The 57,784-nt window shown below is 38.1% G+C and overlaps 3 protein-coding genes, 1 long non-coding RNA gene and 1 pseudogene across 4 annotated transcripts; 2 read left to right on the forward strand and 3 right to left on the reverse strand.

The window, feature by feature from the left end:
* Positions 1 to 1,305: 1,305 nt before the first annotated feature.
* LOC139118140 (ras-related C3 botulinum toxin substrate 2-like) lies at positions 1,306 to 9,610 on the reverse strand (annotated as a pseudogene).
* Positions 9,611 to 11,272: 1,662 nt separating this feature from the next.
* Positions 11,273 to 16,793, forward strand: LOC139119178 (sialidase-1-like). The gene is made up of 3 exons (XM_070682843.1): positions 11,273 to 12,464; positions 13,039 to 13,133; positions 14,391 to 16,793. The coding sequence occupies exons 1-3, from the start codon at positions 11,822 to 11,824 to the stop codon at positions 14,790 to 14,792; spliced, it is 1,140 nt and encodes a 379-aa protein (XP_070538944.1). The 5' UTR covers positions 11,273 to 11,821; the 3' UTR covers positions 14,793 to 16,793.
* A 1,320-nt stretch (positions 16,794 to 18,113) lies between these two features.
* On the reverse strand, positions 18,114 to 27,236 carry LOC139119179 (uncharacterized). The gene is made up of 2 exons (XR_011548859.1): positions 27,037 to 27,236; positions 18,114 to 20,060 (listed from the first exon to the last, which is right to left on the reverse strand). It is a non-coding gene; the product is annotated as an uncharacterized lncRNA (long non-coding RNA).
* A 6,881-nt stretch (positions 27,237 to 34,117) lies between these two features.
* Positions 34,118 to 37,380, reverse strand: LOC139118280 (uncharacterized). Its single transcript, XM_070681545.1, has 2 exons — positions 36,871 to 37,380; positions 34,118 to 35,566 (listed from the first exon to the last, which is right to left on the reverse strand). The coding sequence occupies exons 1-2, from the start codon at positions 36,899 to 36,901 to the stop codon at positions 34,731 to 34,733; spliced, it is 867 nt and encodes a 288-aa protein (XP_070537646.1). The 5' UTR covers positions 36,902 to 37,380; the 3' UTR covers positions 34,118 to 34,730.
* A 7,725-nt stretch (positions 37,381 to 45,105) lies between these two features.
* On the forward strand, positions 45,106 to 45,915 carry LOC139118141 (uncharacterized). Its single transcript, XM_070681435.1, has one exon. The coding sequence runs from the start codon at positions 45,106 to 45,108 to the stop codon at positions 45,913 to 45,915; it is 810 nt and encodes a 269-aa protein (XP_070537536.1).
* The last annotated feature ends 11,869 nt before the right edge of the window (positions 45,916 to 57,784 follow it).

Below are 57,784 nucleotides of genomic sequence, written 5' to 3' on the forward strand. Positions count from 1 at the left end.
ACTGATAACATCAACGACAAGGCGGGCCTCGATAACGATAGTTTTAAACTTTATCCCGTACTTTGCTCAAGAAAACTTCTAACACGTTAATATTATTTTCGTTCATGGTCAAGAATAATAAAACAGGGTTTGCGTGCAAATTTCTGGATTAAGTATGCAGACTTTCCTAAACTTACAGAGTTTGAAATTAAAAATGGCTGAGCATGCGATGCACTGCTTCAATTCCATGGGGAAGCCTGAAACGATTTCGATTTTCACAAGAAACAAGACGCTGAAATCTTCATTTTCTTCGCATGCTGCACATGAACACAAATCGTACAGCTTCAAAGAATTGTGAGACTCAATCTGACCGCAAGAAGTAGTCCGTTAAGGTAGTATGCGCCTCGAAAGTGAAAGACTTAAATTTTGTTCTTATTTTCCTCAATGAAACTTTCAACCGTTCTCTTAGCAAATCATGAATAAAAATCAGGAGTCATTGTGTAAAGTTTGGTACTAGAGAAACAAATTAACTATTATAACATTTGAGCTTACCGAGATATGAAATTCAAAATGGCCGCCATCCCCGTGTTAACTCTATAGTGAAAAATAAAATTTTCAAGTTTTGAAAAACTAAGACGGTGAAACTCTTTCTTACTTCAAGAGCTATGAAATGAGCCGTCACAAGTGGTAGACCAGAAAAGAATTGTAAAAATTTGAAAGTCCGAATATCTGTCCCCGAGGCGTACTCTAGCTACTAAGTAATACAAGTAGGCCTACACCTACATACAATCGATGCACACATCCAAACACTTATATATACATGCACGTATGCATTCCAACGGACAAGATGAAAAGTGAAATAAATGTGTAAACTCCTGGAAGTAATACTAGTACGTGTCACAGTTGAATCCATATAATTCCCAGACTTAATCGATGCTTTACGGTTTAAAGGAATGATGACGAGTTTCGACCGCTGTTAAAAATTCCATCGGAGAGTGAAAAGTTTGTCGGCAATGTGATCCGTGCATTGGTGTTCATAATATTCGAGAAATTTAAACGCATGTGTCATCAAAATTAAACGGACGGTATCACGTGACGTTCTCCAAACCTTGGCACACGATCAAGAAGCTATTACGCTTGCAATATTTTGACACATATGTCATGTTTTGTCATTAGAAGACCTGGTATTTCACGTCCATCTCGTGACTTGCCAAGGGTACACGAACACCGTTCTTGCGACTGATTCCTTCAATTTGATCCGTTGTGTCCCGGTATTCATCTCCTAGAGCAGCGAGCACCGGCGTTTCTTACTGGATTTCCTCGTGGCTACACCCAAACCAACACGACAGGCCTCTTCGAACACCTGCAGAGAGTAAATTACACTCTTCAGAGACCACAAAAGGTTGAAAACAGCATCGCGCCCCCGGGATCGCGCCATGTCTCTACGTTTCTCGGCTCCGAAAATATATGTTTTCAATGAGATTGACAAGTACCCTGAAAGAACTTACAGGAACGTTTTCGCGAGAGCAAGAAAAATAATATTATAATAATGCAACATACTTTGAAAAGAATATAACTTATCTTTACACAGTCATTCATTTATCCATCCATCCATCCATCCATTCATCCGTCTATCTATCTATCCATCCATCCATCCATCAATCCATCCACCCATTCATTCATTCATTCATTCGTTCGTTCGTTCGTTCCTTCATTCATTCATCCTACCTGTTGCAATCATTTTGCGTAAGTGCCGAACATTCCATGTACCGCACGGCTTTAATGCTCGCTGCCAATTTTCACCAGCTTCGCGAGTGATGGGGCTCGTCCCTTTTTCGATAACTCCGAAATGATCTCACCATCTTCTCTGAGATCAGCTTTAGTTCCTGTGATAAACCATTTAACAAACACATTGTAAATCGGATGGTTTTTCCTTCGTTTGAAAACTTCAAAACACGTGGTGCTGCTATCATTTCTTTTGAGTGCATCTCTATCAGTTGCAACTGTTAGTGCTTTTTCCGGTATTTTGTCCTGTTTTGGAAAATGCAGTCTCTTTTTCTTCTCCTAAGGTCGTGTCAAAATGACATGAATCCACTTGTCAACATAGCCTAAATGTATTTGTTGACAATTGATCCTTAGTCCAGACTATAGAATTCGTCATGCGACAGTAATCGACAATAATTATCGACAATAATCATAGGGGGACAACAATATTTTCAATATTTTTAGGAGGAGAAGAAAATCATTTCTTGAACAAAAACACTGAAAATTCCATCTCTTGGTCACCAGCGTGACCAAAGGTTCGATCTCCAAATGGTATAAGATTCTACGTATGCCCTTGTCACGTGAGGGCGAGTTTTAACCATGACGTCACACGTATCAACCACTTACCGACGAGGAGGTAGCCCGTTTCCGGTGCATGGTGTGTTTACTTCCGGGTGCCACTTTGAAGACACATTGTCATATGACGCTTGGCTTACGATACTGAAGCAGATTAAGAAGACATCAGTCTATGAAGAAAAGAATTGAGCAAAATATAAAGAATAAATCTGAAAAAATAATAAATTATCAGACATTATATCTATGTCTGTATCAATGTAGTAAATTAGGACATAAGTGTACATATATATATATATATATATATATATATATATATATATATATATATATATATATATATATATATATATATATACATATATATATATATATATATATATATATATATATATATATATATATATACATTTATTTATTTATTTATTTATTTATTTATTTATTTATTTATTTATTTATTTCAAGCAAGGCCCCATTCATGTGTAATAAATTGTAGATACAATAAGGTCAGCTGTGAGAACATAGGTCAGGAAGGAAATGTGTATTTCCGGTGATCAGGACCCACTTTCGTGTGACCTCAACCATAACAACATTCCCTACCGCCTACTCTATATTCAGAGCAATTTTCATAAGAATCTCGTGCATTTTGTTTTTCACATATTTGCCATACACGTGATTATGAAATCATGGCTCTGAAGAGTCTGCTATATGTTTTTGACTTTGCTTTGTAACTGATGAAAACTTATGTTTCGTAAAATAAAAAAAGCATGCGTCTGCATCTTTTTTCTCAGGCTGTACCTTGCGTTATTTTTAGGCGGCTTTGTATGTCGCGTTTGTCTGCAAAACTGTACTTTTTTCAGAAGTTGCCGCGATGTAAATAAAGAATAACGTTTTCAGTGTACGCTGTACGGTCATAGCCAACGGATATCTGAATCTACGGCAATTCATTGAATCATGGAGCTGTAACTGCTACTTCGCCCTGCAAACAAGGTATCATAATATTGGAAAAGGCATCCATAATAGCAACCTTTCCACAACGTGGAATGGCTTTTCCCACACTATGGTCATATCTTACAAACATTTCGTGAAAAAGCAGAACTGAAAGTCACTAAAATGGTTCTCTATTCTACTGCATTGTTTTTACGTTGCTACGCACCTGTGGATAGGACAGTGGGCGGAGTCTGTCATAGTCTTCTTGGCCAGCTGTATCCCATAACCCTAAGTTGACCACTTGAGAATCCACCATCAGGTTAGCGCAGTAATTATCGAAGCTTTATTTACAGCGAATGAGAAGTAAGAATTGAACGTAAAAGTACTGGTTTCAACTGTAACTGACCTTTTCATTCATGCTGAATGTCACTCCATATGTAATGAGTTCAGTTTCGCATCGTATGCCGGTATGAGGTGAATTCAAACAATGAGTGGTCTGGGCTACGATACATTACGGGAACGATAGCATTAAAGGGTATTCTATACTGCAGAACAAATAATATTTGTCATATGTCGACTCGAAATACCAGGTATTAGCCTTGCCAACACAACATGCAATTTTATTATTGGCAAATGAATTCAGACCAGGACTAAGGGACTGGACACATATTACAGGGGGGGTGGGCCGGTGTTTTTTGGGGATGGGTCGCCATTTTTCGCGCAAGCATTTTTGAAGGGTCATAAAATTTTGTGTATGCCTATGCGGGAGAGTCACCTTTTTTTTATGCATCAAAGCTGAAATTGCATGTGCATGTATTGAAGAATATGGAATACTGAAATAAGAAAAAATACCTCCTGGCAGTTTCATTTTCTGCCATTTCAATTTCGGCGCGCCCTTCGGGCGCAAGTTTAAGGGTATGATAAACAATGTATTGATGATCAAAACAGCCACATTGATTTAAGTTGTCATGATTTCTACTTATCCAACTCCTCTATTGTGCATAACTGTCCCCTATTATGACTCTTTCAATAACAATTTGGGAGATCACTTATTTGATATCATTCTCCCATTGGCAATACATTGGGTATAGGTCGGTGTCAAATGTTCATGTCGCTGTATGTACATTTTTTATTTTTTGAGGACATTGACAGAATTCGAATACAAACTATTCAGAATAGTGCAAAATTTCATCAATAACAACTGGAAGCTTCAGGTCGAACAACTTTTGAATAACAATTTAGGATCAGATAACCTATGAGTTATTTGTAGTTTCCTCATAGCCTACAATGTATAGTGAATCAACATTTCGATTAAATTCCAAAATCAAATTTCTTGCACAACCATGGACTTGAAATCACCCTAGTCTAATCATTAACATTAATACTAATAATTAAGTGTACATAAATGCACAGATTTACTTAGTTTTGTATTGGAAAAATATTCATAGTTTCATCATAGACTGCTATGCATAGTGAATTGACATTTCAGTCAAATTCCAAAATCAAATTTCTTGCACAACCATGGACTTGAAATCACTCTGGTCTAATCATGAACATTAACAGTAATACTTAGGTGTACATAAATGCACAGATTTACTTAGTTTTGTATTGGAAAATAATTATTCATAGTTTTGTCATAGACTGCCATGTATAGTGAATCAACATTTCAGTGATATGCTAAAATGAAATTTCTTGCACAACCATAGACTTGAAACCACTCTAGTCTAATCATGAACATTTATACCAATAATCGAGTGTACATAAATAGACAGACTTGCAAAGTTTTGTATTTTAAAACAATTATTCTTAGTTTTGTCATAGACTACAATGTATAATGGATGAACTTTTTATGCGAAATTCAAAAAACAAAGTTCTGTACACAGATGCACGTGTTTTTTACCACCCTCTTCTAATCAAGTACAATTATGTCAATTATTCAGGGTCCATATATGCGCAAAAAGTGCATATTATTAATTGTGAAAGATTTTTTTTACAGTTTTGTCATACACTCCCATGTATAGTGGATCAACATTTTGAGTGAAATTCAAAATCAAATATCTTGTTCACATGTGCACTTATAAACAATCCATGCTAATCAAGTATATTTATATCAGTTATTAAACATCTATAGATGAACAGATATTGCTAGTTTTATATTGGAAAATACACGTTCATAGTTTTTTTATAGTCAACTACCATGTATAGTGAATCAACATTATCGATGAAATCTAAAAATTACATTGTTTGTACATGCATGCACTTTTTACCTGCCACTTCAAGCAAAGTACATTTACATGAATTATCACACACATATGATTTGAAATTTTTTGGACAAAGCGTTATATCAGCCACATTTTGCCTTCCTTTTGGGAGGGGGATTTCAAAAGTATAGCAAGTCAGAAGGGGGGTCTTGAACACATTGCGGGTTTGTTGGGGGTATTGAGTAACAGGGGAGGGTCATTTATTTTCATGCACTGATAAGGGGGAGAGTCACTAATTTTTGTGCATGAACTTTTGAAGGGTCACTATTTTTGATGCAGCGGTGTTTCGAAAAAACACCGGCCCACACCCCCCCCCTGTAATTTGTGTCCAGTCCCTAAGATTGGGTTGTCAAACATGACATCACACAAAACACATATATCGGCTGTATTTAGTATTTACAAATCTAATACTACGCAATTCGATATGATTTTGGCAGGAGAACAGAAATACTTTAGTTCTATCAAATTAAAAAAATTGAAAAGATAAGAAATGTTACTAGATAATGGAACTGTGATAACGTTTAGGTCTACGCATGCTACGTGTCAAGCACTTTAAGGTTAGGGTGTACTTCAAACTGGCCCGCGGCGATTCTCTCTTTCTCACATCCGCACAGATTACCACTGATAAGCCATGTGTATATATTACCCCCGTGTTGCCTCGTCCGATAACCCGTCACCTGATCCATGCCCACTTCCTCATCATTGATATTTTTATGACCTATTAATCTCCGAGACAGACGACCCGGAAAAAAAACTTTATCAAAATGAAAATACAGATGATCAAGTAAAACACTGCTGGATTTTTGAAATTCGTAACCTTCTTTCATTAGCCAAAATAAAAATTAATGAAGCTTTGAAACATTACATGTGGAAAAATTGTCAAAAAGAGTGTTCTTTTCAGTATATCCTATTCCATTCTCAATAGTCTCGTTTGCTTGATTTTATAAAAGGACGTGGAGTGACAGATCGAAAATTTCTCGACCAGTGACACAGCAAAACTCGACAAAATATGTGCGCCCATGGTACAAAGTCTCTTGCCAACGCCCCGACTGATAAGCTTAGAGTTGCACCGTTAGACCTGGGAATGGAGATACCTGAACGCGGATATACACCACAATTTTCGCCTTCCGGGATCTGAACCGTTTTTCGGAATAAGCAGAGCGTGCATAGTTCTTCTCGGGAATCAACATTTTTACTCTGTCTATAATAAGTTGTTTTTTCCCTACAACTTGGTATTTACAACACTTTTCAGTATTTTTCCAACTGGACACCCATACAAGATTCCATCGTCTATCCGACCGTGTGACATCAGACAGGGGAAGTTCAGAAGAATCATAACATGAAAGTACGTTTGTATCCTGGGATGCTGTGATCTGAATTCAAGAATCATGAATTAAACTGATCAGAAGTAGTGTTACCGTAATATCGCAAATTGGTGCATTACGGTGTACAATGAAAGGAGCAGTCAACTTTCGATAAAATTCTATCATCCTTGTAACATTTCAGTTGCTGTTGTTCTTTTCGTTGTTCTTTTCGCTTTGTTTGTTTTACGAACACTGCTCATGTTATTTGATGAAGGCAAAGCTATTACTGTCCGGTTCCGTGCCGTTGTTATCGCGTACAAAGACATTACTTGAAGTATGTATGTATGTATGTATGCACTATGCACATAGAACGGACTTGGTGGACATTTTGGATAATTAGTGACTTAAATTTCTATCAGCAGAAAGAAACAATAACTTTAACGCCATGACAACCGAATGTAAACGTAAAAAAGATGGCTACTGTCTTTCATCAGGGAGCATGAATATTAATAACACGTGCATGGCATTGGACTCACGAAATCTCATCGCACTTGACCTTGGCACACCCCTGACCGAAAGTTTAGAAGTGTCAAAATCCAACGATGAAATTATAATTTAAACCACAGACGCTAAGTTTAAATTTTCCTCAACTACTAGCTAGTAAGATCAATTGCCAAAATAGTTGTCGGAAGTTTAGATTATTGTAGGCTGAGGACTTCGAATGATAAACATTTACAGTCAAAATTTGAAAGGTGAAAGAAAATTACTGAAATATATGGTTTCCATGGCGTAACCGCGGCATATAAGTTAGTGCGAATCGCACACACAAGAATCGAATAAGCCATAGACCCCTTCCCTCTAAACGTAACGAGTTGTGCATGCGATGCCTGTGTTTTAGATATTCACGGCCCCATAGCACATTCTTATATTCTTCACGCTGTAAAAATACGCATAACATAGCATGGAAAAACGTTAGAGTTCTCTCGAAAAGTACTTACACTGTTGGGATGTATTCGCTGGGAAATGCATTCTGTACATAGGATATCAGCATACAGGTTTTACCAACTGCACCATCGCCGACCACGACACATTTTATAGGTTTGGCGGTGGCCATATTGCACTGTCAAGAATAAAAGTTAAGTTCAGTCTAAGTTCATTCTTATCGGTACATTTATTGATTTATCTATTTTAAGGAAACCCATAAGTGCATAAAACATTCTTTTATATATATATATATATATATATATATATATATATATATATATATATATATATATATATATATATAATTTCCCACGAGGACACTGTATACTTCGATGAACATCATATCTATTCTTATATATATATATATATATACACATATATATATATATTTATGTATGTATGTATGTATGTATGTATGTATCTCTGTGTATAATAATATTCGTTGTCTATTCTGATCAAGATTTTTTTTTGTTCATCTTACTGGCTTACTCAGGTTCACGCGTTTACAATCTGCTAGCCGCCATTTTGGTAATCGAACCGAAGAGAGTGGCTAAGGGCGCAACTACGATCAAGTCAACGGAAAATTTTCACAATATCAACAGTAATTACAAGAATTGTGGAAGTTTGCGGTTTGAATTGGTTAGTTAATGATTACTGTACGAAACGGTCAATAAGTCAACAGCTGGTCACGTGCAGTGTGAAATACCTTCTGAGGTTGTTAAGCTCTTAATGTATTGTTTGCACTTTCATATATACTTCATTAATTTGCCTTTGGTGCCTGGAAATCAATAACTTTATCTTGAATAATAAGAATGCCACGGTGTCTGGCCAACTTGTTATGCACTATGGTGCGGACACTACACTGAGATCACACATAAACAACAATGCGGGCCGTAACCTATCCCGATAGCCAGATGATGGCGCGATGTGCGACCGGCCAAATCTAAAGCAATACAAAGTTTCCGACTTCACGACTTCTTGAACCGCAGCTTGCAAGCCATGGCCATAAATACATGAAACAAAGGAGACGACTCATGCGTGAGGAAGAAAGATACGCTAACATTCGTGTCAGGTTATCTGACAGGTAGGGTCACATTCATGGATGATTTGGTTGAAAATACACCAATTTTGTGATTCTGTGTAAACTGAATGATAAAAATTTCAATTTTAGAAAACTATTCACTTTCAGTCTGCTCTGTTTATCATTTTGTTGTATAACTGACTTTTGGTAGTATACCAGGACCAAGATTTACAGTACTAGTGACTCTGTCATATGGTCTGTACGACATACCGGTAGTTACAAACAATACTCATGCGTGTGTACATTGGACTCTTACCATCGCAATTTGCAGCTGATCAGACCCGGCCTGTGGATGTTACTCCTGACCAACGTTTCTGGGTTTTTTTTAAATCTATCTTTGATGAGATATACCCATGAGATAAACCGAAATGTTCCCAATGAAATCAGCCCCAATGCACGAACCAGGCTGGATTGACAAGTCAACTTTTGCGCATCAGACGGTCCCAGCGAGTAGTTCGCTGTTTTTGGCGCGTTCTGAACCCCACACCCTCTGAGCTCTCATATCAGCTGTAATTTTGCTCCCATCGGTGGTAAACAGTTCAAATTATCTAACAAAGTCCGAAGTTATAAGACCGACAAATCAACACCAATAACTACTGCAAAACTCACCTGTTTTTGCCTTCTTGTGTGAAGTTACCGGACACAGCAAAGAGCAGCAGAGAAATCCAATATATCACACTCTACGACTAGTTGGAAGCGCGACAACCAAACACTGTGGAGGTCAGTTCGCAGACTCCAACACGGAAATAGGTGGATTTGAAACACACACTGACGTTAAATAGTAACGAATACGTTCTATAAATATCTATTAGAAAATAGGAAAACTCTCAAAACTTTGATTTTCTTTATACAGTTTTTATGGTAGCCCAACACTATTGACCAGTTATTTCACGTCTGGTTTGATGAATTGGTGCGTACGTCTGCTCTTCGAAAGCGTCTGTCCGATTTAGTCTCTATTTGGCATTTTTAGTAATCGACTTTTTGCAGATTTGCAGAAAATGATTCTACGTATACAGACCCTGTAATTTGCCGAAAGTTTCGTGAAAAAAGCCCTGTTGTGAATTCTGTATTTCGGTCTCATCCCACGACGAAATAAACCTTTCCACGGATATTTATTGGACTTGGCAAGACCTTCAATTCATTAACTCACCGATTCTATCGGTAAGATTTGACCAATCATATAGAATGAGTGACGTCACTGTGATGTTCCCTAACACTGACTGACCGATGGTGGACACAAGAATTATTGGAGATTTCCCATGATTTTTCACATGCGACAGACAGGAAAGTGATTCGATTTGACTAATCACCTTATAGTCTTATTCAACGTAGTTTTAACGAGTTTTTGTTAACTGACTAGGCTATATCCAATAGAAAATGTTCTTTATATATCACGGTACACAAGGAACATGATGACATTCAAACACTCTACCCACGTCACACCTTCCTCCTTTGTATTCAAGGTCAATGCTATTTCAGGTGTAAGACTATAGTACAATTTTCAACACCGCCGGTAACTTTTCGATTTGAACTTCCTTGACATTAAATTTCACCAACCTACATTGGCATTGTAAGTTCCAAAGGTCACATTTCAATTTATCCAGACACGAACACGAAATCTAGAGGAAATCTGCACTGTCTGGAAGTGCCTCTTTTTAACAGGTGACAACAAAATCACGCACGTGAAAACACACTGTCTTCACATGCAAGTAAGATTAATAACATCCGGAACGTAATTTTGTAAATCTTGGTCTAGAGTAACACTTACAGTAGATGAGTTTTAAACTAAAAATTGTAAGCATATGGTATGTGCTCACTTGCACTGGCGGGTTGGGTAGTCTGCTTTACCGGCCCTTAGGGACCGGCGCGGCGCACAGTCGCTTCTGTAAATTGTACCAAGCCGACGATTGCTGTGTATCGAACCACACAAGCGACTGTGGACCGGCGCTACTCAGCCACAGGCGCTCCTTAGCTGGGTCGTCTGCTAAGTAGATCGATTTTCGGATCGATTTATCGATCCCGTAGTCGATATGCCCGCCACTGCAACCTAAATACTCACAAGGTGTGCAACACAATCACTCAAAAAACACACCACCCGATTTGTCTACTGGCCGTGCGCTCACACAAAACATTCAGAACTACACTCCCATATACCTAGTTGTATCACAAATTAACCATCTCCTCGAAAATCACGCCAAAGAGCGTGTTACTCACGTCATCTTGAAGAAATCGGCCGTGTTTTGAGACTAAGCGGGGTGAAATGCAGCCTGCAGAACGATTCTACCATATGACGTATTTTTTTCCACTGCTGATTGGTTCAACTGTACTTCACAAGTGACGTCTTGCAGTGACCTTTGTTTGGCCGTTGATTAGCCAATCAGCAGTGGAAAAATTACATCATATGGTAGAATCGTTCTGCAGGCTGCATTTCACCCCGCTTGATCTCAAAACACGGCCGATTTCTTCAAGATGACGTGAGTAACACGCTCTTTGGCGTGATTTTCGAGGAGATGGTTAAATTTGTGATACAACTAGGTATATGGGAGTGTAGTTCTGAATGTTTTGTGTGAGCGCACGGCCAGTAGACAAATCGGGTGGTGTGTTTTTTTGAGTGATTGTGTTTTGCACACCTTGTGAGTATTTAGGTTGCAGTGGCGGGCATATCGACTACGGGATCGATAAATCGATCCGAAAATCGATCTACTTAGCAGACGACCCAGCTAAGGAGCGCCTGTGTACTCAGCCGACAAGTAAGCTACAAGAAATCAAAACTAGTGTCAAACACATCGTGATGATAACAAAAAGCTGTGTAATTTATCCTTCCACCGGAGTTGACTGACAGTCATCATTGACATTCGTGACCTTGATTCAAGGTACGGGTTACTGCGTCCGATCATGTGACCTGGAGGTCAGCAAGTCACTGACTGTATACGGGGCGTGAAAACATGGCGTTTGACCTAAAACATCACTGTGCTCTCACTTGTATTATCTTTGCATCGCTCCTGACTTTATCTGTTTCTATTTCCCCCAAAATTATCGACGAGGTTGTTCTCTGGCAGTCCAACGAAGCAGGTTTCACATATTTTCGCATACCCGTCGTGATTCGCATCCCGAATGGCGATCTCCTTGCGTTCTCGGGCGCTCACAAGTCGAGCCTGAGTGACATCGACGCGAAGGGGTTGGCGATGCGGCGATCAACAGATACGGGTTATTCATGGAAACCCATGGAAATTATCTACGAAGATTTGTCGGTCAAAGAAGGTTACCTGAACATAGGGGCGGCGTTAGTCGACCACGACAAAAATATCACCATGTTTCTGTACTGTCACTGCCCACACCGGCAGTGTGGACCTGGCGTCATACCCGCAAACTACATCATCAAAAGTCATGACTTTGGATACACCTGGTCTGAACCCGAGGATTTGTCCGTCAAAAATCCAGCCTTTAAAAACTGGACTTGGTGTCCTGGCCCTGGCTACGGAATCCAGAAGCGATTTGACCCCGCTAAGGGCAGATTGATTGTATGTGGCCATACTGTCGACAGAAACAAGCAGGCGTCAGAGATAGTGTACTGTGTTCACAGTGATGGTGAGTTGCTACTTTCCTCCATGTATGATGACGTCCCCATGGTGATGTTAAATATGCATTTTGAACAAAAATGACACAAACTCCGTGATTTCAGAGAGAAAAGTGCGCTTTTGTTTTGTGCGTGGGACATCATGTGACTGAGCCAGTTTATATGAACTCAGTGTGCTAATTGTCACACGCTTCTTACCATCATCATCATCATTGTGTCATCAGTAGTATCAACACTGCTCTATCATGCCATCATATCACTATCCAATCCCTGTCTTAATGACAGCATTCATCATCATCATCATCATTATCATCATCATTGTCATCATCATTCTTGTGGTAACCATGATCACCATTAGAATCACCATATATATCATCCTCCTCCTCCTCACCATTGTCATCATCGTCATCATCATCATGGACGACATAATTGTCATTATCATTTTGAACATCTTTCAAAGCACATCTCTTGCAGCACTTCGATGTTCATCAAATTATGCATATTATTCAGAGGCATATGCTGCAATACAGAGGTTTCTTCCCTTTCATATGTAACCCTGAATTTTAATACATCTTTGAACACTAGATCATGGAAGTTCCTGGCAGATAGGTGGATCCCTGGTTGGTGTGCCGTACAAGGTTCCAAAGAAGACTGGAGACTTTATGCCAGATGAATCACAGGTCAGAATCTTCCTCTAAATAATATCTTTCTGAAAAGAAACAGTCATAAATGGAAGCTGATGACATTATTATTTACAAAAAAGCAACAAGAGAAAGTCAAAAGTATTACCTCAGTATTCTTGCATGAAGTTCTTTCTTCTGAATCTGTGGTTGTATAATAAAATCTGCATGGCACCCAGAGTCAATTTTTATGGAGAGGGACTCAGGCTGAGCGAGTGTTTATGTTTTAAAGTCAAGAATTTGAAGAGTTTTAAGCATGCTACGTAAAGTTTTCACCATAGAATTAATACAGGGATGGCAGCCATTTTGAATATCTAGTTTCAGTCTTTAATAACAAATTTTCATGGAAAACTCCCATTTTATTCTCCAGTGCTTTCCACAGCTTGGAAAACAATCAGAGGGTTGGCTAATTTACATAACAATTTATAATTTGCCTATTCTTTTGTTGTTGAATTGTATTCTAATGTATGGTTATTAACATATGAATATAATGCTGGCAAAACAGAAGGGTGGCCCATCCCTCAAAATCATCTTGTGGGAACCCTGTTCTTGATTTGGGAAGAGAATGGTGTAAAGATTTCTCGAGAAAAGTTTGAGAAAATGTTTAAGTCTTTTCAGTTTAATGTGGACATTTCTGCTTGGATCAGTACACTACTTTTTATCTGAAATATGATATAATTTGAAGATTCTTCTGTTTTGAATCTGTTAAAGTTTCAGATCTGTTTTGGAAAATCTCTTTACGCCTTCCTTCTGTTTATCAGATATTTTAATACAATTTAACTATTTGGGGATAATTGCATGACAAGGAAAGTATTTATAGTCTGTTTACATTCTTTTTAGCACAGCCAACTTATAATTACAAACTTCATCCAAATACAAAAGACTCTACAAAATGAAGAAAATGCGTAGATCGCTATGCAAGGATCCAAAATTGTTCCTACCATGTTGTTTTGAAGTAACATTTTAAGTATTAAGGAAATGACGGCACACACACACACATTTGCATAATAAAAATATATCCTGGTGTGACATTATTATTGCATTTTTAATCAGATAAAATATGAGTCAGTGTCTTTTTTGAGACAGGTACATCAACAAATTCTACTGAGGTGCCTTGGCAACATCATCTTTGTTCCTCTTGGTATGTCAATGCAATCCTATGTTGCTGGGGTTCCATATCGTTTACCTATGGACTCAAACTGTACCAGAAAACACTGTGAGTAAATTATCCATGGTCAACATTCAATTTTATTTCAGATTGTGGAACTATCAGACGGAAGTCTATTAATGAACTCCAGGAACCAGTTTCATTTTCACTGCTTGTGCCGAATCATCTCAAGAAGCTTTGACGGTGGCCTGTCCTTCCCAATGCCACACGTGAAAGTGGATCCAAAACTTATCGATCCCGCCTGTGATGGCAGCATCATCATCCACAAGGGAATCATGTTCTTTTCAAATCCAGCAAGCACCAAAGGACGCGAAAATATGACAGTCAGATGGAGCCTGAACAACGGCACATCATGGGAGGGCGCTTTATTTGTTTTCCCAGGGAATAGTGAATATTCCACATTGACAGAGATAGACAGTAACAGTATAGGTTTGCTTTATGAAAAGAACAATTACAAGGAAGTGTCTTTCGTGAAAATCCAAATTCACTGACCCAGAATTACAGTGGCTAGGCTTTTATTTATGCAGATGTGTGTAGTTTTTTATTCTTCAAGCACAGTCTCGCTGTGATGGTCAGACTGTACTTAAAGTAAAGTTATGTCTCAAATGGTTCGGACTCAACCCACGAGAAAATCTTGTGGTCTGAGGCTTAGATGATCCATGTGGAGATGGATTCCAAAGAGAAGTACAAACAACTTCATTTGTAATCCAAGGGGACAATCGACACATAATTCTTGAATTTGCTTGAAGCTAATTTACTGACTGATAAATTGTGTGCCACTGAGAATAAATAAACCTGGCCACGTGACACTATGGATTTATCTCTGAATGGACAGGTCAAATTCATGGAGACATAGCTTTAAGGTAGTATGCGCCTCAAAATTAAAAGATCTAAACTTTTCGCTCAAACCAGCCTCAAGGAAACTTTCGACCATTCTCTTTCAAAATCAAGAATAAAAATGATTCATTATGCAAATAGTGATACTATTGACACAAAATACCTGTAATTTACCAATATTTGAAATTCAAATTGCTGCCATCCCTGTATTTAGCTCTATGGGGAATCCAATATTTTTGATATTCAAAACCACAAGCCAGTGAAAACTGAAGTTAGTCCATTAGTTTTCAAAATAAACTCTCGCAAATCAAGTGGTGGAGCAAAATGGTATTATGAAATTTTTAGAGTCTGAATATCTGTCCGTGGGGCGCATTCTCATAAACAGTGAGTACAAGTAAGCTGTACCAGTATTCCAGAATACATTCAAGGCCCAGCATAGTTTTGTCCTGGATTTTCATTCACAGAATTATTCTGCCAAATTCTTCATCACACAGACTAAGACACGTTCACTCTATTTTACCAAACAAAGGTCCCAACTTTGACACAGAAATCGAGTTTGTACACTTTATGTCTTTCCAGACCAGATACAGTGTACATGTAGCAGAAACAGAAACGCCTTATTGCAGAAGACCAACTGTAGTCTTATGTCATCTTTGGTAACCAAGCGGTCTTGGCTAGAGTTTATTAGAAACTGCATCACTCAAGCCATGTAGACTAGATGATGGCTCCCAAGACTGCGTGATACAAATGTTTATGCTTTTTATGCACTGAACCAGCACATCTTATACATAACTTGTATCATACAGTCAGTCTCCTCCTTTCTTTCTGTCAATGTGCTGATGCAGGCAATACCCAAGTACATTACTGTTTTCATCAGGTTTTTCTTCTAATGTTTTTCACAGCAGGCACCATCCTCTTGAATATTCAGATTGTACAGCGAGTTGCAGTGTCTGTCAGTTGAGTCCGCATATCCAGCATGAATTCTACTCATGCACTGGGCTATTAAAAAAGCTACTGTCACTAGTCAAAGTAACAATGAATAGTCTAGATCAATTGCCATGTCTCAGCCCTTTTACCCCCATTGTACTCTCAAGAGGTCCACTTCACCATAGAAAACAATGGAATTGGGTCAAACCATGGTGGTGAAAGGGTTGTAAAGGGTGAAGAGGTAGTACATAAAATTTACCCGGTTCTTGCTCTAGTTGCAGAGGCGCAGCTGATCTTGGCATTGAGGACAGTGTGTAAGAGGCAGTCAAAGGGTCGCACGAGGCAAGTGACATTTTAGACACCACCTTCACTGCCACAAACAGCTGCGCTTCAATGGCTATTCTTGCTTTAGTTTGTCAGAGTGCAATAATTTTACACACTTTTACTGCTTTTGAGTTTGGAGTACAGTGCAGCATTTACCGAGACACAAAAAATACACAGAGATCTATATTTTGCACCATTGAGACAGAAGTAACTACAATGAAGAGGCTTGTCATATATCATGTTTTCTCAAGATAAAAGCTCTTTCACTAATTTTTTGTATCGTAATTCTCAAGTTTCAGAACTTTCTGTAGGCTGCATAGATGTTAAATTTTAAGATGCAGTTTTATCTAAGGTGGAAATTCACATCACAAGAAATGAAGAAAATAAATCTATTTGGACAAGAATGTGCTTTGGGGAAAGTCTTTTGAACACACATTGTTACAGTACTTGTATTGTTTGCTGTTTGCATGGAGTCATTTTGAAATCTGTGGAGTAAACGAAAAATCTCACCATGTTGTTATAATGAAAATTTAAAAATTTAGTTTTCACTGCATTTTTAACACATGGTGTTGAGGCCATATGGTTTTAAAAGTTTGTTCACCTGATCCAAATCTTTGCAAAGTGACCTTGAATTTTATTCTTAATTATGTGAAAGAGAATGGTTTTAAGTTTCCTTGGGGAAAGTTTTAGCAACTTTTAAAACCTTGTGTTTCAAAGCACACATTGTACATGCCTCAAATTGAAAGATTTAAACATTTGTTAAGTAAACTTGAAACCGTTCCCTATTGAAATCGAGAATAAAAATCAGGGGTCACTGTTCAAAATTTAGGACTAGAATTATTAATTAATTAATTATTAATTTTCGACATTCAAGATGACCGTCATCACCATGTAAACTCTAAGGGCAAAAATTCAATTTTCGATCTTCAAATCTTGATGAGAAAGACGATAAAAACTTTACTCACTCAACAAGCGTAAGTGTGAACCCCCCTCCCGAACAAGCAGTAGACAGAAAGTATGATGGAAGGACTGTGCTAAGAACCCATGATTCCGCCGCTATCAAGATCAGTGAAAAACGGCACCACTCTGTCGATCAGCAAATGCTTGATTGAATAATGAAATCCTAAGAAAATCTCCTTGAAAGATTACACAGTTGAAAAGGTTGCATTCACGATTGTGGGTGCAGTATATGATGATTTTACAACCGTATCACTTTATTTTTTCAGTGGGCTTATCTGCTACAATGCTTGATATCCGGCGGCCAGTTAAAATCTAATGACTCTTTCGGTTACAGTCTCAAACTAAAATGGAAACGACGAAAAATTTTTTTTGTAAAACGATTTTTGCCCATAACGTTGAACTGCTCGTAGAGGGCGCCCAACAAACACCATGACTAACGTACGCGCGATCATGTAAAGTTGATATAGTTTGTCATAATACAACATTCCTCGAGCCACCTCGACACTTATCATAGTGAACTTTTGTAAAAAGACCTATTCAGATATTGTAAATATCACTATCTGTCATGGAGATTTTGAATAAACTCGACGTTCACATCAGAACAAAGTGCTGAAAATTACAGTGTTTTGGTCTTACAAGTACAATGTTCCTGTGTAAATGTATACCGTTTTCTTCATGCATGTATCGAGTTTGTTCTGACAAATAACAAACTCTTAAAATTTAGTTTATTCATATTCTCTTGGCGACAAACATAAAAAATGAAATTAAATTAATATTGTAATATTAATTAATCATATTAATTTATTAATTTACTTAAATATTAATGTACGTAACATGACATAACATATCAATTCTTTGCTTAAATGAAAAGCCTTATTCATAAATGTGTATAATTGGCATAATAATTCTTCATCGGATGTACGTACATAGGTAATAGAATTTACATACTTAAGATTAGGATGTATAATAAAGTCACTGGGAATATATCTAATTGGAAGTCAGTACAAGCAGGGCAGTCAAATAAAAAATTATATCCATCTTCAACCTTATTTGATTGACAAATTCTACAAAATCTGAAATCACATTAAATGCCACCAACTTTATTTGTTAGTACATTGCATGATATCGTTACAGCCAAGATAAATAATGATTCATGCTGTTTCAAAAATTGCAAAATATTGAATGCTCCAGACAAAGGTAAAACACGAATTACCCAATAAACTCCGTCAACGTGGATCTGATCATCCATAGCTGAACAAAATACACCGAGAATGTGAAGTGACCTTATGGCAGTTCGCGCCTCGAAGATGAAAGACTTAAACTCTTGCTCAAACGTTCCTCAACAAATTTCCACCATTCTCTTTTCAAATCAAACACAAAAATCGGGGGGGGGGGTGTCTCACCCTGCAAGACACAAATTACCCAACATTTCCCATTATTTAAATTCAAAATGACCGTTAGCCTTGTGTTATCTCTATATGGGGAAATAATTTTCCCAATTTTCACAAAACCAAGCCGTGACACCTTTATCCAGTACTCCATAAGCTTCAAAGTGCGCCTTCAGTATGACACAAGTGGTAGACCAAAGGAATAAGTTTGAGAATCGGAATACGTCCCCGAGGCGCATTCTACCTTAAAACATGCAAATCAAATCGTCATTATGCAAATTTTAATTTCTACACTCAGTCATTAAACACACTGTAAATTAAAAGACCAGTTTAATATAAGGAATCGCTTTGAAAAATTCTTCAGGTAGCCCTATGACTGCAAAAATATCAGTCTTTTAGTTAGTAAGTGATGATGTGACTTAGTTATCTCGTCTTACACGAGCAAATAATGAATCCTATTGTGAAGCTACCAAATTTGTGATTAAGTCTTAATCAGGTTGATCTGAAGTTGTAGAGTTTCTCATAATAAGGTTGAGCATCTTGTATGGCTTCGTGGACATAGGTTGGATACGATGAGATATCTTCTATCAGAGAAGAGCTTTGTGTTTCAGGATTTCTTACGAAGCCAGCGCTTCTGGCAACTGTACCATACCACGCATCGTCCCATTTCCATTCCTCGGGACGGCCCGGTTTCCAATGAAGCATGCTTTCTTTGAACCCAAAGCCTACAAAATCACAAAACTTCTTCATCGTAGTTGCAGGGTCACGAAGCAGATCATCATCAGCGTCTATAACCATTGGTGTTTGACCTTTGACATCTCTGATGTGTTGATATAGTTCAAACATTTCTCTAAAACCGGCCTCAGAGGTTATGATTTCACGCAATTCATTCACGTTTTGTTTGGAGAAACATCTGTAAAGAGAGGTGATGGATTTGATTGGGTTACGTATAAGGAATGCATGGCGGTACCCATCGGGAACATAATCCATTTTCCCCATCGCGACCAAGTAGATGGCCATGTCTTTCAAGAAGACACCTCGATACCCGGGAAAAATGTTCTCAAGAGTGATCTTCACCTCACTAAACCTTAACCCTGGCAAAGGATCTTTGGTTCGGAACCCTGTGTCCGTGTTGAAGCTCACTGCTTGGCGGAGGGAATCTGACCGATCTTCGCCCAACAAAGCCGCGTCAGTAAAAAATTCATGAATCACTTTAACGCCCTCTAGAGTCCGTATTGATCGTTCGAACGCTGTCGAACAAGATCTGAATGTAGTCCACAAACAGGCCCTGGTAATCGTATCTTCGGAAGGATTCATCGCATTCTGAAAGAAAACAGTCATTGAAAGCCTAAAACTCATGATCTATTCATGTTTTTATCTTGTCTTAAAGTGGCAATCATAGATTTTGTCAACGTGTCAACAGTTCTACGTTGAAAACACATTACGGGAAGGCTCCATTAACTTAGGAAGACCCTACTTCCCTATGAGGATCACTTTCACAGACCTGCCTTTCCTACAATGGCACTAAAATGGCACCAGCTGGATTAGATAAACATAACAATGGAACATTCACACCTTGAGGGATTAAAAGTCTTCTGTTTGTCACCCGAGTTGGTTAGGCAAGGACTTGGGTTTCAGGTACCATGCAAGTTACATGTAATGCAGTCTTCCCGTAATGAAGCGCTGTTCTTCCATCTGCTTTTGAATAAATTCAAATGTTCACTGGAAAAAGCATGCATGATGATAATTATCTTGCGTGCTTTTCCAAGTCGATTAAATCTAAAATAACGTCTTAAAATAATATCAAATATAAATTTGCCCTTCCAAAGTATTCAAATGTCGTCATTTTGACCACCCTCCCCAAGATCCCATTGTCCGTCCCTTCAAGTCGGGTTTGTTTTCACAACTAGTGTCAGTCCGACCACAGTACTTGATACCTTTGCCTTTTTGTACTATCCGGCCGGTCAACATCGCTTCTTTAAGCCTGAGCAATCACTCGTCATCTGTTCTATTCCTGATGAAGATTCCCTGTGTGGAATCGAAACGTCGAAGTTTTAGAATATACTCTATTTTGGAACAGTCTTGTTTTTCATCTCCTTACGTCATTAAACGTCACCAGTTGGGACAAGTGCGAGATCTAGATTAGAAATGACTCTCACACGACCAATCATTGGTCAGTTCACGATGTAGAAAGTAAACGACTTTCAATATTTCATGCCAAAATGTTTACTGTAGATGAAGTACTAGTAGGTTGTAGATTAAATATCTCGACAAGTGCTTTTCTGTTGTTGTTGTTGTTGTTGTTGTTGTTGTTGTTGTTGTTGTATACTACTCTGCTTATATAGGGTAAGGTTATAGTAGTCTAGCTTCCTGGCCCATTTCTACCGCTGGCTGCGCTGCTAACGAAAATAGGGGCCCTATTTTCGTTAGCAGTGCAGCAGCGGTATAGAAATGTGTCAGGGAACTGGACTAAAGATTACAGGTGTGTAAAGCTGATGACTTGAGGGCGCTCTTTGTGCAGAGGCCTGTCATTCTTTAGCACGTTACATGATAAAGTAAGGTGTTTATATCATTTTTCAATAAACTAATCACACAACGCCCAAAGTCCTAGTTCGCCTGTACGACGTAAATTTCGCTGAGGGAAATCTGGTTGTTGTTTGTATTGTTATTTATGTTTATGTCAGTCGTGTTGTTGTTTATGTGGTTGCCCAATTAAATTCACCGAACATAACTGATGTGTTGTTGTTTCAAACGTAATGTAGATGTCCTAAGAAAGTACAGTGAGAATTGAAATGCACGGGCGAGAATCATCAAGACTCGCCGTTCATTGGCGAGAATCAGCAAGACTCCCAATTCATTGGCAAGAATCAGAATTTCAATTCTCAATGTACTTGGTGAGAATTTCCATTCTCACCGGTGAGAATTTGTTCTCACACTTGATTCTCGCCAAGGAGTGCATTTCTCACCAATCTCCACGGGAGATTAAAATTTTCGCACCGACAGCGGTGAGAATAAGAACAGATTCTCAATGATTGCGAGAAAGCGTCATTTTCTCGCTCTAGTCTCGCAACATACTATTATATAGTGTAACAAGTCATCGTTGATGACACAGTCCCCACTTGTTAATGGGTACTTTGATTACAGGTCCTCAGAGAGGATAAAGTCCTCTTCATTAGGTCTGTGATAAAAATACTTTTGAATAAATTTGCTTGATACATGTCTGAGTTGTAGTTCAGGACATGAAAAAAATCGTAATAAAATGGCCACACGGTGGCCGTATTGGATCGTATCACAAAAAAAATAAATGTGCATATGTATGACATAGGTCAATATCCTTGTAGCAAATTTGATTAAAATTGGTTGAGATATGCCTGAGTTATGGCTTGTACATGAAAAAATCATAACAAAATGGCCGCACAGCAGCCATATTGGATCGTATCACAAAACAAATTAATGTACATATGTATGACATTGGTCAATCTCCTTGTACCAACTTTAAATAAATTCGCTTGATACATGTCTGAGTTATGGTTCTGGACATGAAAAAATGTAATAAAATGGCCGCACGGCGGCCATATTGGATCGTATCACAAAACAAATCAATGTGCATGTGCATGACACAGGTCAATGTCCTTTTACCAAGTTTGAATAAAATCAGTTGAGTTATGCCTGAGTTATGGCTCTGTACATGAAAAAATAGTAACAAAATGGCCGCACGGCAGCCATATTGGATTGTATCACAAAACAAATTGATGTGTATAGCTATGACATTGGTCAATGTCCTTGTACCAACTTTGAATAAAATCTGTTGAAACATGCCTGAGTAATGGCTCTGTACATGAAAAAATCGTAACAAAATGGCCGCACGGCGGCCATATTGGATTGCATCACAAAAAAAATTGACGTGTATAGCTATGACATTGGTCAATGTCCTTGTACCAACTTTGAATAAAATCTGTTGAAGCATGCCTGAGTAATGGCTCTGTACAACTGTACATGAAAAAATCGTAACAAAATGGCCGCACGGCAGCCATATTGGATCGTATCACAAAAAAAATTGACGTGCATATCTATGACATTGGTCAATGTCCTTGTACCAACTTGGAATAAAATCTGTTGAAGCATGCCTGAGTTATGGCTCTGTACATGAAAAAATCGTAACAAAATAGCCGCATGGCGGCCATATTGGATCGTATCACAAAAAAAATTGACGTGCATATCTATGACATTGGTCAATGTCCTTGTACCAGCTTTGAATAAAATCTGTTGAAGCATGCCTAAGTTATGGCTCTGTGCATGAAAAAATCGTAATAAAATGGCCGCCTGGCAGCCATATTGGATCGTATCACAAAACCAATCGACGTGCATCTGTATGACATATGAAGTAATCCTTGTACCAAGTTTGAATGAAATCGCTCCAGGCATCTCTGAGATATCTGCGTGAACGGACGGACGCACGCACGCACGCACGCACGCACGCACGCACACACGCACGGACATGACCAAACCTATAAGTCCCCCCGGACGGTGTCCGTGGGGACTAATAAGCGACAGAAAAGCACAAGGGACTGTCAACAGTCTAATGCCAGCCATACTTTAGCACGTCACATGATAAAGATAATGATTTATATCATTTTCAGTTAACTTCTAGTCCGCCTGTACTGTGTTAATTTCACTGAGGTCAAAATCCGACTTTCTGGGTACTAGGATAAACCACTGGTGGATTGCGAGTAAATCATGGAGATTACTCAATGGTGAAATAATCCGCCAAAGATTTGAACCAACGATATTTAGTCCCGATTTAGCTAAACCAGCTCGTTGATGATCGATGGCCGGAGGTGACGAACCGCGAGTGCTTTGAGCGTCCCTTCGCGAAGCTCCTATGCTACAACAATAGGATCTTATAGGGATTGGACATAAATTACACGGGGGTGGGCCGGTGTTTTTAGAAACACCGTGGGCCGGTGTTTTTAGAAACACCGTTGCATCAAAAATAGTGACCCTTCAAAAGTTCATGCACAAAAATTGGTGACCCTCCCCCTTATCCGTGCATAAGAATAAGTGACCCTCCCTTGTTACTCGATACCCCCAACAAACCCGCAATGTTCAAGACCCTCTTCTGACTTGCTATACTTTTGAAGTCCCCTCCCAAAGGAAGGCAAAATGGCCGATATAACGCTTTGTCCAAAAAAGATCAAATCCTATGTGTGTGATAATTCATGTAAATTTACTTTACTTGAAGTGGCAGGTAAAAAGTGCATGCGTGTTCAAAAAATGTAATTTTTAGATTTCATCGATAATGTTGATTCACTATACATGGTAGTCGACTATAAGAAAAGTATGAACATGTATTTCCCAATATAAAACTAGCAATATCTGTTCATCTATAGATGTAAAATAACTGATACAAATATACTTGGTCAGCATGGGTTGTTTACAAGTGCACATGTGAACAAGATATTTGATTTTGGAATTTCGCTCAAAATGTTGATCCATTATACATGAGAGTCTATGACAAAACTGTAAAATAAAATTCACAATTAAAAATAAGCAGTATTTTGCATATCTAGACCCTGAATAATTGACAAAATTGTACTTGATTAGTAGAGAGTGGTAACACATGCATCTGTGTACAAGAACTTTGTTTTTGGAATTTCGCATAAAATGTTGATCCATTAGGCCCTATACATTGTAGTCTATGACGAAACTATGAATAATTTTTTCCAATACAAAACTTGGCAAATCTGTGAATTTATGTTCGCTTGATTATTGATATTTATGTTCTTGATTAGACTAGAGTGGTTACAAGTCCATGTATGTGCAAGAAATTTGATTTCGGAATTTCTCTGAAATGTCAATTCACTATGCATGGCAGTCTATGATGAAACTATGAATATTTTTTTCCAATACAAAACTAGGTAAATCTGTGCATTTATGTACATCTAATTATTAGTATTAATGTTCATGATTAGACTAGGGTGGTTTCAAGTCTATCGTTGTGCAAGAAATTTGATTTTGGAATTTCACTGAAATGTTGATTCACTATATGCATGGCAGTCTATGATGAAACTATGAGTAATTTTTTTACAATACAAAACTAGGTAAATCTGTGCATTTATGTACACCTAATTATTAGTATTAATGTTCATGATTAGACTAGAGTGGTTTCAAGTCCATGGTTGTGCAAGAAATTTGATTTTGGAATTTCACTGAAATATCGATTTACTATGCATGGCAGCCTATGATGAAAGTATGAATATTTTTTTCAATACAAAACTAGGTAAATCTGTGCATTTATGTACACAGCACGATTGGAACTAATTTGGGATAATTGGATTTTCATATTTTTCAAATTTCTCAAAAGCGTGAGGTGCTGTTTAGCTGAATGTCGCAATATTGCAAATTACTCATAAAAACAAGCGCGTAACTTAAAAAGAAAAGCAGATGAGATAACATTTGTAGATTAAATCGATATTACTTCACCATCCAATTATCCAAAATTAGTTCCAATCGTGTTACATCTACTTATTAGTATTAATGTTCATGTTTAGACTAGAGTGCTTTCAAGTCTATGGTTGTACAGGAAATTTGATTTTGAATTTCACTGAAATGTCGATTCACTGTGCATGGCAGTCTGTGATCAAAGTATGAATATTTTTTTCCAATACAAAACTAGGTAAATCTGTGCATTTATGTACACCTAATTATTAGTATTAATGTTCATGATTAGACAAGAGTGGTTTCAAGTCCATGGTTGTGCAAGAAATTTGATTTTGGAATTTCACCGAAATATTGATTCACTATACATTGTAGTCTATGAGGAAACTACAAATAACTCATAGATTATCTGATCCTAAATTATTATTCAAAAGTTGTTAGACCTGAAGTGTCCAGTTGTTATTGATGACATTTTGCACTATTCTGAATAGTTTGTATTCTGTCAATGTCCTAAAAAAATGTAGGACTTGGATAAGTAGAAATCGTGACAACTTAAATCAATGTGGCTGCTTGGATCATCAATCCATTGTTTATTATACCCTTAAACTTGCGCCCGAAGAGCGTGCCGAAAATAGAAATGGCAGAAAATGAAAGTGCCAGGAGGTATTTTTTCTTTTATCAGTATTCCATATTCTTCAATACGTGCACATGCAATTTCAGCTTTGATGCATGGAAAAAGGTGACCCTCCCCATAGGCTTGCACAAAATTTTATGACCCTACAATAATGCTTGCGCGAAAAATGGCGACCTACCCCCAAAAACACCGGCCCACCCCCCCCTGTAATTTGTGTCCAGTCCCTTAGCGAAGAGACGATCGAAGCGCCTGTGGTTTCGAACTCTTCCTTTCCATTGCGGAACGTTTACGTACTCCACGCGTCGCATTGTCTGTGAACCTCAGATACACACACACACACACACACACACACACACACACACACACACACACACACACACACACACACACACACATCTTATCGCGTATTACCCACAATTCCTGATGTGTTCGATTCGGCGATAAGAACTCTGGTTCCGAGAGTGACACACACACTCAGGTGCCGTCAACTAGACTTCGTGAAAAGGTGTTCGTGCCCATTTTTTCAGCGGGCAGGCAAGTTTGAAAACTAATCAGCTGGCGGGAAGAATCGAAAATTTACTGTGCGGGGAAGAAATTTTATTTTTAGGGGGTTTGGGAAAGAAGTTTTGACATCGGGTATCGGAAAATACGTAGGGGAGGGGAAAGCCGTGGTTTATAGAACTTGAGGGGAGATTAAGCGCCTAACGTAGAGGGGAGCAATGTTCAAAGATACACTGCTAGCTGCTTTCACGGTTTTGCGTTGATCTGGGTTGCCTAGTCAGCTTTGTGGGCATCTACCGGTACAGGGCAATGGAATTCAGTAGGGGGAAGGGCAATTGAATTGAATTGTTGTTGTTGTTGTTGGGAGTGGGAGTGGGAGCGAGGAGACCATTATAGACACTGGAGGTCAGTGGGCATCGAAATTCAGTTGAAGGGCATATTTTCGGCATATGCCAGTGGGAGGGCAGTTTCGAACAGCTCTACGTTCCCCCAAATTTTAGGTCAAGGTCTAAAATACGTAACATTAGTATGTCAGCCTTCAAAACATGTTTTGTTATGATTTTGTGAAATTGATGAAATTTACCAGTTGGCGGCACCAGTCTTTGCTTGAGTGCAATTTGTTGTTGAATCTCTGCCGACTGCGGTGGAGCTTGTATCACGATGTCAGATTAGTAATTCATTTCCGGGTTCGTTACCAGATAGTTCGGGTAAAAACAATTTACTTACCTTTGCCTTTTGATTAGTGCACTGATGCTTGTTTGGCTTGTGCTTTGATTCGAAACATTTAGCACAAATCAGTGTATGCTTGAATCAAAATGCAGACTGTTGTGAAAGACGCTGAGTCACGTAATCCTGCGTAGACCTGTAGCTATAAAGGAGCCGAGAACTGCCAAGGTTCCTGTTCTTATGAAGCAATGCTTTTCTATGCTGACCTTCCCCCGTACCTTTTCAAGGTCGACTATGAAAAGGCAATATCTTTACCAGGAGGTCATGTCAGCTTAGTGCAGCATGAATTAGGCTGCATTCAGAAATAATGGTGCGGGGTGCTGGAGGAATCAAGGAGGAATTGAAAATTCTGGGCTAACAGAGGGGGACTCGCAAATTTTGCTCTGTGAATAAAGGGGGATCTGAAAATACTTTGGTTCCCTATTATTTCTGACATTTTCAGATTCCATAGTTTGTTAGGTAATTCAATGAAAAAATGGACAGCATTTTTACGCCATCCAATGATTCTAATGTAAGGAATAATATAACAAAAACTAGAACCATTTGTTGCATGACTTTTATTTCGAAAATCTAAAATGGTATGAATGCCATTGAATTTTCATTCGAAAAACAACAAGTTGTGTTATAATGGGACAGAAGCTGCAACTGTTTGATAATATTTTCAATATTTCAATGCAATGTAACTTATACAGTTTCTTGCTGTTTCCCTACATCATGCTGAAACACATAATATGGAGTTTCTTAACAAAGATTGTATATGTGAATACTATTGGGGTGATAATTGAATCAGAATTGAATTTGACAGCGTAATATACAATTTTGAATGGAATGTTAGTGTCTGTTATTTTGTTTACAGTTCTGTAAACGCTTTACACAGCACTGTGTTATGCACTATCGTCGCGTATTTTTGCGGGTTTTTTCATTTTATTTCCTTCATCAGCAGAACAAAAGGTTGACGCGGCGGGCCTGAATTGACGCGCGCGAGGATGAGAAACAAACGTTTTATTTTTCTTGGCCTTATAGAATTGTCAATTTGTAAAACTTTTATAAGTCGCATCCTACGTCACATAGGCCCAGTATGTCTTGTACTTTTTAGAAAAAATTCTTCTGTAGGTCACCGTGCTCAATTTTTCGTTATTGCCCAAGTGTAGCTCGGAATCGGAATTCACAAGTTGCATACACTCTCATGACCGTCATTTTGTGTGCTCTTCAGTGGGTTCAATATAGCTTTGGATTGACTGAAGATATATATAAGAGCGATATATCCAAAAAGTCTACTGATGTATTTAAAATGAATCTATTTTATCTGTGCGCACCTCCCTTATAAATATGCGGCTATATGATAGTTGGTAGGGACATGAAAAGTTTTGATCATACACATGGGGGTATTTGAAATTTTGTTGAAGGTATAGAGGGAGCATCTGAAAAGGACAAGATTTCACTCGTGATTCCTCCAGCCCCCCCCCCCTCATTATTTGTGAACGCAGCCTTAGGTCACCTGGCGTATATGATAACCTGCGATGATAACCTTGTAGGGGAAACGTGTTGAGTTCGAGACTTCATTCATCCGCAGACAACTACCACGGCCTGAAATTTGACACTAAATCGCACAAGGCCAGGATCTGAGGTTAATTGTCGAGATTTCTTCAAGTTGGTGGTGTGGCGTGTGGGCTCTACAAACCTGGTAGGAAGTTTTGTCATATATTGGGTCTGTATAGCGTCACTAGCGAGACTTCGTTGGGCCATGGCACACACACACACACGGCCTAGATAGAAAACTTTCAGAGTGTCTTTTTTTCTTTCAGAAAGGGAAATGAATTCTTCCGGAGATATAATTACCAGGGCCATTTTGTGGACAACATACCGATCTTGTTCGACGGCATTCGAACGATCAATGCGGACTCTAGAGGACGTCAAGGTGATTCATGAAATATTTGGCAACGCGGCTCTGGTAGGCGAAGAGCGGTCAGTCTCCATCCGACACGCGGTATGCTACCACGCCAAAGATCCTTTGCCAGGGTTTAGGTTCGGTGAAGTGAAGAGTGCGCTTGAGAACGAATTCAACGGGTATCGAGGTGTCTTCGTGAAGGATATGGCCATGTTTTATGTAACGCCGGGGAGAATGGAGTATGGGTACCTCCATGCATTCCTGATACGAAACCCAATCAAATCCATCACCTCCCTTTACAGATGTTTCTCCAAACAAAATGCGAATGGATTGCCTGAAATCATAACCTCTGAGGCCGGTTTTCGTGAAATGCTGGAGTTGTATCGATGCATCAGAGATGTCAAAGGTCAAACACCGATGGTTATCGATGCCGATGAGGATCTTCTCCATGACCCGGCAACAACTATGAAGAAGTTCTGTGATTTTGCAGGGTTTGAGTTCAAAGAAAGTATGCTCCACTGGAAACCTGGTCGTCCCGAGGAATGGAGTTGGGACCATGCCTGGTATGACACAGTGATCACTACTGCTGGCTTCATAAGAAATCCTGAAACGCAAACCTCTTCTTATAATGACGATATCTCATTGTATCCAACCTATGTACAAGAAGCAATACAAGATGCTCAACCTTATTATGAGAAACTCTACAACTTCAGATTCACGCGATAAAAGTTGATAGAAGTCTCCATTTTACTCTCTCTCTCTCTCTCTCTCTCTCTCTCTCTCTCTCTCTCTCTCTCTCTCTCTCTCTCTCTCTCTCTCTGAACTCGGGCAAGTGAGTAAAGTTTGGTTGTAAATTTTCTAATGTTCTGAATTAGCCAACAGAACTCTCTGTTCAGAATACAGGAGGCTATGTACGAAAAACACAGACAATTTATGAATATTTCCTTTCACTCTACATTTTTCAAGTTTATAACGTCAACAATTTATCTCTGTACAGTCAAGCCTTTCTCATGTCAACAATATAAGCACATGTACGTACGGTCTTACTTTGTTTGTTTTCACCTACTGAATAATAAAGTTACAAAATGTCTAAAGAGCTAGGCCTTCAGAATTTCATTCTGTTCATGGACCAATGAGCCATGTTAATTTCTCTATAGGCAATTGTGCCGGTGGTATACACATTTTAGATACACATATTTGAACCAGTTTTATGCTTGTACTGTACTTGAGCGTTTCTTAGTATATTTTATCCAAACTGGATACCCCGCCAGTTTGTGCATTCCCTAATAGCTTAACCAGGAATCTGCCAATATGATTGGCTTGTTTAACTCGATAAGATATGGTGTGGGTAACTCGGAAGGCGTCAAATGATCAAGTTCGCCATCGAAACCTTTACATTTTCAGGAATCTTCTAGCTTGTCAGCTCTGAGGCAAGTCGAACTTAAAAGACGTGCAAAGCCTTTTCTCCATCAATTTCGACAGCATTGGGATCAGTACACGATTTATTACTGTGTCGTAATTCAAGGAGGAAGAATATATATGGAAGACGCTGGAAGTGACGAGTGATGATATAAAAATGGAACTTGTTCATTGAATACAGAACCATGGCTATAGGCCTCACGGCCCGTCCGCTGTACGTCAGAGCACAGGCGTGATGTTTTCTGGGTAGTTTCTATTAGTGTAGTTTATGCTACGTTCCGACGTTCTCGTCCGTAGCAGTTTTTAGGCTAAGGACGAGAACGTCGGAACGTAGCATAAACTACACTTATAGAAACTACCCAGAAAACATCACGCCTGTGGTCAGAGTAACCCTCAATGAGAGAGTGGGTCTCCACTGACTTAGTCTTTCCGCTTGCCAGTGTGGTCTCAGCCTGTGTGCGAGCACGGATGTAAAAAGAGAACTACAAGAACAGCTCTATATGACAAGTGGTTGAAATACAACAGAACACGGAGGTAGCAAGCAGAATACCTCTATGGGAAATTGGATAAGTTACCGGGTGAATTGTTAAATATATAAACGAAATCGGCCATGTTATTGATGCCGTGCTGGTATTTCGCGGCGCAAGTAATGTTATGGCCCAAAGCGGTTGGAATTCGGTGAATTTACAGCGTGCAAGGCTACTAATATATCGAGAGCGTGAAATATTATTTTATAAGGATTATGACAATAGAATATTGTAATATGTCATGCAAGGGGCATGTGATAATTTGTACTTTTGTATCTTTTCTAAAGTCGGTAGAAAATAGAGCATTGTAAGTCATGTTACAGTGCTAAGTGGTCTTTATGGGGTCGGTATCAGACATTGCCACGGTACTGTATAAATGGACACTCACACACTAACTAAAACACACTCAGAAACGCAAACACTCAGAAAGACAGAAACTCGGGGAGGCCAAGGCACTCCGAGACAGGCTCACTTTCCCATGGAGGAATACTCTATATCTGGGTCTTGGTCGCAAGGACTAGCCATGGTTCCAGTTCTACATCATCACTCGTCAGTTCCAGCGTCTTCCTTCCTTACATTTCCCACTGAATTACAACAATTGAATTATGATAAATTTGGCTGGAATATTGTCTAAATGAATTATAAAATCGCTTATTTAAGAAATTAAAAAAACACGGGGAGGACAGCCTATTTAGGCAGTTTCGCCTTCAGAGAAATAAGGTTTCCAGACTTATCAAACGAGCAAAATCCGATTTCTTCAAGACAAAATTAGTCAATTGTGGAAATAACAGCAAAGAGATTTGGAAAATCTTGAAAAACTTGGGAGCTCCCCTTAAAAAAGTTGGTTCTACTTTCACAAATATTGGCTTGGTTATAGGCAATGAGGTTTGTTTTGATAAAACAAAAGTTGCACAAAGATTTAATCACTTCTTCAGCACAATAGCATCTTCATGCACTTGTTGACAAACTACCTCCTATGTCAGGTAAGTTTGGCATAGACCACGTCAAACATTTTTACTCTAGCAAAAGAGTTGCAGAAAACGGTTTCAAACTGTCCGTTGTTAGTGATTATATTGTCTAAGCATCTTTCCTCTCTTGACAGCACTAAATCGACAGGTTTAGACAATATTCCAGCCAAATTTATTAAAGACGGTCCTGAGCAAATTGCTGCTCCTCTAACTCATGTTATTAATTTATCAATTCATCAACAAGTTGTTCCGAATGATTTAAAAAATGCCAAAGTTGTCCCAGTTTACAAAAAGAATGACAAAACTTTTGAAGGTAATTATGGGCCAGTATCGATTACAAGCATTGTTTCTAAAGTTCTGGAGAGAATAATTTATGACCAGCTAGAAGAGCACCTTTTGAAATCAACTTACTGTATGAATTTCAATCAGGATTTCGACTAGGGTACCCTACTGATACATGCTTGATTTACATTACTGATCACATTAAACACCAAATTAACCAGGGTAAACGAACAGGGATGGTGCTTATCGACCTTCAGAAGGCATTTGATACCGTGGATCATACGATCTTATTAGATAAGCTTAAAGCGTTAGGCCTGAGTCACAAAGCTGTTCGTTGGTTCAGTTCTTATCTGACTGGCAGACAGCAAGTGGTCAACGTAAATAATCATATGTCATCATTTAATCAGATTAATTGTGGGGTGCCTCAAGGATCGATACTGGGTCCGATTCTGTTTTCAATATATGTTAATGACATGTGTTCTGCTGTAAATTGTAAACTTCTTTTGTATGCTGATGACTCAGCACTGATGGTCTCTGACAAGGATATTGGTAAAATACAAAACGAACTAAGCTTAGAATTGCAAAGTTTGAATGAATGGTTGGTGGATAACAAATTGACTTTACATCTTTGTAAAACGGAGTCAATTCTTTTTGGCTCGAATCATTTCTTAAAAGAACAGTCTAAGCTGGAAATAGTCTGTAACGATACCAATGTCATCGCCAAGGATATCGTTAATTATTTGGTGCCGATCTGGATCAAACACTATCAGGAGAGAGTATGGCCACACAAATAATTCAGAAGGCAAACTTTCGTCTTAAGTTTTTGTTTCGCAAACGTCACTTCTTGGACAGGAAAACACGTAAACTTCTTGCCAACAGTCTCATTAATTGTCTTTTTGATTATGCCTGTTCCTACTGGTATCAAGGTTTGAAGGTTGTCAGTAAACATAGACTACAAACAACACAAAATAAAATAATAAGGTATGTTATAGATATGCACCCCAGGGAACATATTCGGCCAGCTCACTTTGAAAAACTTGGGTGGCTTTTTGTAGAGCAAAGAGTGTCGTATCTGAAACTGAATCTCATGCATAAAATAATAAGGGGTCAAGGAAACTGAATCACTCAAACTTCGAAAACATAATTTTCAACAAAAACCCTACTTTCAAAAATTAACGATAGCCTGAATCGACAATGACATTATGAAACATTATATCTTACCTACTGAGAAAAACACTATTGGCAATGAAAAAAAAACATGTTTTAATGAACTAAGCCTTTCTTCAGTCCTCTTTTACCTGAAATGTTATGTTGTCTCCACGGGTGAATATCTTTTACTTCATTAATAAGATGAATCTGTGGGTAAAAAAGCCTATTCAGAGACTTAATGGTAAAAAAAGCACCTTCATCTCATTATCTCATTCCTATGTTTCAATTACTTTGTCTTCTTTCACACTGCCTGTCGTCAAACCTCTCATGCGTACATTTTCTTATATTTTCATTTACGCGTTCATTTAAAATTATGTAGACATGATGTCCCATGCTAATGGTGACTATATCTGCTATCAAAGTTTCTAAGTTGACGTAGAAAATTTAAAATGTTACACAAACCACGAAATCAGGACATCAAAGCTTTTCTAGGCCATTGCTGAAGCAAGTGTACCGAGAATGTGAAACAACGTCAAATAACACCAAACATCGCCTTTATGCAAATTCAAATTCCTACTCTTAAAATCCTCATTCACGTTCTAAATTTCGAGACTAGTCTTAAAGGTATACAGTCACCTGTAATCTAAATATGCCCATATATGGTCAAAGGGGCGTTCCTTGGTATTCAAAATGCCCATGTGAGGGCTCTGTTTTTAAAAAGTGGCCACCCACTTAAAATCTGTGATTGGTTAGATTTTCTCTTTCCATGGTAACTGTGGCAAAATTGGAACAGGTAACAGCAATAAAGACCAGGTTATAGGTGTTTTATAACACGCCACACGCTCATGTTCTTTTAAGTTATAGTTTTTTAATGTGTTTGATATCATGTACTGCAACAATTCATTGTGAAAAGTTTACTTGGCTATTTTTCCACGGTAACAGTAGTACCAATTTCTTCACAAAAATATCCTAAGCATACCTAACAACATTCTTGGTTGTACCATAGACCCTAGAGAAACTTGTCGTCTATGAGCTTTTCAAGTTCCTACGCTGTTCGAATGGAAAATCTTGCTGTTTTAGAGAGAGGCTCGTCGCTCATCCCGGTCGTCTCTCATGTTCTGAGCAATACGCGTGCGGTCACGTGACCCATCACTTGTCCAAATTTGGCCAAAAACTATTTCCCCAGGGAAATAGTCGTTCAAAAATACCCTTTGACGTCACTTTTGCCGATTTATTGGGGATTTAATGTATGTATTTTCTCGTCACCTGACGTAATCTGGCGAATTGCAACACGGAATGAGCAATTGGCGAGGTATAATTTAGACTTTCCCAATCCAACGACCTGCCAAGATACCAGCGCCTGTATTTCTACTGGTAAATAATGGTGTGATTTGATAGTCTGGTCCTAAAAATCAAAATCATGAACACAACTATGGAGTGGTGAGCTTCCCATATCAAATTTTATTGCGTGGATCTCAAGTTGTAGAGTTTCTCATAATAAGGTTGAGCATCTTGTATGGCTTCTTGGATATAGCTTGGATACAATGAAATATCTTCTAACTGAAAAGAGTTTTGCGTTTCAGGATTTCGTATGAATCCTGCGCTACTGGCAATTGTACCATACCAGGCATCGTGCCAACTCCATTCCTCGGGACGGCCAGGTTTCCAGTGAACCATACTTTCTTTGAACTGAAACCCTACGAAATCACAGAACGTCTTCATTGTGGTTGCTGGGTCACGAAGCAGATCATCATCGGCGTCGATGACCATTGGTGTTTGACCTTTGACATCTCTGATGTATTGATATAGCTCAAACATTTCTCTGAAACCGGCCTCGGAGGTTATGATTTCACGCAATTCATCCACATTTTGTTTGGAGAAACATCTGTAAAGAGAGGTAATGGACTTGATTGGGTTTCGTATCAGGAATGCATGGCGGTACCCATCAGGAATATAATCCATTTTCCCCATCGCGACCAAGTAGATGGCCATATCTTTCACGAAGACACCTCGATACCCTTGAAAGGTATCCTCTAGAGCGATCTTGACCTCACTTAACCTTAACCCTGGCAAAGGATCTTTGGTGCGGAACCCCGTGTCCGTGTGGAAGCGTACTGCATGGCGTAGGGTGGCGGACCGATCTTCGCCCAACAAAGCCGCGTCAGCAAAAATTTCATGAATCACTTTGACGCCCTCTAGAGTCCGTATTGACTGTTCAAATGCTGTTGAACAAGATCTGAATGCAGTCCACAAATAGGCCCTGACAAGCGCATCTTCGGAAGGATTCATGTCACATTCTGAAACGAAAAAGTCATCGAAAGTCAATCATTCATGATCTTTTGATGTTTAATTTTGTCTTAAGGAGCCAACAAAATCAGTGGTGTCGTTAAAGTGTCAAAATTTCTCGAAAAAAGCGGTATTCTTCCAACTGCTTTTGAATAAATTCAAACATACTCATGAAAATCGACTAGGAAGAGCACACATGATATCATGCGTGCATTTCCCAGCCGATTTCACCTGAAACAAAACGCCGAATTATATCTGAAAAAATATCAAATTTAAATTCCATTGGTCCAAACTATTGGAATGTCGCCATTTTGACTACCCTCCTCCCATAGATATAATTGTCCGTCCCTGCAAGGCATGACCCGTCGTCAGTTGAACATGTGCGAGATGGAAGATATATATACATATATATACATACATATATATATATATATATATATATATATATATATATATATATATATATATATATATATATATATATATATATATATAAGTCCTTCTCGACCAACTGTTCACGATGTAGAAAGCTATTGAGTGTCAGCATTTCATCCAAGAAAAATTGATAATTGGTGAAGTGTCAGTAGATGGTAGATGTAACGTTTCGCCGGATACTTTCCATACTGTTGTTGTTGTTGTTTACTACTCTATTATATAGTATAAGATAACAGGCATGTGAGCTGATGACTAGATTGCGCTCGCTGTGCAGATGCCGGCCAATCTTTAGCACGTAACATGATAAATACCATCTTCAAATAACGTCTAGTCCGCCTGTACTTCGTTAATTTCACTGAGATGAAAACCCGACTCTCTGGGTACTAGGATAAACCACTGATGGATTGCTAGCGAAATCATGGAGTATACCTCCATGGTGAGATAATCCCGCCAAATGTATGAATCCGCGATATTTAGCCCCGATTTAGCTAAACCAGCTCGTTGATGATGGCCAGAGGTGACGAACTACGGGTGTTTTGAGCGTCGTTTCGCGAAGCTATTAAAGCTCCCATGATCACGGTCCTTTTGTGGAGGGACCGTGTTATAATACAACAATAGCTGATAAGGCTGGTAAGGGCTTCGCGAAGTGACGATCGCAGCGCCTGTGGTTCGAACTCTTCCTTTCCATTGCGGAACGTTTAGGTACTCCGTGCATTGACCATGAACCTCTCAGATCTTTTCAGTGTCTTTGCTTGTGTGCAATGTGTTGTTGAATCTCAGCAGACTGCGGTGGAACCATTATCACAAGGTGCACCATGTCAGACCAGTTATTCACTTCCGGGTCCATTACCAGCTAGTTCGTGTAAAAAATCTCACATACCTTGTTTGGTTTGTGCTTGGATTTGAAACATTTTTGAACAGATCAGTGTCTGCTTAGCTTAAATGCAGACTGTTGTGAAAGATGTTAAGTCACGTAATCCTACCGTAGACCTGCTAAAGGAGTCCAGAACTGCCGAGGTTCCTGTGAAGCAATGCTACTATGCTGACATGGCCCCTGCCTTTTCAAGATCGACTATCTAAAAGGACGAGCGTACAGTTGGCGTCACGCGAAAATGAGGATGAGGATGACGCTACAGCGTCAGCTTCACTGGTGTCGGATCCGATTATTCCTAACTGCGTCTGATGGAATGATAAGTGTAAAAACGACTTTAAAAATGGACCATGGATGCCTTTTCTTGCACCAATTTTCGGAAAATCTTAACGCAAGAGTGACAGGCCATAAACAACAATCATATCCATAAATATAAATATTACCTGCGAACCAGTTTTACGATTCAAAAGAAAGTTGTGAAAGAACGGAGTTGTTATTTTTTAAAGTTTGGGCGAGTCTTATCGCTTATCCGTCATCAGGTAGCGTAACTTCGGCATTCTTCTTATACGACGCTGAAGCTGACGCTGAGTAGCGTCATTTTCAGCGTCAGCTAGAAAGGTCACCTCAGGTTGAGGATGAGGATGATGCCAACTTTACGCTCGTATGAAAAGGCACTATCTTTATAACAAGGTCATATCAGCTTTGCGCAGCATGAATTAGGCTGCATTCAGAAATACTCCAGGGCGAGGGGCTGGACGAATCTAGGTGTAATTGAAAATTCTTGGGGTAACAGAGGGGTGACTTAAAAACTTAGCTCTGCGTATAAGGGGGGTGAGCTGGAAATATTTTGGTTCCCTATTATTTCTGACATTTTCAGATTCCATAGTTTGGTAGGTAATTCAATAAAAAGAAATTAATAATATATTTACATCATTCAATAGTTCCAATGTTAGTATTAATTAAACAAAATGTAGAACCAATTTGTCGCATTTCATGACTTTTATCTCGGAAAATCTAAAAATGTATGAAGCCGTTTAATTTTAATTAGAAAAACAACAAGAAGGGCTTACATTCGGAAAGAAGCTGCAAGTGTTGATAATTTTTGTCAATTTTTCTATGCAATGTATCAAATACATTTTCTTGCTATTTCCTTTCAGCAAGCTGAAACACACAATATTCAGTTTGTCAACACTGGATTAGAGTTCAGATTGAAAGTCATTTGTCAATTATACAAATGCACAACACACATACACAGGCTGCGTTGCAAAGCTGAATATAATACTGGACAGTTCAAATATTGCATGCAGAAGAACATGAACGCAGTTGTTGAAACTGAACAAAATACTGTCCAAATTATCAAAGAGAATACAGCTACTGCCTTGCTACTGCCTACGGGCAGTGTCACTAGCCGGTCCCTCTATCACATAGAGGGACCGTGCCCTGTTACTGCATACCAGCAGTGGCAGAGATAGCTCTGACTCTGATGTATACGAAGTTGAAGAAGAGTTTTGGTCATTTGACGCTCATGATAGTGAAATATACTTGTACACAACGTCAGGCCGGAGAGCAAAACATAGAAGACTAGGAGACTTGACAGTTAGAAAATGGCCAAAAGGGACAGTAGGTGTATGACTGTTCACAAAAAATTTTGACTGTGGTACACAAAAAGAGTGCATCTCCTTGAACGAAGTGATTGAGTGTATCTTCTTCAAAGTAATGGTGCAGTTTACTTCTCTTCCGATATGACTACCTGTATTTGTCATTTCTTAAAGAATAGAGTGCATAGAGTGCAACAAATGTGAATGATCAGTATGTATGTAAATTCGATTGTTTTTTCAACACGAGTGTATATCGACATCATACTTTTGTAGTTTTTTTTAAATCATGTTGAATTGCCTTAAACGTATTCACACAGCCTGAGTATTAATATGCAGCAGTCTTATGGTATATTGACATTTCAATGATTACGAAATGCAACTGGCAGCAATCACAGTGTACATGACACATAAGTAGATTGTGTTGATAGTCTGAAGACTGAACACTTAAACATAATACGATATAAAGCAAGGGATTGGAGTTAATACAATAAACAAAAATACTAAAAGCACCAAAATTTTATGTTTGTAATATTGTTTGCTTAAAGGTATACTGTCACCTGTTCCAATTTTGCCACAGTTACCATGGAAAGAGAAAATCTAACCAATCACAGATTTTAAGGGGGTGGCCGCTTTTTAAAAACAGCGCCCTCACATGATCATTGTGAATACCAAGGAACGCCCTTTGACCATATATGGGCATATTTCGATTACAGGTGACTGTATACCTTTAAGTGTGCATGATCAAAACATTGTAGCTATAATTGTTATACTTTTGCACTGAGAGATTTTTGAATTCTGATACATGAGAAAAATCATATTTTCAAGAAAAAAGATGGGATCATCCAAACTGTCGACAGATCCTTTTTGCTGTCTATTAGTGATGTAGTCTCTATACGGAATGGGGTTTGCAAGTGCCGACGGCCCGGACGGCACTTGCAGTAATGCCTGCAGCATTCCCGGCACAAGATTGATCAGCACAAAATTGGTCACTGTCTACCATTTTCATCGGTATCTGCTCGTTTCCGGCGTTTGTTAGAAGAAAATATACATCGTCATTCAAGAAGTCCTGCCCCCCTTCGTCAAAATCCAATAACCCTTTTGCTGCTTTTTGTACAAACGGCCTTACTTCAGATTAAATTAAACGCCTGGATTCAACAAAAAGAACATTTTAGTCTTGATTTTAATCGCCGATTATGATCCTCTTTTCCAGGCTCTGATGGCCATAACGTAAACAAAGAACCTCAACACTCCCAAATCAGCACATAGGGAGATCAATACGTCGATTGATAAAGCCTTGGTTCTTGTAATGAAATTATATCAATGAAAATTCTTCAAAGAGTATTTCGTCGAAAAAGGTTATGAATTTTGGAACAAAGTCTACTACGGCACCGTATTTTTTCATTAGGCCAATGTGCTTCGATGCCTATGTGTGGTAGCCCTCTAAAAAGAGATGAACTTTTCTCGAAATAAACAACACTAGAAAACATAGGCAGAAACACTTGCACAATATTATCGCTTCGGCTCAATCTCAAGTACAGGAAACACTTAATTCAGCTTGCCCACATGGCCGTCCCCCGATATCTGTGACGAAGTATAGACGGATATCTGCATAGTTTGCTGGTCTTCCCTTCCCGATACATAAACCTTTGAAAATATGATACGCCATTGGGTGATACTTACAACACTTTCCGCCGTATCTTTGTCAATTTTTGAGAAACCCCTTCCGCTCATCATTTTCGATTGACACCCCCGACAGTACATAATGACAGCTCCCCTAGATCAAATGAATGCTCAGTAAACCGTGGAGGTTACACACGGTCAAGCCGTGTGCTATTTACATAAATTAACCCCACATAAATATACACAAAATGCACAGCGCCAAGACCTGCAATTATTTCTCGAGATTTCTCCGTGATGTGGCGTTAGAAGATGTACAAACCTGGTAGGAAGTTTTGCTATTTATAGGGGCGGACATAGCGGTACTGGCGAAACCTCCCCAGGGCCTGTAACCCGTACACGCGTAGTTATATTACCTCCATGATCAGGGCGAGATTCCAACAGTACGCCGCGCCTATGGCTATCCACACGTCACATTTCGTTTTAGCTAAGGCTGCGTTCACAAATAATGATTGGGGGGGGGCTAGAGGAATCTCGATTGAAATCTTATTTTTTTTTCAGATCACCCCTAAGTACCCTAAAAATTTTCAAATGCCCCCCCCCTCTATATGGTCAAAATTTTTCAATTCCCCCCAACTATCACAGGCCGCATATTTGTAAAGGATGTGAGCGTAGAAAAAATAAACATGTATTGCGCCATTCTGCTCACAGGCGTTCAACACTACCTGTATTAGCACTTTGTATAGTCATATTCCAAAGGCAAGTTCTTTAAATGCATCAGCGAATTTTTTAAATTTATTGGTCTAAAACCCAACTTGAGTTAATCCAACTCTGGCCAGGTCAATTGCTCCTGCTGAAGAGCACACAAAATGACAATCATGAGAGAGTAGGCAAATTGTGAATTCTGGCTAATTGCCATATTGCACAGTGACCTACCAAAAATTTGTTTCAAAACTACAAGACATATATGGATTAGATGCTACTCAAGATTGACAATACTTGAAGGTTAAAATATTCCATCAAATAAATGTTATAATCTCTGAAAGATTGGGTGTAATAATTGCAAATTTGGTTAAAAAATAAGTTGGTCACATATTTTTTCTTTTAGTCTTTACTGTTCAAAGTTTTACTTCTGTATCATTGTATAACAAGAGAATGTGAAAATTTAGAAAATCAAGCATGGTGACCCTATCTTTTTTCTTTAATATTTGATTATTCTCATATGCCAGTATTCAAAAATTTCTATGTGTTCTTCCATGTGTTGCTCTCTGGCCTGATCTTGTGTACAAATATGTTTCACTGTCATGAGCGTCATTTGATCCAAACTCTTCTTGAACTACCATGTACATCAGAGTCAGAGCTATCTCTGTCACGTTCAGGTATGCAGTGACAGTGACACTGCAGTAGCAGGGTATTAATGATAGTGACACTATCCGTAGGCAGTAGCTGTATTAACTTTGACAATTTTGGCAATATTTTTGTTCAGTTTTACTACTGCGTTCTTGTTCTACTACCCACAACATGTTGAATTGTCTAGTATTCAGCTTGCTATCACAGCCTATGTATGTGTACCATGCATTTGTATCTCTGACAACTGACTGTCAGTCTGGACTCCAATTAATTATCACCAAATACAAATTTATATTTATATATACTGGCTTTATCGACAAACTAAATATTGTGTGTTTGAGCATGCTGTAGGGAGATAGCAAGAAACTATAGTTGTTATATTAAATAGAAATATTGCAGAAATCATCAACAGTTGCAGCTTCTGCCCTGTTACTAGGCTCGTTTGTTTTTTTACGACAAATCACAAGTTTAGATTTTTTTGAGATAAAAGTCATGAAATGTGACAAAATGGTTCTAGATTTTTTTAAATTATTACTAACATCACAACATTTTGATGACATAAAAATGGTATTCATTTTTCATTGAATTACCTACAAAAACTTGGAATTGGAAAATGTAAAACACAAAAGGAACCAAACATTTTCAAGTCCCCCCATACAGGTAGAGCAAAATTTTCAAGTCCCCCTTCTACTACCCCCAAAATTTTCCTCCCCCCTGAATTCCTCCAGCCCCCCCCCTAACCGTTTTTTGTGAACGCAGCCTAAACAGACTTATAAATATCGCAACAGTATATTTTTGGCATAATTTATTTCATCACTTGCCGTACATCAGTAGTTCCTGCTTGGAGTCAAGTTTGCACCTCAGCGAAATTTAAGTTTAATCACAGTCACCTGTGGTCTATTTCGCTCTGCATAGACGTGTGTACATATGCCTGAGAAGAAGACATATGTACACACGTCTATTGGGCGCATATATAGACGCTGAGCGGAACAAACCACAGGTGACTGTGGTTTAATACTATAGTTGAAACATGGGGGGGGGGGGGACAATTCAAGATTTGGAGCTTGTGACGAAACATATACCTGTATTAGCATTCTCTCACTCGGTCGTTTTATTTTCAGCCATCTTTGGAGTGAACCGATATGCGGAGAGAGGTTGGCAGACAGCAATTAAAATTCTTTAAATTGGTTAAATCCCGGAATTCGAAATGACCACGGTACAAACAAACCTACAGGCGTAAACGCGCATAGCTGTATTTCCCATTAGCCCTACGAGTATGACGAGAGTGTCCGGCTCGTAAGGCTATATTTCCATAAGTGCTTGTACACATGGGCTCGTTTGTACTGCCATCACGTGATCTTTTGGTAGTAATAAGTTTGTAGAACACATCGTGTCCTTTTGAGTAGAACCATTTTTCTGTGTCCACTGAAAATTTGATAGGTATGAGGTAGCTGTGGATCCATAGCTGTGGTGTTTTCAGACGGGATTCCTGCCTTTTAAGGGCTGGTTTTGACTTTTACGATTTTAACCCCGCGGGGTTAAATCGTAAAAGTCAAAACCAGCCCGTAAATGGCAGCAATCCCCGGCCGTCTGAAAACACCACAGCTATGGACCCATAGCTAGGTTTTAGGGAGCCTTCAGTAATTACAGGGGGTGGGCTGGGGGAATTCCGTGAGCACCTGTACTGTAAAATGTGACCCTCCCAAAATCCTTGTGTCTAAAATGTGACCCTTCCCCTGTCCGGCATTCTAAAACACGACCCTCCCCAAATCACTGCAGTATTCTCCCCAGGGAATAACTGAAACAGTATCAGCTAATTTACATAACAATTAGTTTAATTGTTATGTAAGTTACGGACAGAAATTACAGGGGGGGGGCTGGCGTTTTGGGAGGGAGTATCACGCAAGCATTATTGAAGGATCATGCATTTGCGGGAGGGTCACCATATTTTGCGCAACTAAAACGCGGCAAGATGTGACTGATATAGTGCTTCGCCCAAAAATATCAAATCGTAATACATGGGAATCTATCAGGTAAACTATTGACAATTTTACCCCACACAACAAGCTAAGCTTATATCTGTACATTTACATATGTTTGATAATATATAAATGTACTTTGCTTGGAGTGGGAAGTAAAACGTGCATATATATGTGTACAAGAAATTGGATTTTTTTGATTTGATTGAAAATATCGATTTACTATAAAAGTAGTCTATGAGGAAACTATCAATAATTTTTTTCCGGTATGTTACGTGAGAGAAAACGAACAAATGGTGAACTCAGCAGTTTCCTGTTAAAACGAAATTTATCACAAAAAAACAAAACTAATGGCTAAGTCAAGGGATAGAATACAAACTGTTATAGTGTACAGGCTACTTATCTCAGCTGCGACGGCAAAGTTCCAGTCTCAGAGTTGTAACAGTCAGTCGGATGAATAAACAGTCCTTTGGCTTGCAGGCTTGAAGTTGCACAAAGTCCACAGTATAAATCCAGCGTGGCAGTGAAGGTCTTGAAAAGTCTTGAAATTAATACTGCTGGAGTTTCCAAAGACTTGAAGTAACACGCAAGAGACACGATCCCAAAATGTCTGACTGCAAGCTGTGCCGGTCCCCTATTTATACTCAAGTGGTTATATAAGAGAATATAAGAACAATCTAGAACTTCTATTGATATGCTAATTACTGCTCTAAAATTATCTCCCTTACATGACTAATTAAATTTCCAGAACATTCCAAACATGACTAATTGAATTCAAGGTCGTGAGGTCGTGAAGGACAGTGACCTTGAGAATGTTCTAGACTAATTAAACTCAGGTCATAAGTGTGCATGGGGGAAACTGACCTATATAACAAGTACGAAACTCAGTAAATTTGTGTATTTATGTATGATTGATTATTGATATCAATGTGACTTGATTATACTAGGGTGGCTACAAATAGACGTGTGAGCATGCAAGAAATTGAATTTTGGTATTTCACCGAAATGTTGATTCACTATACATGGTAGTCTATGAGGAAACTATCAATAATTTTTTCCAGTACAAAACTCGGTAATTCTGTGTATTTATGTATGCTTGGTTATTGATATTAACGTACTTGATTAGGCTAGGGTGGTTACAAATGGATGTGTGTGCAAGAAATTAGATTTGGAATTTCACCGAAATGTTGAATTCATTATACATCATGATAGTCTATGAGAGAACTATGATCAATTTTTTGCCAACGTAAAACATAAAACTGACAATATCTGTGGATTTATAGACATTTGATAATTGATATACACTTTGCCATCTGTTCCATATGTTTGTGTCTCGTGTCTTTCATCAGTTTTAACTGTTCAAGGTGTTAATGTAGGATACCACTGCATCGTCTTTGCTTGTGAAGCTTGTCGATAATGTGTATGTATTTAAAAGAGTCAATGTATTTCGTCGGCAATTTCCTATTCAGGAAATATCAAATGGAGATTCAAGGGTTTGGCCTTAAACTCATATTCTATTAAGAGTGACCCTCCCCGCAAGATAGGTTTATAAAAAGTGACCCTGCCCTTTGACAATTTTCTAAAAAAGTGACCCTCCCTCCAGTGATCCAATAGTCAACCCAATACGGAAAAATAAAAAAAAGTACGTTATAGCCTAAATTGAATACTTGCACTGAGTCCTTTTTCTTTCAGAATGCGAGATGAATTTTCCCAAAGATTCAATTACCAAGGTGATTTTGTGGTCAGCATTCAGATCTTGTTCGACAGCGTTTGAACGATCAGTGCGAACGCTGGATGGCATCAAAGTGATTCATGAAATATTCAGCAACGCAGCCATGTATGGTGAAGATCGGTCTGTTTCCATCCGCCACGCAGCGCGCTACCATAGCAACGATCCTTTGCCAGGGTTTCGATTCACTGAAGTGAAGAGCGCCCTTGAGGACGATTTCCCCGGGTATAGAGGTGTGTTTTTGAAGGATATGGCCATTTATCTAGTTGCAACGGGGAAAATGGATTATGTTCCTGATGGGTACCGCCATGCATTCCTTATACGTAACCCAATCAAATCTATCCCCTCCCTGTATAGGTGCTTGTCCACACAAAATTTTGATGGATTGCCTGAAATTATACCAACTGAGGGCGGTTTTCGTGAAATGTTGGAGTTATACCTATATCTCAGAGATGTCAAAGGTCAAACGGCAATGATCATTGATGCTGATGACGATCTTCTGCGAGACCCGGCGGCTACGATGAAGAAGTTCTGTGACTTTGCAGGGTTTGATTTCAAAGAAAGTATGATTTACTGGGAACTTGGCCGTCCCAAGGAATGGACTTCGCCCGATGCCTGGTACAGTACAGTGTTGAATACCGTTGGCTTCATAAGAAATCCTGAAACACAAAGCTCTTCCCAGGATGAAGATATCTCGTTGTATCCAACGTATGTACAAGAAGCTATACAAGACGCTCAGCCATATTATGAGAAACTCTACAACTTGAGAACAACGCGATAAAATGTGATTTCAAAAGTTGACCTCTGCATAGCTATCCTTGTTGAAGGGTCGTGCATGTCGAGACTTCTACATCACTGAAAGACTGATACCTTGCTATTTGAATAGGTCTTAAAATTGATCGAAGAATTTACTGAGATTTCTTCTTGGAGATCGAAGAATACAATGTTTATGATAGGGAGTTTTGTCATTGTTGTTTTTTTCATACCATACGGAATCGAATGAGATAATATTTTGTATTTATTGTTGTCTTTGCTGTTATTTATATCTTCATCAACTGCTTCTATAACGGATATGAACTCTTACTCATACTTCTGTACATCCATTGCTTGATCAGACAAACTTGAACACAAATAAACAATTGGGGTAGACATGCCAGTCAATGAAGTAAATGTTCGGCAAGCACATTATCCTTGAATATAAAAATCGTGATGACAACAATATTGAGACAACAGGCATAAGCAAACAGATAGATAAATAGATAGATAGATAGATAGATAGATAGATAGATAGAAAGATAGAAAGATAGAAAGATAGGTAGGTAGATAGATAGATAGATAGATAGATAGATAGATAGATAGATAGATAGATAGATAGGTAGGTAGGTAGATAGATAGATAGATAGATAGATTAATTGATTGATAGATTGATCGATTGATTGATAGATAGCTTTTGGTTTTATAGTTTCACAATACACATATACATTAACAATATGCTAAATTCTTTGTGACATACAAAAAGAAGTTAACGTTGAACTCCAACCAAGTAATCGGCTTATGAATACATGTATACGTGTAAATAAATAAACCATGTGTTCCTCGACAAAATATCTCTTGTATGGATCGCTTTAAATTAATGCATGATTGCTTTCCTTAAAAAGGAAGGATTATGCTACGGAAGTCATACGCTGTTAGTGTCTTCAGTCTTTTGAAGAGGGCTTGGTTAGCGAGCTACTTTCAGTAAGAAAAGTCTTGTCAGTCGCAATACGGAGCAAAAATTGTAGATATAGATGCTGCGTGTCAACAGTGATTTCCTGTTCCACGATAGGCGTGTCAATGGCGCTGCCAAAACTGGGGCCAGCACCTGCCGGCTATCAAAATCGATGGGGTCCACTATAGCTAGCTATTCTTTGGGAGCAATTTTTAAAGGTCCAATGGCTGTATCTTTTAGCATTATTTTCGTGGAAATGTACTCATTGAGGGGTGTTTATACAAGTATAATAAACTGTCCACTGGTACTGCATGTGCAATTTTGAGCAAAATAAATAATAAACGTTTGCCCAAACGTAAAATGGCGCCCTCATGCAAATAAAGCAAAAAACACTGTATTTCGTGCATATATGCATTGGAATCTTCACTGAAACAACAGAGTGGTCCAATATAATGCGTAGTGCTAAATGTTTTCCACTTGGACATCATATGCTTTGTTTTTTGTAATATTACCAGTTTTTAACCAGTGAACTGAAAATGCTCACGTGTTTCATTATATATCGCAGTTTTGTGTATATTTAAACTTTTGCCACATGTTTGCAACTTCATTGAAAGTGTTCATGATCAACATCATGAACAATGTTCACAGCATCATCATCAGATATGCAAATTTATAAATCATCTGACATGGAAATGCGAAATGACTTTCAATATTGTTTTACCTGGTATCACTAATGTACATAGCCTGTTTCACCAACTTTTATCAAGTAAATCCAAGTACATATCCCTAATTAGGAAAGTTCATTGAATAGGCAAACTAGGAATTGGCTGAACAAAATGCTAAATGACTTTGAATAATGAAATCATAATGTCTTCAATGTACATAGCAAGTTTCGTCAACTTTGGTTGAGTCAATCAAGATATATATCCTCAATTAGGAAATTTCATTAAATATGCAAATTAGGAATTTGCTGACGTAAAAATGTTTAACGACTTTCAATAATGTTATATCATATTATCATCAATGTACATAGCAAGTTTCATCAACTTCGGTCCGGTAAATTCAGATTAATATCCCTAGTTTGAGAAATTCATTAAATATGCAAATTCGCAATTGGCCGAAGTAAAAATGCTTAATGACTTTGAATTTTTTGTATGATAGTATCTTCAATGTACGTAGCAAGTTCAGTAAACGTTGGTTGAGTCAATCGAGATATATATGCTTAATTAGAAATGTTCATTAAAATGCAAATTAGGAATTGCCTGAAGTAAAAATGCTTAATAACTTCCAATAATGTTATATCATAGTATCTTCAATGTACATAGCAAGTTTCGTCAATTTTGGTCGAGTCAATTCAGATAAATATCCCTAATTAGGAAAGTTCATTCAATATGGAAATTGTTGGAGATCGGAGAGCCACACTGTGAACAATTTAAAGTTGCAATATTGGTCAAAATTGTCTTTTTCTATTTCTTCCCAGTTCTCCAGGAGTGATGTTTGATGTCTCTTGCTTAGATATGTGGATTGTATATGGTAGTAAATATCAACTTATTAGTGTTGTTGTTGTTTGTTTGTTTGTGCTTTAAATGTGTTTTTCGTGTTGCGTAATCTGTTTCCGTATTGATGTTCGATATGTCTTGTTGTGAATATCCTCGTTGTAGTAATTTTTCATTAAATGTTTTGACTTTTGTTAATGTCCTCTTCGTCGTTCGATGTCCTCATGTACCTTAATGTTTCGCCTTTGATAAGGCCCCTGAAGGTTGATTTTGGATGACATGATTCTCTGTGTAAGAACTGGAATGTATCTGTTGGTTTTGTGTGCGCTCTAGTCTCGAGTATATTTTCGTTATTGTATCGCTGACCTTTGTAAATGACTAGGTCAAGATATGTTATTTCGTGTGAAGAACTTTCATATGAAGATTTGAAAGTTGGATGCATTTTGTTAATTATTGTGATGCATTCGTTGAGTTATGGTTCTGTTCAAATAAAAATTAGGAAAATATCGTCTCTGAATCTAAACCAGATTGACATTTTTGTTGTGTGTTCATGTAAGATTTTCATTTCCAATTCGTGAAACGTGATGTCGCCAATTTCAAGTGAGGCCATAGGCGGCCCATACATATTGATAAGCTTATTATTGAGTTTTTCTCAGTTTTCCCTTTCACTGTCAGTCCCTCTCCTTTTCTTCATGCTCTGACTGATCGTAGTAAATAAAATAAATGACTATATAGCCTAATCTATAGCCTCTTGACTCTTTATTCATTTTACACTCCATTACAAGGACGTATATCTCTCATACACACATGCTGTAATTGATTAGTCAACAGAACCAATTATGCTAATCCGTAGACTTATCAGAGGTTGGTCAACATCGTAAAGATAGTGATGTTAACCATTCCTATCTTTCGCGATGTTGACCAACCCGTAAAATCCCTGATGAGTCCACGGATTAGCATAATTAGTTGTGTTGACTAATTAATTACAGCAAGTGTGTATGAGAGATATACGTCCTTGTAATGGAGTGTAAAATAAATAAAGAGTCACAGGTTAGGTTAGGTCAGGTTATATAAACCATATATTTTATTTATTCCGATCATTCAGAGCATGAAGAAAGAAGAGAAAATGATAGAGAAAACAGTGTGAAAAACTCAGTAATATTTGGGTCGCCTGTGGTGAGGCAGGCGATCCCATGCTACACACATGTCTGTTTGTAGAACTCGTCGTTAAATTCGATTGTGTTTTTTTCAGAATAATGTTTAGCATAGCTAGCAAGTATACTGTTTTTGGCGTATGAATAGTTGTTTGTTAATTGTTTGTTTGCGTTTCATTGTTTAGTGATTTGCCGATTGCTTGCATGGCGTTATCGTGTTGTTTGCTTGTTTACATAGAAAATACGTCTAATGTGGCTAAAATAACATTGTTCGGAACCTGGACTGAATCCATTTTCCGGATGAAGTCTGTAGACTGTATAGTGTCTTTTATATATGGTTGTTGTTTTTTCACGACTTGTTTGAGGACATGGTCTAGAAACTCCGACATGTGGTATATTGGACTTGAGCATCTGCTTATAATTGGGCGACCTGCGAACTTTGTGTCCGGTGGTGGCGCTTTGTGTAATTTTGGTAGTAGATACCAACGTGGTATTCGCGTATTAGTGTAGGATGGATTCATATATGTCTAAGTATGGTAGTCGATGGGTTTTTGTTGCACCTTTCTGTTGTTAGTTGGTTTATTTTTTTTCTATTGTTTGTTTTGTGTCATCTGTTGCCACTTTTGTGTAGTACAAACTACGGGTCGCCGGGTTGTCTTTCACATTCTCTTATGTAATCTGTTGTATTCATGACTACTGTCCCTCTTCCCTTGTCAAATGGTTAAATGGTGATTTTTGTGTTTCTTGATAGTGTTTTGATCGCTATGCGTTCGACACGTATCATGTTGTTGTTTTTTTTGTGTGTGTTGAAGAATGGAATTTCAGCTAGTGCAAGTTTATTAGCCTCTAGATAATTTTCCAGGTTTGTGTTTTCAGTTGCTGGAGGGACCCATGTTGATTTGTATTTGAATTTATGCTTCGTGGTTTGTTTATGGCGCATGATTTATTGAAGTTTCATTTTTCGAATAAAGCTTGTTTGCATCGAAGAACAGATTGATTCTTTTCGGACGTTTTGGTGTTGGAATGACTTTGAGCCCTTTGTTGAGTGCATTTATTTCTGTTTTTGTTTGATCGTGTGATTACAGATTTTTTAATGAATCTGATATTGTTGTTGGATTTTGTTTGTAGTTTGTATTATTAATGTTGCGGCGTTGTATTGTATTTTTTATTTGTTTTGTTTCGTGTTCTCTGGTTTTCTTGCTCTTTTGTATTTACTGTTTTTGTGTTCAGTAGTGTCTTTTTCTGTTTGTATATCTTTAACCGTTGTATTACGATAGTTCTCTTTTTGGAGAGAGTGGTGGCCTTGAAGGTTTGAAGTTATTACCAATTATCTTCGCCATTATGATTTTCAGTCGAGCGCTGAGGAGGTTTGCGTACCGCGTACGCGTACATGCGTACTCTACTTGGCGTAGAAGAGCTTGGTTATAAGTGACCTCACTTTGAACCCAATGTGACAAGCAAGTTTGTACGTCACTTCTGGTTTCCGTGCGTTCAGCTTGTGGCCACTGCGCTAATACGCGCAAGTGAAAGTGAATGAAACCAACGCTATTTTGTTTATTTTTCACTAAATAACGACCTGATTACCTAAGAAAGTCTGGGTAAATTTCCCCTTGAAGGTGCGGAATTGTGATTTTATCGTTGTTAGAAAGTTTAGCTAGAAGTTTTGAAAACTAAATTAGAATCGTCTAAATCTAAATCTAAACTTAGAAAGTTTAGCCAGAAACGATAATTATCGCTTTCTAAATAGCGTTCTAAGTTTAGAAATTAGCTGTAGTTTGGAAAGTCGGGCCTCTGGTGAAAAACATTTTCCAAGGATATATCGGATAAAAACGATAATTATCGCTTTCTAAATAGCGTTTTAAGTTTAGAAATTAGCTGTAATTTAGAAAGTCAGGCCTGAGGTTGAAAAATATTTTTCAAGGATACATCGGATAAAAACGCTAACTATCGCTTTCTAAATAGCGTTCTAAGTTTAGAAATTAGCTGTAGTTTAGAAAGACGGGGCTCTGGTGAAAATTTTTGTCCAAGGAGATATCGGATAAAAACGATAATTATCGCTTTCTAAATAGCGTTTTAAGTTTAGAAATTAGCTGTAGTTAAGAAAGTCAGGCCTCAGGTGAAGACATTTTTCCACCGGTATGTCGCCGGAATAAAAACGATAACTATCGCTTTCTAAATAGCGTTTTAAGTATAGAAATTAGCTGCAGTTAAGAAAGTCAGGCCTGAGGTTGAAAAATATTTTTCAAGGATATATCGGATAAAAACGATAACTATCGCTTGAATAGCGTTCTAAGTTTAGAAATTAGCTGTAGTTTAGAAAGCCGGGCCTCTGGCGAAAATTTTTACACTTTTGTTCGTGGAATTCACTTTTTTTATGTAATGAAGTCATGCTGTAGCTATTTTCCAGTATTTGTCTACACTTCTGTATTTAATGCTGTATCAACTTTTAAGGTGCGGATTTATGATATGATAATACCAACTCTTTGTTAAAGCGCCGGAAATCAGTTACAATTTAAATATGCAATAAATTCCTTTGTCAAGTGAAAGTGGTATGTAATAGTTGGGGGGGATTATGGGCTATTTTCCAACATCGGCATAGTATTACGTTTGAAAAGGCTTTTCACATTAATCTGCATATGGAGCTACCTCAATGACTGTACAAACACACGCGATGGCTGAGGATCTATGATAATCCATAGACAGTAGAGGGGGTTTACAGCCCATGGATAATCTAAACAAACCTTGGTCATTTGAACTTTGGCATTTGACTGAATTTATATTCTGGCAGGTATATGATTTGACAGTCTTTCATTTTGAGGGGAAAAACAATTCACAATTTTCTTCATCAAAGATTTTTCGATTGCTTCTTCACTGCCACATTTCTCTACTTCGTGACATTCAATGTCTTGCTGTGGCAATGTTCAAAATTTATACGAGGTAATCTTCTCAAGTCACATTTTAGCTTTGGATTTTAAGCTTTCCTCTAGGAGAAATTGCTATTATTTCTTGGTTCTACAAGACTACAAGCTCACACTTTAAGTTTGATACGTTTGTGAAAACACAGATGACAACATAAATGGTGTACAATGGAGGTGAAGTACGGAACTTTGATTGCTATAAATACGGTCACATGCTAGGTTCTATGATCAGTGTGGGTTGTGTTATTTTTTTCCCTTTTGAAAACGATGTTATTTTCTTGGCTATACCGCAGCAGTCATATAGACAAAAACTTTAACTTTGAGGGCGCTTGATACGTAAGATGACGTATCAAGTAGCGCGTCTTTATAACCTCAGTTACGCACGCATGGTCACACGTACGTCCCAGTGATTTTGTTTACGAAAATGTTTCCCTCGCAAACCGGCATTAATTTCCTGGTTCTACCACAATATTTCTACAAACAAGCTACTTTAAGAAACGAACTTCAGCTAATTTCTAAATTTTGAACGCTACTTAGAAAGCGATAATTATTGTTTTCATGCGATGTATCAAGGCAAAATTGTTTCACTATCCTTCTTGTGGTCAGTTAAGCACTGACGGTTCTATAAGTGTATGACTTAAGCGCAATCACAAGGACTAGAGTCGGTTTTTTTAATTAACAATGTTGAATGCTGTGGTGGCGCCAAACAATCACCTCTGATTCACTTGGAGGCCAAATCACAGATTTATGCAATATTTTAATTTTAAGAGATTGGAATTTTCATATTTAGGCGATGATGAACCTTTTCAAATAAGCAAAGAAAACTGGGCAAAATTGATTTCTTACTCCGTTCGAAAACACTTCAGCAACAACTCTGTCATCACAAATTAACGATAGCCCTAATCGATAATTACAACCCACGATGAAAGATCAGATCTTATCCACCGAATCACTTTCTAAAAGAAACACGAAAAATGGAATGTAAGACATTCATATTTAAAGGAATTAAGCTACTCTTCAATCCTATTTTAACTCAAATGCCATTTTGTCTTCATGGCTCAATACTTTTTACTTCATTAATAAGATAATCTTGTGAGTAAATAAAATGCGTGTACGTAGCGTCCAACCAATTTATTGAAAATTGAAAATTGAAATCACCTTCAAAATGCAATTTTCATTTGAATGAAATAACAACCAATTTTTAATATTCGTTTTTTCTGACAAAATTTTTATTTTACCGATTATTTGGTACGGTTTTAGCGGCCAATCAATTCTCAAAAATATTAAAATGCATTTTAGCACAAAAAGCGTTATTTTAATGATTGAAATAGAATTTTATTTTCCATATTCATCTTAATTGAAAATACCAATTGACAGACCAGTTTTAATAAAGCTTCTATTATTTGGTTATTAGTGAAACATAACTCTGTTTCGCCTTGTTCATATTTTGAATCCGAAATGCAATTATCAGTGAAAACAAAATGAAATTTAATCTATTAATTCTATTTTATTTCTTAAATTTCAAAATCACGTGTTCTGGATTATTTTTAAGGAAAGTTGCTTGTTTTCATATTATAATTTGTATCCTAAAATGATGTTTTCATTTTCAACAAAACAAAAAAAATCATTACTAGTATCAAAATATTACCTAATCTTAAATAAAAAAATAGTACTATTTTCAAGATTCGTAAAATTTATTACGGGACATTGTACGTATTTGATGAAGAACGAAATGAAGAGAAAGGAAACTCTTTGAAATAAAATCATGTCTTACCGATTTAAGAGGAATTTGCAATTTTACTTTAGTGCGTGCGAAAATTAGAAATTGAAAATTGAAAATTGTAAGTTTCAACCTTTTTCATTTTTTTGAAAATGGTCGAAAGACGACTCATTTGAATTGCTGTTCCCGCCCTCTACCGGCCAGTTGGTGAGCAGCATCAATGCGTACGAGACTTCCAGTTTCCGCAACGCATACTTGTTCCCGCGCTCACTGCATGTGCTGCGGAAGACTGGCCACCGAAGACAATATAAAGTAAATTGAGGGCAACTCTAAACATTGGCCCTACGGGTATGGCGAGAGTGTCCGGCTTTGGGTACGCCGCCTCCCACGGCGTAGCCAAAGCCGGACACTCTCGCCATACTCGTAGGACTACTCCACACATCGGCTCTACCAAGATTGTTTAGTATTACCATGTGGTGAATAAAAGGATCATTGCATTTATTTTGTGTGGAATACATGGCGAGACACCGGTGAATCGGGGTAAGCCTAATTCACGTGCCACGTGCCACGCGCCGCGAGCCAGAAGTAGGTGAATTTTCACTCCAATTTAATTCATTGATTCATTTTCATGAACAAATCAACATTCGGGCTTCAACGCCGCCTTATATGAACTGGGGACCAGCGAATGACCAGCGTGCATATGCAGAAAGGGACTCAAGAGAAATTATAGGGAGGGAGGCCAGTATTTTTCAAAATCACACTGCACGTAAATTTGTAACATTAAAAATTGATCAATCAAAATTCCGTACATTGATTTTGTAGACCATATGTTAAGCAACTTGTATCAATCAAAATGTTACCAAAACGCTGTATTTCGCACGCGTGCAAGTAAACCACAGTCCCACCACAACACATAGGCTGCGGGCAGGCCTAACATGAACGCGATAGGCATACTCGTGTCAGCCAGGTCAACATTGATTTTCGAAACACGATACAGTCTTGGCCAGTCTTGGTGTCCTAATCACGGGCAAAAGACGACTCTCACTTTATACCTCCATGCGTAAACAAATGTATTTCCAGTTAACCACTGTGACGCTTACCAGAGACTCTGCATGTAGAGGTGTCGAAATTGGTCAAACTCTAAAGACTTTATTCCATCTAATCATTTCAATCCCCGACTTATGTAAGTTTGGCGCAACAAAGGTAGTGTTGAGATGGGTATTGTGGTGTTGCCTGAATATACTACGGGCATGTATGTTTATTCATTTATTTATTTATTTATTTATTTATTTATTTATTTCGAACTCCAACACAGATATGATACAGTTAAAAACCATATACATCCGCACTTACAGGAGGATTTTAGTAAAAAATACAAATAACATGATGTTACAGGACAAGAAAGCAAGTTAAAACAAATGACATGCACAACAAGGACAAAGTAAAAATTCAAAAGCAAATGCTTTTAGCTTTTCTTTTAAAACTCGAAACAGAAATATTAAAAATTGGTAGTGTTATGTAGGTCATTTACCCCACACTCATCATGACCTGAGTTCAATTAGTCTAGAACATTCTCAAGGTCACTGCCCTTGATGACCTCACAACCTTGAATTCAATTAGTCATGTTTGGAATGTTCTGGAAAGTTGATTAGTTGTGTAAGGGAGATAATTTTAGAACAGTAATTAGCATGTCAATAAAAGTTCTAGATTGTTCTTATATGCCTTTATAAAAGGGACGCGCTCAGCTTCCAGTCAGACTTTTGGGATCGTGTCTCTTGTGTGTTACTAAACTCCAGCAGTAGTCATTCTCAAGACTTTTCAAGACCTTCACTGCCAACGCTGGATTTATACTGTGGACTTTATGCATCTTCAAGCCTGCACGCCCAAGGACTGTTCATTCATCCAACTGACTGTTACAACTCTGAGACTGGAGCTTTGCCGTCCCAGCTGAGATAAGTAATCTGTACACTTTTAAAGCTTGTACTCTATCCTGACTTAGCAATTAGTTTTATTTTTGTAATAAATTTTGTTTAAACGTTAACTGCTGAGTTCACCCTTTTGTTCGTTTGCTCTGCACGTAACAAATTGGGGGCTTGTCCGGGATACGAATATTTTGAGCCGTTTGACAACATTTTGACAGCCTTTTCAAAACTACTGTATACTGTGAACTCAGCGAAATTCAATCATGGCGGAATTCAAGCCAGACGAATTTATGGATGACCTTGATCAGGACACATTTAATTCCCTCAAAAAAGACAACCTCATAGCACTGGCAAATTTCCTTAAAGTAGATGTCAAAAGATCTATGCGCAAGCGAGAAATTCAGTTCAAGATTGCAAAACATTTAGTTAAATCTGGCCATTTTGAAGAGTCTGCCTTAAAAGATTATGAGCCAGAGTCTTCCTTCGAACTCAAAAAATTAGAATTAGAAATACAGGCAGATTTGGAGCTTAAGAAATTGGAATTAGAAAAGGAAAATTGCAAATGGAAGAAAGGGAAAGGCGGAAAAATTACAAATGAAAGACAAAGAATTACAAATGGAAGAAAGACAGAGAGAAAAGGAGAGAGAATTGGAAGAACATCGACTACAGTTAGAAATGAGACGTTTAGAGCTTGGACAGTCAGGAAAATTCTTCCCTTCAGACAAGTTTGACATCACTAAGCATTTCAGGTTAGTTCCCCCTTTCCAAGAAAAGGATGTTGATAAATATTTCCTTCATTTTGAGAAAATTGCTCAGAGTCTGAATTGGCCTAAGGAGTCCTGGTCTATGCTTTTGCAGAGTGCTTTGGTGGGTAAAGCCAGAGAAATTTACATTCAGTTGTCAGTAGAGCAGGCTTCAAATTATGATTCTGTGAAGGAATTAATTCTCAAGGCTTATGAGTTGGTGCCTGAAGCTTACCGTCAGAAATTTAGGGATTGTGAGAAGGTGAAGGATCAAACTTATGTTGAATTTGCTCGAACAAAAGAACAACTGTTTGATCGTTGGTGTTCTTCGGAAAAGGTCAGTCAGAATTATGACAAATTACGACAGCTTGTTTTGATTGAAGAATTTAAGAGGTGCATTCGGAGTGACATCAAGACGTTTATCAACGAACAAAAGGCAGATACATTGGAGGTTGCTGCACGTTTGGCCGATGATTATTCATTGACCCACAAATCTCCTTTCTCAGCAAACCATCCCAGTCCTTTTCATACAGAAACAATGCAGGTAAATTAACTCCTCCTTTTCATCCAAGAATTTCTCAAAGGACAGTAGAAAATCAAATGACAACAGTTCACAAAATTCAAGTAACACTCCCACATCATCAGATCCCAAGTCTCAATCTCCTTCTGACAAACAGTTCGGTACACTTTCTTGTAATTATTGTAAGAAAGACGGCCATTTAATGTCAGATTGTTTCAAATTGAAAAGAAAACGTGAAGGTCAAAGTGGTCAAAGTGGATCTAAGCCCACCGGCTTTATTTCTTCATCAACTCAATTAGAGTCTAATAATGTGTGCAACACATTTTCTGAGGTTAAACCCCTCTTATCCCCAATTAATGAGGTCAAGGTCAATTCTTCTCAAGATAGCATTATGGGTATTTTCGAACCATTTATTCACGATGGTTTTATATCACTTTCTAGTGATTTTCTCTTCCGCTACCCCTGTCAA

This window comes from Ptychodera flava, chromosome 19 (genome assembly GCF_041260155.1).
Source record: "Ptychodera flava strain L36383 chromosome 19, AS_Pfla_20210202, whole genome shotgun sequence".
In the NCBI taxonomy this organism is placed as follows: domain Eukaryota; kingdom Metazoa; phylum Hemichordata; class Enteropneusta; family Ptychoderidae; genus Ptychodera; species Ptychodera flava.

What these genes read in the sequence shown, in the direction of transcription:
- LOC139119178 (XM_070682843.1), top strand. Translation starts at nt 11,822, where the DNA reads ATGGCGTTTGACCTAAAACATCACTGTGCTCTCACTTGTATTATCTTT. An exon ending in GTACTGTGTTCACAGTGATG is followed by an intron (nt 12,465 to 13,038) that starts GTGAGTTGCTAC and finishes TTTGAACACTAG; the next exon opens with ATCATGGAAGTTCCTGGCAG. An exon ending in TTATGCCAGATGAATCACAG is followed by an intron (nt 13,134 to 14,390) that starts GTCAGAATCTTC and finishes ATTTTATTTCAG; the next exon opens with ATTGTGGAACTATCAGACGG.
- LOC139118280 (XM_070681545.1), bottom strand. Translation starts at nt 36,901, where the DNA reads ATGTTTCAAATCCAAGCACAAACCAAACAAG. An exon ending in CCAAGCACAAACCAAACAAG is followed by an intron (nt 35,567 to 36,870) that starts GTATGTGAGATT and finishes TTTTCGTTTCAG; the next exon opens with AATGTGACATGAATCCTTCC.
- LOC139118141 (XM_070681435.1), top strand. Translation starts at nt 45,106, where the DNA reads ATGAATTTTCCCAAAGATTCAATTACCAAGGTGATTTTGTGGTCAGCA.